This window comes from Suricata suricatta, chromosome X (assembly GCF_006229205.1).
Source record: "Suricata suricatta isolate VVHF042 chromosome X, meerkat_22Aug2017_6uvM2_HiC, whole genome shotgun sequence".
NCBI classification, from domain to species: domain Eukaryota; kingdom Metazoa; phylum Chordata; class Mammalia; order Carnivora; family Herpestidae; genus Suricata; species Suricata suricatta.
This window is the reverse complement of record NC_043717.1, coordinates 22,569,998-22,642,086: the sequence shown is the minus strand read 5'-3', so window position 1 is coordinate 22,642,086 and position 72,089 is coordinate 22,569,998. Positions and strand designations below refer to the sequence as shown.

At 37.4% G+C, this 72,089-nt stretch overlaps 1 long non-coding RNA gene across 1 annotated transcript; it reads right to left on the bottom strand.

Annotated features, from left to right (window-relative positions):
- Positions 1–22,042: 22,042 nt before the first annotated feature.
- On the bottom strand, positions 22,043–52,877 carry LOC115284380. Its single transcript, XR_003905175.1, has 2 exons — positions 52,224–52,877; positions 22,043–22,254 (listed from the first exon to the last, which is right to left on the bottom strand). It is a non-coding gene; the product is annotated as an uncharacterized LOC115284380 (long non-coding RNA).
- Between the last annotated feature and the right edge of the window lie 19,212 nt (positions 52,878–72,089).

The following is a 72,089-nucleotide window of genomic DNA, read 5'->3' as shown; positions in this document are numbered from 1 at the left end:
TAAGAGCTGCAAAGAAAAAAATAGAACATTAATTTACATCAGAATATTCATGGGCTCAATTCTTCTCTCTCATTTCCAAATTTCTGAGATTTTCCTAACTTACTCTTCCTGTAGTTTCTCCTTGCACTAATCTATCATATACGTGGTGACTGGAGTTAACCTTCCCTGTAGCAGTATTTTTCCTATGATTCCTTGACACATCAGATCCAGCCTCAAATCCAGAGTTTGACCTGTAATTCAAGACCCTCTGCAATCCTGAAGAATGTCCTTTCCAGTCTTCCCTCCCATAATGTGTCCCTCTATTCAGATGTATCTCTGCTACTGCTTCTGAATAGATCTTCCCATATCTACCTCCCCTTTCTTCTCATAATCTCAAAAAGAGATTACATCACTCTCAAAACTGAATTTCTTGTCATTCCTCTTAGCTCATAATAGCCCTTTTGTTTTCGGCTTTTGATACTACACAATCAGTGTATCTTGTATTTTAAGAATTTGTATAAAAATGAAGTATAAAATATGTTTAATTAGACCTATCTCTCTAAAATCTGTATTGACATTTTACAGATATTTGGATATTATATATTCATAGATACTAGAACATATTCATAGATATATGAATATTATCTATTCATAATTTGATGGTCTCCAAAAAAAAGTGTGGACAGTGAGAGTGCAAAGAAGACACTGATTTATTTTGTTAATGCCTAAAAGCTTGAACTTAGCAAGTTCAATGATTATCTCCCTTGGAATTTGCCAAAAGTTTTTTTTTTCAGTTTAAAAGAATGGAGGTGAACACCATAGTAAAGTAGAGCTCATTAATTATGCAAGCAAACAAGCCTCTGCTCCCTTGGGTTTCCTCATCCAAGGAAATTCAGTCAATTCGAGTCAATGAACAGACAAACATGTGAACCATGTCTGCTGAGTGCAAGTTGCTAGATGGGTTGTGTGTCTATGAGCACAATAAAGCTAGAGCCCTTAAGTAGCATCCACTCATAACTGCTTGCATCCTTCAAGGGCAAAGATTTCATCTGCTTTATAGAATCAGGCAAACTGAAAAACAGAGGTCATGAGAACATTTCTAAATGAAATAGGATGTTAAGGTATTTAAGAATTAGGTATTTAAGGGGCGCCTGGGTGGCTCAGTCAGTTAAGCATCCGACTTCGGCTTAAGTCATGATCTCACGGTTTGTGGGTTCGAGCCCCGCGTCAGGCTCTGTGCTGACAGCTAGCTCAGAGCCTGGAGCCTGCTTCAGATTCTGGGTCTCTATCTCTCTCTGATCCTCCCCTGCTTATGCTGTTTCTCTCTGTCTCTCAAAAATAAATAAAAAACAGAAAAAAATTAAAAAAAAAGAATTAGGTATTTAAGAACGCAGTGACAAGAAAAAAAAGGATGAGTTAGGGAGAGGGAGTGAGGCAAATCATGAGAGACTCTTGAATACTGAAAACAAACTGAGGACTGAAGAGGGAGGAGGGAAAAGGAAGAGGGGTCATGGTCATGGAGAGGAGCACTTGTGGGAAAGAGCACTGGGTGTTATATAGAAACCAACTTGGTAATAAACTATTTAATTAAAAAAAAAAGAAAGGACGCAACAAACTCAATGGCAAAAACTTGAAAGCTGTGACTTCTAACAGATATAGCTACTAGTCAACAAGAGACTCAAGGACAACTGGCCTCCCTGGATGTAGACAACCCAAGAGCATAATATATATAAAACATCTAGAGAATATAACCTTATTTTCTTGACAAGTGAACACATTTACCTCTCTCCTTTCACCCCAGGAAAGAGGCCTTTTTGTTGAGTAAATAGCAATAAGCCACTTTGAACTCTATTTTCCATGGTAGGGCAGAGACTCCTACATTTTAAAGAAAGTGAGAATGGCTGTCAGGGTTTTGTTTTACCAAGAATATGTTTGTATACTCAGAACCAGACTGAATTATTTGGCACAACAGAGATTTGGGATGTTGTATGGGAAAGAGATAAAGAGAAATTAGATATCTGGCAGCTGAAGAGAGGGACTTTGGAAAGGAAAACAAACAGATGTAAAGGAAAATTTAATATTGTTTATATTGACTAACATGATGTAAATCCTCTTTTTGATCTCCTTTGTAAATATTCAGTAGTATCTACAATTCTTAAATAAGTGTTTAAGAATTATTTTTGCTTTTGGGTGTCTGGGTGGCTCAGTTTGTTGAGCGTCTGACTTTGGCTCAGGTCATGATCTCGTAGTTCGTGGGTTTGAGTTTCGCATTGGGCTCTGTGCTGACAGCTAGCTTGGAGCCTGGAGCCTGTCTTTGGATTCTGTGTCTCCCTTCCTGTCTGACTCTCCCTTGCTCACACTGTCTCTCTCTCTTTCTCAAAATATAAATAAAACATTAAAAATTTTTTTTAAGTAAAGAATTATTTTTTGCTTTGCTACTTCTAATTTTTCCATGAGTGAGTGCAACAAAGTGCTTAGCAAATCCTCAGGGGAGCCATCATAAAGAACACGGTTAGGTTAAAGAAGAAAGATATGGTAGGTAGTGTGATAAACAGCCTCCACTATGGCCCCAAATGATTCTCACCTCCTAGTGTTCATTCCCTTGTGAAATCTACTCAATGAACAGGGCTGATCTTGCAACCAACAGGATGTCATTAACATGATGGTATGTGTGAGATGTTACTTCCAAGGCTAAGTCACAAAAGATACTGCAGCTCCTAACTTGTCCTATCTTACCACTCATTCTAGGAGAAACCAACTGTCATTTTGTGGGTACACTCAAACAGTCCTATGAGGGGGCCTATATGGCAAGAAAGTGAGGCTTCCTGCCAAGATCCAGTGCTTATTTGCCAACGATGTGAGTGAGCCACCTTGGTAGTATATCTTCCAGTTCCAGATGACTATAGCCCTAGCCAACATCTTTATACAATGTCATGAAAGAAAGCAGTTCAGAACTATCCAGATATGCTGTTTCCGAATCTCCGACCCACCAAAACTGTGAGGATAAAAATGTTTTAAATTTGGGAACAATCAGTTATGCAGCAATAGATAACTAATACTGGTTGTTTTCTATTATCTCACAGATTCCATTACTATGATCAAAGCATAAAAGTTAGCTTATAGTAAGGACCAAGGGTTTTGGATTTACATCATGAATCCACTTCTAGTTTAGCCACTTACTAGCCATAGGATTTTTAAAAAGTTTTCCGGGGTGCCTGGGTGGCTCAGTTGGTTGAACATCTGACCCTTGATTTTAGCTCAAGTCGATCAAGCCCTGCGTAAGATTCTCTCTCTCTCTCTCTCTCTCTCTCTCTCTCTCTCTCTCTCTCTCTCTTCTCTCTCTCTCTCTCTCTCTCTCTCTGTCTCTCTCTCTGCTCCTCTCCGCTGCTTATGCTCTCTCTCTCTCTCTCTCTCTAAAAATAAAAAAATTAAAAAAAAGTTTTCTTATACTCTGTTTCCTCATAACTAACATGAAACTTGTGATTTTTGATAAGATGGTAAGGCATATAAACCACCTAGTACATAGTTTGGCACACTTTATATATGTTTACTAAATACTGACTGTAGGGGCGTCTGGATGGCTCAGTTGATGAGTGTCTGGCTTCGGCTCAGGTCATGATCTCACGGTTCATGGGTTCGAGCCCCATGTCAGGCTCTGTGCTAACAGCTCAGAGCCTGGAGTCTGTCTTCAGATTCTGTGTCTCCCTCTCTCTGACCCTCCCCTGCTCACGCTGTCTCTCTCTCTCTCTCTCTCTGTGTCTCTCTCTCTCTCTCTCTCTCAAAAATAAATAAAACATAAAAAATTATAAAATAATTTCAAAAATACTGACTGTTAATATATTTGCACTGTTATTGAAAGTCCTTAAAATGTAATGAAATCATCTGTGCATGCAATGCAACATTGAATTCAGATAATTCCTACGATATTTTGGCACTGTCCACTTACTAAAACAACCAACTTTACTGAACCATAATAATACTCTGAAAACCCATATATGTTCCAGATTCAGAAGATGCTAGGGGTCCTGAAGGTTGCATTAGACACATTTAGTGATCTGCTTTGATGCCCTACATCCCCTTTATCAGGGGATGTGCTCCATTCTACACTGTGCTGTATGATGAGGCCTTACAGCTGCAACTTCTTGTGAGGACTGACCTTGGATACTGGAGCTGTCTCACCTTAACCTAGAACCTGAAAGGCCCGAAAGTTTACTTTCCCTGAGGCAGCCCACATACAGTCCATAACTGACTGGTACTGGATTATAAAAGGACAGTTCCTGTGCTTTGAGACAGGACAAACTCAGAGGTAAAGTTTATTCTCCAGCTCTTATCATCAATCAAGCTTAGTCTGGGACTTCATCTGTAATTGAAACCCTGCTTACCTTCTTCCCCTTTCCTCTTCTGCTTCCTGATCCCTCAATGGCAGTCCCTGGGAGCCCTTCTTAAATCCCTTGCACTAGAATCCTTGGATCAAGGTACTTCTAAGAAGAGTCCAAGCTAAGGCACCAAACTTAGGGTGGGTTTGACCTCTCCCAGACACTTTTATTTTGTCTTTAAGAATAAATGTGACGAATGAATCCTGAGTCAATTCAATTGTTGATCTGATTACTAGGAAATTAGTGTAGATTAAGGGGGTTATTTATTTTTTGCAAGTTCAAAATTTCTAGAAATGCCACTGCTTCCAACCTAGCTGACAGTCAAGTAATTGAGTTATAAGCAACATTGGTGAGAGGAATACTGTTTCTAGTTAAATTCAAATTATGCACACAGTGGGTAAACTATGTAATGCAAATAACATAGTGATAATAAGGGGACTAATGAATGAATATATAAGCAATAATGTATTTTATACTATTCTAAAATTTCTTCTCAATAAAATTACAAACTCAGAATCACTCATTGCTTCCGGGAGAATGGAAAAGAGATTAATACATAATGAGCATTACAGCCATGCCAGGCAATATCTTAAAATGTATTGTGTGTCCTTCAATTTTCATACTCATAAAGAAGGGGTCCCACTTAATGAAGGAAGAATCTGAAAGTCAGAGTGCTTAATTAACCTGTCTGTGGTTACAGAGCTGGTACTAAAAAAATGGATTCAAGCCTATGTTTGTGTATACACCAAAACCAGGCTCTTTCGATCCACAGTTATCTGTCATCACTAAGAAAAATGCTGATGCAATCACACTGTTGCTACACAACTCCTATAAAATAGTCAGTTTTGGCAAGTCTGATTCCTAGAGGACTCTTCTCAGTATGCAAATTAAAGAATGTTGTCAAGTCCTATCCATGTATTTCAGACCATATGGATTCACTCTGATGAACTGGTCAATGCAATAGTAGGATTCTGTGTGATATGCCTACATCCAGATTAGTCCTATGCTTAAACATGTAACACAAATACATTAATGTTTTCAGCTCTCCTTCACAGAACGTTACTTCCCCATCTCGTATTGATTATCTAGGTTTGAAATGAGAGTGAGAAAGCAAACACATCATTAGGCACATATTTGACTTATTCCTTGTTTGGATTATGTTCATTAGTAGACATATTTCCAGAGCAGTGAATATTCAGTCAATAGATTTACAAGGGAACTTAACAATGACATAAGTAATGTGGAAAGATTGAGATAAGGTAGGGTAGATATTTCACTTAAGCAATGAAACATGAAAATGCCCTCGGGAAGCTAGGGCAATTTTGAATTATGTTGATAAAAGATTACATTCAATTAATTTGACCACTCTTCTTAGACCCACTCCATTCTCTGACTTGTGAAAATTCCTTATAATTCTACTAACCCATATTTACTTTTTTAACCCATTTCTGATCCCTGTCTCAGGACTGGGCATATAATTTTACAATATATAGCAAAAAGTTGTTAATGATGGGTGAAAGGTTGTGGAAAATTCTTTTCTCCAAAATTTCTACTTCCTCTATAGAAATTTTGCTTTAGAATGATCAAATCTTTAACTGAGAAATTTATTATCCCAATGAAACTGGTTATTGTGTGCCCTGCTTAAATAGAGCATTTTCCAGTTCCTTTGTAAAAAATATTTTAAGATATATGCATAAAGAGCTTTGTCTATCAATGCCTAAGCTAAATATTTTCATAAAAGCTATATTGCCTAACATGCATTTTTAAAAATATTATTTGAGGGATGAACACTGAAGTAAGGGTGTGGTAGTGAGAAGACAAAATTGAAAGATTGTGTCTTATAAAATTAATTATTGATCAAAATGTGATCAAATGTTTTCACAACCTAGAGACAGCTCGGTGGCTCAGTTGGTTTAGTGTCTTTTGTTCTCTGAAAATATCCAATATTCTACTGACTTGATATTCTTAGATATGATATTCTAAGAGAGGATGGTCCAGATGTTAAATTTTAGACATGCCATAACTATCTTGTTAAAAATCTAGCATGCTGTAACCTACACTTCTTCTGCCCCATTTCATAGCCTTTCAGCCCACATTTTCCTCCCCATTTTGCTGTGGAAAGCAGACTCTAACCCCCCTCACTTGCATGGAATTTACATCTTTTGGGATTGGGATGGAGAGCACATAATAAAAGGGTAATGATAAAAACTAAATTAACTATTTAGGGGCACATGGGTGGCTCAGTCGGTTAAGCGTCCAACTCTTGATTTCGGCTTAGGTCATGATCTCAAGGTTCCTGAGTTCAAGCCCCCTATCAGGCTCCACTCTGACTGTGCAGAGCCTGTTTGTGATTCTCTCTCTCTGTCTTCCTCTCTCTCTCTCTCTGTCCCTCCCCGTATGCATGTGCATTCTTTCTCTCTCTCTCTCTCCTCTCAGAATAAACTAAAAAAAATTACTGTTTAATGGTATGGAGAGTGACTGGGAAGCATTTTATATCTGGTTAGATAGGAAAGATCTCTCTGAGGATTTTATTTTTAATTTAAATTTGAGATCTACTTATCCATTTCAGATTTAGGGGAAGAGCTTCTTGGCAGAGGAATCAGAGTGGAAAAGGCTATGATTAGAGTAGTAAAAGAAGGAGACCAATATGGTGGTAGCACAGGAAAAACATGGGAAGCATGGTAGAAGCTGAAACTTTTTTATGTTGTCTATTTTCAACCTTAAGTATCCAATTCTTATCTGTATTCTACCTCATGCTTGCTTTACATAGAATTTTTTTCTTCAAATCTTCTAATGAAAGGAAGATCCAAGAAGACAGTTTATATTTATCCTGTGGTTTCAAGAACCTGTCACAGTGTTGAATATCTCAGTGTGGTAAGCATGGCTAGTTTCTAGCCAATATCTCTTGTCCTCTTCTTAACACCAAACCTCAGATTTTGTGTAGTGTTCATATGCCTGGTTAAATTTATTTATCTTCCCAGATTTCCTCACAGCTAGAAGTGGTGACTGACCTAGTTCTGATCAATGAGATGTATATAAATGTTGTTATATAGCATTTTTGAAGTTGACAAGGCTCAAGTGCAATGTATTTTGACAACGAACAATTTCCCTTGTTCTCTCCCATATCCCTTCTTCCTGCCTTGAACATGGCCACGATTCCCAGAGGTGGATCAGGCCACTTACAATCATGAGAAGAAAAACTACACACCACCATGGTGGAGCAGAAAACCAGATGGTTCCTGAGCTCCTGATGGGATCATTACACTGCTGGACTGCCTGCCCTATCTTCTTCATGCCTGAAGAGAAAGAAAAGCTCTTATGTGCTTAAACTATTATTAGATGAGGAAAAAAAAAGACACAACTGCCTGCCTTGGAAGAATTTACAATGCAATTAGGGAGGCAATGTAAAAAAAATTAAGAAGTGATATATCTTCAAATCCAAATACACATATATCAATGGGAATATATGTTAATTTATAAAATATTAACTTTCAGTATGATATTCATGGCCTGCACTAATTTGCTCACCATGCTGGAATTTATAGTAGGCACTCAATAAATTTAGTAAACTAATAAAATATATAATTGCTTAATAACTAAAGAATTTGGGATTACTCACAAAAGCCTTTGTAGAGGAAGTAAATTTTGAAAGAAATGAAGGTGATATACAGACAGAGGGTAGAGAGAACATTCCAGGTAAGATAAAAATGGCACATTCAAACATCAATTGATGAGCAACACTGTGTGGGTAAGAATGACCAGGCTAATGCTTTTGGAGATATGAAAAGAATATGGACAGACTTATTAGATTAGATAAACATACTAAAAATAATTTCTTTTTCAATGGATGTTCTAAACCTTACATTTAGATCTGATAATAAGAGGAGAATAAAAGCTCCTTGAACAATAAGAAAATACTGTGCCTGAGAAGGAAACCTGCCTGTGTGATATGAAAAGTGAGTACAATTATAATTCAAGACAGAGTATTAAATGGATAACCATGCCTGCCAAGCCACACACACACACACACACACACACACACACACATACACACACACGATAAAATGGCTATGGCAAAAAAGTAATTTAGAAGATTTATCTGCACATTTTAATCCATATGTATTATAAGAGATATGCACACAAAATCATTGTAAAGAACCATGAAGGTATTTAGATTTTACTATTGTTGTAAGCTCACAAATTAGTCTGCCACAGTTTCATGGATACCAATAGAAGACATGAGGTTCCTGGGATAGAGAAAAAGAATGGTTTATTAAATGTAGCAAAAGAAGTAGTACATATTTTGCTAGTTGCCTGAACCTTAATTACTCCAGAACAACACGAAGAGGACCAGATGTCATCTATGTATATAGTGGGGTACATTATAAGAAAGGAACTTTAATCTTAGGGAACTTAAGTCACTTATAGTTGGTAATAAGTATGTCTGCCTTTTTCTCCAAAAGGAAATACTATTTCTTTCTTCCAAAATAATCCAGAAAAGATAGTTGAGGAACAAAAAGCAATCAGTATCTCTTCTCACAAGAAATTCAGAAAGGTCAAGGTCAAGACATGGAGAACTGTCTTGCAACAACCATTTGAAAATCTATGGAGAAAAGTAAGTAGAAAGGCCATAATACAATAAAAATAATTTTAAAGTTGGGAACAAAATATTAATTAAAAAATAAAGACAGTGATTGAGATAGGAGGACTTCAAAAGTGATAAGAAGAGAAAATAGAAAGATAAAAGTGAGAAAAATAGAACAAAGAACTGCAGAATGAGAAAGGTTGAAAATACTGCAGAATCTTTACCATATAAAGTAATATTTATGTATATTCTGTTAAATTCAATTCTAAAATCATTTATTGAGCACCAACTCTGTGAAATTCATCCTGGTAGAAGTTGGGGGAAATTAAAACACATTAGACATGACTTATTCCTGTACTTGAGGAATACACATACATACTTGTAATCAAAAATTTCCAGAATAAAGTTGATCCTTAAATATTTACTATTTTTAGTGAAAATAATGAAATATTAGGCACTTTTTTATTATCTACTAAAACTTGGCTTGATGTGGTCATCAGAAATTAAAGTTCCATCTACAAAAGAGTAAATGAATGTTTGTTTCACGTGACGGCAGAGGATAACTTTTCAATGTAGCAGTCTTTTTTTTTTTTTCTCCATAATATTTTATTGTCAAATTGTTTTCCATACAACACCCAGTGCTCTTCCCCTTAAGTGCCCTCCACCATCACCACCACCTCTTTTCCCCCCTCCCCTTTCCCCCTCAACCCTCAGTTCATTTTCAGCATTCAATAGTCTCTCAAGTTTTGCATCCCTCTCTCTCCCCAACTCTCTCTCCCTCCTCCGCTCCCCCTGGTTCTCCATTAGGTCTCTCTTGTTTTCCTGCTAGACCTATGAGTGCAAACATATGGTTTCTGTCCTTCTCTGCCTGGCTTACTTCGCTCAGCATGACACCCTCAAGGTCCATCCACTTTCAATGTAGCAGTCTTAAACTGTGAGTGGCAGCCAAGTTTTCAAACATTAGGATGAAGTTCACTTTAAGGGTGGACAGAAAAACATTATGTGAACCCGTCCATTGAAGAATGGCCCAGTAGGTTTCACACAAATAGTTCTGCCTTATCCTCATTGTCAATAATGTTTTCTTTGGAAAGTGCAATGATTTTTTAAAATATGTTAATTTGTTATGAGACATATTATTGGTACTTTCAAATTAATAAATATTTAATAGTTTCTCAGTTTTAATATTTCATGTGGTAAAATTGATAGATATAACCCACATAAATAGGAGCTCTTTGGGGTTCTCCCAAAAGGTTTAAAAACTTTGGTCTAAGGAATGACATTTTCTTATAAAAATTAGAACACTTGCTATTATGAACAGAATTGTATCCCACATAAAGTCACATATTAAAGCCCTAAACCCCAATGTAACTGTATTTGAAGATAAGGCCCTTAAATGTGGTCTTAAGGTAGGGCTCTCACGCACTATTACTTGCACCTTTATAAGAAGAGAAAGACACATCAGGGGTGTGTGACGAGAAAAACTATGTGAGGACAACAGAGATAAGGCAGTCATCTGCAAGCCAAGGAGTGAGGTCTAAGGAGAAACAAACCTTATCAGTACCTTGATGTTGGACTTCTCACCTCCAACTCTGAAAAAATAAGTTTCTGTTGTGAGTCACCCATTCTGTGCTATTTCGTTAAAGGCAGCTCCTAATAGCTTTGCTAATAGCTAATTGAGTGCTTACCATATGCTTAGCACTGTTCTAAAAATTTTATCTGTTTCCTTATGTAATCATCACCCCAATCCTAGGCAGGCAAGTAATAATATTGTTCCCATTTCACATATCATAGACTAACGCACAGAGTGGCAAATGTCACCAGTAGTACCAATATTAAATCAACCTTTCAAGTACTTTTTCTTGACCTCTAACCTCTATTGCCTCTTTTGCCACTTTAAACAAACTTATAAGTCCTTAGGCCTCCCAATAAGGCCTTTGCTGTAGTAGTTTGGGGACAAGACAGTCAGAAGTCCCTTCTAAAATAGTGGTGTGACATTCCTTATTTTTGGAAAAAAATTTATTGTGGGCAAAAGCCTAGAGATTTTAGGGATTCAGTATCTACCTAGGAGCAACATAATTTACTAGTAAACCAAAAATTCAGTTTTAATCTTCAACATCCTGTGCTTTAGTAGCACTACAAACATTTGATCTTGGCAAGGAACCATGACAATTTGAAGTAGTTTTTTCACCCCATGGGCCGTATGACTGTTTTACAGTATGTTGCACATACACTCTTCTTGGCACCATTTACTCCTCAGCACTTCTCCAAGTTTGCAATTGTATATTTATTTCTTTGTTTTATTTTCTTTCTCTCTGTACCAGACACTTCTCTGGGCTCTTTCTGTATCTTTTTGGCTCATCTTTTTACTCTAGCTGTTGATGCAGCAACCAACTGTGTGCAGGTGTGGCCTGCAACCGCCTTTCCTCACACACACTATGTATCTACTGCTTTCTCTACCACCACTTAGTGGGATGATTTCAGGAACCAGCTGACTCACTCCAAAATGTGGAACTACAAAGGAGTGAACGACACATGGAACAGTCTGTGACCCATAGGGGGCAACCAGTGGATAGCTAAAGCAGCAAGCCCGAGATATGTTCTAAATGACTTCTCAGGAGGCTCACACTGGGATTGAGTCCAGTTCAATGATGTGCCATTTCTTCCTTCTATTTCTCTCACTCAAGTGTGTCCCCTACTCCCGATCCTTTGGGTTTTGCTCCCCAAATAAACTGTAACTAAACCTTTGTCTCAGCTTTGTTTATGGGGCAATGCAGGATGAGACACTGCGTATCTTCTCCACTCAGCTGTAAGCTCCATAACAGGGAATATGTTGGGCTTCTTCACCGTTAGTAGAAAGATGACATATAATAAGCATTTGTGAATTAATTAATTCATAGAAGCAGCTATGATCCCACATAACATTTCCGTGTATAATTCCATTAGGAATTTCTTTACATTTAATAAATCAATTTATAAAATACCTCCCAAAGACCTGAAATCATTCACTCCTGGCCTAATATGATTTTTTTCAATCAGGAATTATTCTTATCACCCTTTCAATTACTAGAACAGATCAGTTGCAGTAGAAGAATGGGGGACCTGAATTGGGAAATGATGAAGAAAAAGAAAAGACAGATAAATTAAGAGGAGGGTAGTACAGGAGGTTAAGAGGATGTGACCACCAGATGACCCAGGAGCTGGACCCAGGCAATCAGAGGCTCCTCGACCTCTCCCTTGTCCTTAGAACGTACATTCTGCCTACCATTACCACAGCTGGGGCTGTTTTCAAGGACACAGCCTTGAGAGAGCAATGTGTTGTTGTGACCTCTGGATGGTATACATGACTGAACCCAACTAGGCTTCTATATAAACTTCTGAGATTCTGGCAGATGGATATAGAGGTCTACTCATCTTGCAGTATCTGAGATAAACCTCGTAGGACAAGTTCCCTTGCTTATTAAACCTGCCAGCTACCAAACTGGAGTGGTCTGCCTCTTTTTTGGCCTCTGTTCTCTCCTTGACCTCTATGTACTGGGACTGGTTTGTGGTCTGAGATCCCCCCCAGAGCCACTCTGAAAAAGGGAAACTGGGGTGGCCTATAGGGGTGGAGGGCAGAGGAGGTGCACGAAGGTGTATCTTGAAAGCCTAACGGTGCAAGATAATGGAAAGGCTTGGACATGTGCACAACTTGATTTGTCCTTTCCTTTACTCCATCTCTAGGGATAAACAATTATCTTCTTGAAGATGATCAAATAAGCCCTAGGATGAAACTGATCAGAAGTGTTTCAGTTGGATTGTTGTGAAAACTACACCAGTAGGAGAATGACAGAATGAGGAAAATTATGGTTTGGGAACAGATCTTGTCTGTAAACAAAGCTAGGAAATCTTGAAACAAAAATAAAAACAAGATTACAGAGCGGGGTGGGAGGAGCGGACAAAATAAACAGAAGAGCTGAGCTATCACTGACTGCAACTCAGCAATGACAAGAAAGATAGAAAAGTGTGCCTGGAAATTTATTTTTTATGACATTTCCCCCCTCCAGTTTCTAGTATTGTTGCCATTGTTTTTTAAACTTCCTTGGTATGGCTCTCTGCAGCGACAATAATTCCCTTAGAATTAACAAACTAGATTTTGTGTATCTTTAACACATCAGATAACTGAAAAAATGTAGGAGGCAATTTGCTGAGGAAGAGAATAAAGTTTATGTGTGATGTTAAAATAATACTTTATCATGCTGTTCAAACCTGCCACAAGTTGGATAGGATGGCTTCAGAGAAAGCACTTTGGCCAATTTAAAGCCTCTCTTTGCCATTCATGCCTATCGTTAGAGGACTTCTTGGCAGTCACTCATTGAGGTCCAGGTGGTGTTTCCGTAATGGGCCAGGGATGGAATTTGATCTCAGAAAATGGATGTGGATTTAGTCTTGAAAAACTGTGGATGCAGAGAGTCTTCTGGCATGCTTTTGTTCAAACACTTCCAGTCATACTACTCAATGAGCCTGGCTTCTTTAGATATAATAAGCTATTCATTATTGGAAGTCTCAGATAAGACTGGACTGGGAAGTCCCTTAGGTTCCCTCCAAGCCACAAACTTTATGTTTCTATAGTAAAGCAAAGCAAAAAACAAAGACACATTCTCTTTGCATACATTTTTCTAATCTATAGTATTAAAACTGCTACTCTCATGCTCAGTGTGCTATGCAGGGTGTAATAAACCATGTGCTCATGGTATACACCCACTAAGTTTGTGTTATGAAACATAATCCCTCAAAGATAATGTACTTGCTACTTAGCAATTTCATGTAAAACATTTTGATTGTGCAAAATGAGAATATTATTTAATATCCACATTTATTTATTATTATTCTTTCTGTGATAAAATGGCACCAGAAAGAGAATTGGCTAGCAATAACCTCCAAACATTTTTAATCAATTAGAGAATAAGAATGAGAAGGAAACATTAAAAGTTTAAGGGGTTTTTTTTTTGACCACATAATGTAAAGCTAAATGTCAACTTAAAGTTTATAAACAGCAAAACTCTGTTTGCATAGCTGTGAATCCAGAAGGCTGTATATCTGTATTCCACTTCAAGGTATTTATTTTGTCCACATGATAAAGAATAAGCAATGCATCACATTTCATGCACTTTCATGCATTTGACTTGGCATGACTTTAATCTGATTAAAACAAAACTAAAGTTGATTCTTAGAAGAGTAAAAATGCTTCACTTAAGAACTTAAAAAGCTCATCTGCTGAAAGCTTCAGTGTTTTTCATTCTTGTGAACACCTATGATGCCTAAATACTCCTTTCTGTGGTGTAATTTTCTTTATAAGTATGATGGATCAATATTCTCTGTAGATCAAAATAGCTACTTCAAGAAAGAAAATTACTTGAGACAGCCATATTATGGAAAACATAATTCTTCACCCTTTCCTGTATCCACACACCTTGCCTTGTGACTTTCCTGTTCCTCTCCCTAAAGAGACAGAGTCTATTTCCCCTCCCATTGAATCTGGACTGGCCTTGTGACATTTTGACCAACAGATTGCAACAGAAGTCACAATATGCCAGTTCTGACCCAGTGAAGTAAGGGAGTGCTGGAAGATTTGTTTTTCCTGCAGAAATTTGATAACAAATTCCAATTTTCCAACATGCAACTGATTCTAGAAATCAAGTGCAACTGACGTGGTTATTTGTAACAGAAAAAGGAGTTAGCATAGAAATTATTATGGGCAGGAAAATGATTGAGAGTCTGAAGTATCAACAAACAGAAAGATTGGTAGAAAACATCTGTTATTATAGTACTGTTCTGAGCTGTCCCTTTGCAGACCTACCTGAGGAAGTCAGGAGATGGTCCTGGAGTTAAGGAATAAATTAGCTCCTGAAAGGATTACAACCCCTGTATGTAAAAAGTATGTAAGAAATCAAGGGGCAAACAGAGGCTGAAAAGGAAGGCGTTAGCTGTATCTTTAACAGCCATTCCCTTAAAGAAAAGAAAGAGAAACTTGGAGAAGATTCAACAACACATAACATTTGTTAAATCTGAATGTTGAGATTTTTTTTTACTTCTCTATCTTTTCTTTATGTTTAAAATAGTTCATAAGAGTGTACCTATAATAAAAAAGAAACAAAATGGAGTGAAATAATCTGACGGCCCATAATAGAACTAGCTGCCTCCTAGGAGATGTTTAATGATAATACAAAAAGAGATGTCTGAGTGAATAGGTAGGCCTATTTTCTGGCCTACTTCTGAATGCCAGGTTTCAATGAGATTTAGAAAAAGACCTTTATCTGGCGGAGTGGTGAGTCTCCTACCTGTAACTCATATTTCCTGTATCTTCTTTGGTATAGCTCTGTTTTCCGTGGTATGGTCACAAGAACAATAAATTGTAACAGCAGTGGTAGAGCATAAATAATTCTCTGAATATAATAGAGGTCTTATGTGCTTAAAAACTCAGAAAGCAATCCCAATTTCTACACCTGATAGAGTTGACTCCCTTATTATCCAAATGATAAACTTGATAAATTCCTACTAGCTTGACTAATAGGAATTTGAATGAATTCCCTTAATAAAGGTTTAAGAAAGTATCTCTATAGATTCATGGTGGAAAATGGACATTCTGATTACTTCCTTCAATTTCTTAGTCTACTGACATGTTAATATTGTCACATGGAAAATAACCACGTGCTAAATCTGGATATTGGGTCTCCTTGTCCCTGAAGGATCTTTTCCTACGATCATATCCCTGAGATGCCAGCAGTTTGCCTGGATCTCTGCCCACTTGGCTGTGTGGAATTGCTTATCTAGAACAATGAGAGACAAGTTAGAAAGCAGTGAAGACCTGTCCTTCCCATGTGTTTGCTAAACACAAAAAGGCAGGTGAGGAGCATACAGTTCGGTGAGCAAGAGGCCGTCAGCCTTACAAATATGTAGTTTGAAGCATTCGAAGGAACAAGGGCCCAGTAGGTGGCTGATCTGCTGCCTCTCTACTCTGTGTGGGCCCTTAAATCCTTTCCTTTGAGCTCCCTAATATAGCTCTTCTAAGGGATAACTATTTAAATAGAAAGCTCCCACTGTTTGGCAAGTCAAAAAGCATCAGTTCACTGTTCTAACAGCTCTACAGCAGCTCTGAAAACACAGAGATGGGTGAGCAGGAATCCCCAAAATAGTCTATTTGATCTACCAGAAGTCACTTAGTCACAGTGCTGCAATTGAGAAGGGAAAAGTCTTTCCTCTGGCCACTCCTTTTCATCATTAATATCCTCAGAGATATTCAAGTAATAAGTTAACTTATAGAGACTCTGCTTCTTGCTCACCTGCAAGTAGGACTTCCCAGTGATCCCATACTACAATGGTCCATTTATTTATGTTCCAGTTGAAGTATTATACAATGCCTTCACAGCCATGATGGGGAACCTCACTTGATTCATGGTGTCATAACTATTCTAAAGAAAGATTGCAAAGTATGTACAAATCAATCTTTTAATATGGTCAGTCAGAATTTAAAAACTAAATACAAACTTATGGGTTAGAGTTATTGGGAACTATACAAGAATTGTGATCCATTCAGGGGAAAATCAACATATAAAAGAGCAGCTATACAAATAATAAAAGTGAGTAGATAGTTTAGTACTCTGTGTTATGTTACAGATGATAAATTTAGGGTTCAGATAAGGGACAGATTACTTAGGAGCAAAGAGATAAAAGTTTCTCGGAGTTGATGACAAAAGAAATGAGTTTTGATGGGAGTACCAAGGAAGGGTTCAGTAAGGTGGGATAGGTCTAATTTTGGAGTAAAACAGACTGTATGAGGACAGGGGATAACCAGTGAGCACAGAAGATGAAATGAGCTTGTTGTGTGTGTGTGTGTGTGTGTGTGTGTGTGTGTGTGTGTGTGTGAGGTAGTTCTGGGTAGTGGAAAAGGGGGGAGTAAGGACTGATGTCTGAGGGTCGGCAAGACTCAATCACTGTCAAAGGAAGTTTTGGATACAAATACAGTGGGCTTTCAATAAAAGTAATGCTATAGGAAATAAGGAGGCATCAGTTTTGGAAATACCCTCACCTCCTGAAGAATGGATAGTTGAAAACAGCAGAAATTAAACATGTAAGACCATGTGTAGTTTAAAGTGATTTCTTTCCATTTGTCTCAGGTGTACTTGATGGAAGAAAGAAGTAAGAGAGCCATTTTTCCCTCTAATTTTACTGTGAATATTCACAATTAACTGAAAAATACTAAAGGAAAACAAAATTGAGGCTAGAGGAAAGCATGGATGAGGACCAAGTGACAAGTACAAATTTGAAAAATTTGACCCTATCACTTAAACTCTTCGTAAAATATATGAAACATTCAAATGATTTTTTCCCTTACACAGTTGAAGGGAAAGAGTTTGAGCCCGTGTCTTTGTGATAACAGGACATCACAGCAAGAAATGAAAGAAGTACCAAATGTCCCCAGTGCTAGTTGCAACAAAAGAATTTCTAAATGCTTCCTCAAAGTGTTTGTTTTTGCTTTGCTTTGTTTTGTTTTTGGTACTGCTTGTTAACTTAAAGGATATGTAAAATCATTCCAGATGTTAAATGATCCATCACAAAGGAATAGATATATATCCAAGACTTGTCTGAACACAGGACTATGCAATTTCTGTTCTGCTGTGCCATTTAGACACAGGGGCACAATCCTCTAAAGTGAGACTTTTCACGTTTTTGAGATAAAAGTATGAAGGAAAGAGTAAAGAGCCATTCTCTAACCAATAATCCAATCTTGCCTTTTTCTTCCATTCTCATTTCCGTCAGCATAGAAAAACAGATGCAGGTGATAGAGCCACACTTTAAATATCACTACTGTTTGAGAAGGTTTTAGCCTGACGCTGTCTATCTTGCTGCAAGAGACTCATTGAGTAACATCATTTGATTTACAGAAAACAGCTTTGACCTAGTGCCAGGCCATTATGGAATACCCTTGTGCTAAATTCCTCGGGTTGGGTAGCAGATACAATACAATCTAACTTTAGCCCTACATAACAATTCTTTCCTTGATCTGTACAAGGAAAATGAATGGAAACATCACAATTTGACAAGGACAAAGGATGTATAGACAGTATAATGGCTCTCTCAGAGATTCTGACCTGACTAGCACTGAAATGGATATTTTTATGATATGACCCATATAAGGAAACCCAGGGGATAAGTTTAACGTAAGGGCCACAACCCAAAAAGCAAAGCTGTTTCATATACATCCCCCTCTAGGTAACTAATGGAGTTAGACATATGTTTGTTTCTGAATAAGAATGGAATGAATGCTTAGAATTTAGCTATTCTGTCTCTTTCCTCATATAGTAAACTGTTTAACCGTTTCATAGCCCCGTTTTCCCTACACATAAGTATTTAAATCTCAGTGCTAGGTTATAAAGCTGATACACACTAGATATTGGTTTGTGGAGATATTAAATCCTTATATATTAAAGTGATAGACTTTACAAAATATGACTTAATGATTCATTGAGATACCAGGAGTCACGGTCAAAAAGTAAATGTGAAAAAGTCTATTATCTACTAGCACTCTCAAACTTGATTTTCAGCCATGAATGGAATTTTATCCTCTAACAGTCTTTCAACAGTGATAGAGTTTTGTTGGCAATTTAATTCAAAGGAAACAACTGTGATTAGAATCCATTTACTTCACTACACAATAGCATTTTACCCTCCCACTAACATACACTGGAAACACACAAAAATATTTAAAGACTCTATGGTTCCTTTTGTAAACTTTGTGATAAAACTATAATCTACTTTTATAGACAGGATTACTTTTCTGACTGATTAATAAAAATCATAAGTAAATTTTATGATTAAATAGATAAAATTTTAGTGAGAAATATATAGTGCTGCTATTGGATTCAATTTGTCTTCTTTTATTTATAAACAAATAAAATCTTTGTAGTTTAGAACCCCAAATGGGTTACACACTTAATATAACCAGGAAAGATATTTTCATTTTTTATTTGCTACACTTTGGTATTGTTTGACTTTATCACCATAAACAGAATTGTTTTAGGTAATAATAACTTTAAATGGTATTTTTATCTGAAAAAAATGGCCAGAGCAGAATACTATATGCAAAATATGCTAGTAAGATTGAGTTTTTCCTAGATTATCAAAGCAATATATTCTAATTATAAAACACTGATGAAAGAAAAATATTTAAGCAGATAGTTTATCCATGGACTCTATTTTCTTATCTCTTTATTTTCTCAACTTGGTTTGGAATTCTTATAGCATTTTCATAATCTAAAGAGATATATTTAAATGTTTTAATTACAGGGAAAAGCATAACAGAAAGGGGACCTGTCAAAAGAAAGCACATTAAGGCAAGAAGGGCGCATCGTGTAGAGATTTGCCACCTAATTGTTCTTTCCTAATTTTAGCAACATAACTAAATAATATAAGGGGCTCATCTAAGATCATCAATTAATACTGATGCTTTGTTTTTCAGTGTACATTGTCCATTTTTGTATGCATGTATTCAAATCTCATTGAAATATGGTAAATTCAAGAAAAGTCTTGGGTGCTATTTAAAAATAAATAAATAAAAGAAGGATACAGCATGGTTCTTGCCCTAAAATGTTCCTACTCTGCTTAATGACACAATATTAATACACGCTGAATGATAAGAAACAAGATTTAGCTAGCAGTTTTTTCTAGTACTGCAACAGAAAAGCAGAGACGTGAGCAATGGGATTAAGCTATAGGTATCAAAGTACACTCTGTAGAAAGGTTTTTGCCATGGATACAAATTGTAAGCATAGGAAAGAATGGAGTCGCCAAGGTAGCTGAATATAAAGAGACATGAAAGATTAACTCTGATTCTCAGAGGAACTATAGAATTAGAGGTAAGAAAGGAAAGGGGCTCATTTTATGGGAGGTCATGAGAATAGTCAGAGTAGAGGGAGGGGCTTTAAACAATGCAGGGAATGGCTGTAGAGGGTGGCTGAAATTTCCAGCCAAAAAAGACCAAGAAATAAGCAAGAAAATAAGTGACATGAAAAGGCAAATATTCATTCATTCATTCAGTAATTATCTGAGGAGTTGAGACTATTTTCCCAGCCCTGTATTAGGAAAAGGGGAAGCAATGGAGAATAAGATGAACAATGTCTCAGCTTCCATAGAACTTTGATTCTGGTTGGGAGAAACAAAAAGAAAATACACAAACAATAAAACATCAACTAATAATAGGTACTATGCAAAGAATTAAGATAGGGTGATGTTATAGTGAGGGACTGGTAGATAATCTGATCTGGTAGTAAGGGAATACCTCTCTAAGGGGGTGACATATAATCTGAGACCTTTGATTTCAAGGAACAGTCAATGTGAAGAGCTGGAAAGATGCTCAAAGAGGGAACAGAAAAGGCAGAAAGTAAATCAAAGGCCTGTGTGTCTGGAGCTAAGTTGACAAGGGGGAATGTAAAATGACATGGAAGAGAGAGGCAGGGTCCAGAATATAATCATGTAAAAGGCAAAGATAAATGAAGTTGATACCTTTCCAATTATATAATGGTCTAAATGTTTTCAGACTCTTTTAATATGGAAAACTAGCATTTGTTTTTCTTTCCCTCTGTTAAATTGGAAAGAGGAAACCAAAATCTGTCCTCTCACCTACGTGGAGCTTTGGAGGAATAAGCCTTGTTTGAACACACAGAAATGGGGTGTGAATTAAACTTTGACTTAAGTGAACGATCAAAGTCTATGGTAAAAGGTATATCTGGGTGGCTCAGTTGGTTAAGCATCCGACTTTACTCAGGTCATGATCTCACGTCTTGTGAGTTCGAGTCCTGAGCCTCGTGTGGACTCTGTGCTGACAGCTCTGAGCCTGGAGCCTGCTTCGGATTCTGTGTCCTTCTCTTGCTCTGCCCCTCTCCCCACTCATGCTTGCGCTCTCTCTCTCTCTCTCATTTTCTCTCTCAAGAGATTAAAATAAAATTTTTAAAGTCTATGGTAAAATAAATAGAATGAAGGTTTGAGTGAAGAGGCATGTAGCTTAGAAAGCAAGAATTCCAGTGACCTTGAGGCTCACAGAGCTCATTGTGTCCTGACTCTTCACCATTCTCTCAGAGGAAAAAGAGATTGACCTTTAGGTGATGGACTTGCGGTGAAGTACAAAGTCTGGAAAACCAGAGATGTGGGCCTATTTCTTGGAAAGAAACCAGAACTCCAGAGATCAAGGCTATCTGATGACTGTAATGGCAGACAAGAGGTTTTCCCAACTAAGATGGTAAGATGAATGAACTCCACTTAAGAGAACATGGGAATACAGTATTTTTTTGCAAACCTTACTTTATGTACTTAGAATCATTTCAGTAAAAATACATATGCCAATTCAAGTTTATGCAATTTTTGGATGTTTAAATTGGCATTTCCCAAAATTCTGTGGACTATAACAAGACATTATGCAAAAAGAGTGCCCCATGTTCAAATACATCCAGGAAACATTGGGTTAAATACTCTTTAGTATTTTTCTTTTATTTTTTTACCTGCAGGACTTCTCAGAGCCTTTAGCTATGCTTGTTTATTATGAACATGCAAGTAGAAGATACAGAATTTAGCATTTTCTGAACTTATTTAATCAAAAAACCCTTTTCTTTTTTTCTTCAGAATATTTCATAGAACTAATCTTCAAAAAATGCATTGGAATGTAAGTGTGGGACTAGTCGGTATTAATAACTAAAATGGGAAAAAGGAATAGACAGAGGAGACAAGTTAAACACAATGTAAGTTAACTCATAGAATCAGGTAATCACTACATAAGAACACTTAAAGAATATTAAACCTTATTTTGCTCAATATGATAGTCCTTATTATAAATTATGCATAAATATTATGAATAGAAGCAAAGTTATACGATGAGAATTATTTCATTAATATTATCTGCCATACTCAGCTATTGGTAGTTTTGTTGCACAACGCAGTTAAACAAAACCACCTCTACTCTAACCTCTTTAAGAGAGCTAAGAGGTGACATTTTACATCATGTTCTCTATTTACCACCACCATTTTTATAGATTTAATAGTATGAAATAATATAAAGGATAAGAGAGCCATATGGTAAAGATTAATTTGAATAATTTTATTGCATCTGTTAAAATCAGATAAATAAAACTTTTATCTTAGTGAGTCAAATTAGCTATTGAGTCTCTGATGTGTAGATCAAGATCTACAAATGGACCTGCAAACTTCTTTCAGTAGATCCTGGAGTCACATACCACTGGCACTGGCCCTTCTCAGTCACTTCACCCCTTCTTGCTTTGCTGGGATTCCCTGTGGGGAAAAGAAGGTGCAGCCAGCAGGGTTACATTCTTGCTGAGTCCATGTCTCTACACACTGTAAGTACCCTCCCCTTTACCACCCACAATACAGTCTCAAACTATCTTCAGAAACATGGGAGCCCTCCCCACATTGTAGTCTACTCACAGAGCCTTTCATTGGCTTAATGTGGAATCTGGCTTCCAAATACTCTATTGATAATAGAATGAAAGGTTAATTTTATAATCTCAGAATATGAAATACGAAGACTTTATAAAAATATTTTTACAATTTAGTTTTCTTGGTCATTTTGCTAAAAAAGATATTTCTCTTGATTGATGATTCATTTGATCCAATCCAATTAGAGTAACTTTTGTTACCAGATTACCAGAAAGTGCCATTAAACCAAAGTCACATTGGAGTAATGTATATTGGTCACTTTTATAAAGATAGCTTTCATACACCATGACTCTCCTAAAAGCTTTTTTTGTTAAAACACATAATTGTACTATAATACATTTAAAAAGCAATAATTCTAGTAATCCATGTACTGTGTATAGTAACCTATTCCAAATATTCAATCCTTATTATTTTACTATTCAAGATAAAGTTTGGAGGCAACAGTGCTCTATTACTTCAATTTAGAATCATTGTATATCTGAGTAGCATGGAAAAATCAGATAGTTATGTTTCACCTTTTGAACATGTAAGATGTAACTATCCCCAAAGAAGGTTCCTTTCAAGTCTAAAGCATAAAGTCCTGATAAAATCATGTTTGAAGAAACTGAACCACTGAAATGTCTCAAGGAGATAGGTAGGATCATATACAAGAAGAGGCAGGTGTGGAAAAAAAGATATCTATTCTTGTAGTACAGGCTTGGAGGCTCAACTATCTCTGTAGGTTCCAGAAAAATGGAGATATTAAAGACATGGAAGGGTGACATATACCATTTTTTAATCTAACATCTTTTAAGTGGCCTCCCAAGTGGACTGGATGGTTGAATGGGATAAAAAAAATGCTAGTGATAACAGTGATGTGTATGGAGAATTGAAAACATGAGTCTAACCTGTCTTCCCGCTTTGAGAATTCTGTTAAAATGCTTTGCAAAATTTTAAGAGTGGGACATAAAGATAATTTATCTACTGCCATTTTCCCATGCAAATTATTTGAATGTATTAACATATGAAATTTCAAAATATTAGTTCAGTTCTATGACTATTCTAGACAAAGCAGAGGAAAGGCACTGCCTATTGTCATTTGTATTCCTAAGTTTAATTTGATATCAAAAGCCCCTAGAGTTTAAAAATAAGTGATGCCATTGAAGGAGCTCTCTAAACATTTATCGAGCACGTTCTATAAGCTAGGCTTTGCTCAATGAGCTTTACATGAGCCAACTCTTTTAATTCTTTTTCTTTCAAGATTTTTTTTTATTTTTAAGTAATCTCTACACCCAACATGGGGCTCAAACAACCCCAAAACAGAGTCCCACTTTCCACCTACTGAGCCAGTCAGGCATCCCCCAACTCTTAATTTATTAAACAAGCCTTTGAGGTCAGTACTATTATTAATCTCATTTTAAAGATAAGGACATATTGATAATATATGGTAGGGCTGAGATATTTCAAGAATAAGAATATTAACAGAATTCTATATTATTTTATTCAATAGAATGTAGAAAGTATTACTTTCTATATCTGTATCTGTAGTATTATCTACTACTACAGTATAATATAATATAATAGTAGGGATTTATTGTTGATAGCCTCTTGTCCAAAATGAGTGTATAACTAGTGTTAGGTGTGGAATAAGGGTGGAAAGTCATATTATAGGACTTACTCCCAATTTGACATAAGATTTTAGAAAGGCAGACTATACATAAACCAGGCCATCATATCACTTGAGGTTGTTACCTTTTGTTGAGTCACCTTTGTTTTTACCTTTGCTCCTATTCTCTGTTCCTTTCCACTGCTTCCTCCTCCAATATTATTCCTCTTGGGTTTTTTTTTGTTTTTATTCCCCAGGTATTTAAAACATTATTGAAAGTTTTAAAGTTCTCTAAAGCATCTCTTGAAATCCCCTGGGAGGAAAGCAATGCAAATTTCAAATGAAGAAAAGGAAGAAAATTGCGAAGTTTCACAGTTTATGAGCACTTCCCTGTGACCAATGCAGTTCTATATTCTTTAGCTCGGTAAGTATTCTCATCAGTTACCTTCCACTGTGATTTATAGATATCTCTTTTATATACTACAATTGTTTAAACTATTTTACATTGAAATCTGCTCCAATTTAAGTTAGGTATTTTTCTAAAGTGACAAAGGAGTAAGGGCTTATAAACAACGCTCAACTATGAAGAAAAAATGCTTATACTATGTATAGAAAACCATGGAACTTTTTAATGTAAATTCTAGGAAGTAACAAATCAGTCAGTTTGCTTTGATCTGTACAAAGATCTAAGAACAAATCATCAATTTGTAAACATGTACAAAAAAGGAAGGTGATAACCAATAGAGCCTGTGAGAAGTCTACCTTATCAGAACCTTCTAATTTTGTTTCATGAAAAACAAATGATAGGCCTGATAGAGACATCAGGAAAACCTAAATGTAATCTGTTCAAGAATCCATAGGTATTTGTATCTGACATAATGATCAACCATCTCAAGTTTCAAATGTGAACCTGTCAAATTCCCTGGGGATGCTCCTTTGTCAAATTGTAAAACGAAGGGATTTGAGGAAGAAATGCACACAGGAGTTCAACTTCCATAAAGATTTAAATCAGTAAAGGACCATGGATAAATAAAACTTTAAACAGAATTCTTGCCATTGTTACTATGATTATTATTTTAAGTATTTGAGATATTTTAAGCATAATCCACCTTAATGGTTGTTGGAAAAACAGCCATTATTGACCTCGCTGGGGGATCACAGTCAAATTTCTATCATTAAGAGGTGGTGTTTGTGTGACTCTGCTTTCTGTCTTTAATTTAGCAGATCTGAGTATGATAACAGGGTGTGATTATTACCTTTTTCATATTTTCAATGTTTCAAATGTAGAAGATGTTTCATATCCTACAGAAATGGAGATAGCTACAAATATGAGTGGTCTGCATTTAAGAATTAAATCTGGAGATCACCCCTAAACATAACAGCTGTCTGACCTTCAAGCTTCTGTGGCCTTTGAGAGGTTGGTTGAGCTGTTGACTTCATAGGGAAACTCAGCAGGGCAAGTACCTATTGATAGCTTTTATCATTCAGTTGAGAACTTGGAAGCATGTTTATTATTTATAGGGCTGTTTCAAAAATGCAGTTATATTTATTTTTTATTAATTGACTTTAGCAAATTAAAGAATATGTTTATATGCACAATGCAAAAAAATTTCAATTAAAGGAATTCATTTATTAAGCACAGGTTTTAGAAAAAATAATGACACTGGCCAAAATATTGGTAATATCTAGCATGTACTAACCCTTTACTGTTTACTACACTGCACTAAGTCCTTTACGTAGATGACCTCTTTTCATTCTGGTATCAACGCAATTAGTAGTTTCACTCATATGTAGATGAGAAAACAGATACCAGGGTTTATATAAGGTGCCTAAGTTCACAGAGCTAGAATGAAATCTCATTCAATAGCCTCTAGGGCCTTCACCTTTAACTACAACTACTATTGTAATGTAGCTTAAGGAGGCTGGTATTCCAAACAGTAAATATTTCTTTCTTCAGATATGTAAGTATTTATAATCTATTACTCATAACTTACCAGTACTTTTGAAATATTAACACATATTGCCATATGGGTCATACATAGTTTGTTATCGCCAGCCTTACATTTCATCTTCCATTTTCCAATATTATTGTAGAACCCACTTAGATGTGATTCCACCATTGAAAGTCATTAACTTTGAAAAAAATCATATCCTAACCAGGAGTACTAAATATTACTAATGCCAACTAGTAGTCGTATGATGTAAGAGAATAAGGTATAATTGTAATTTCTCTATTTGAAAAAGCCTCATCAACATTTACATTGTGTAGTATTTTAATGAAATATCTGCTAAAAGTGGGAGTTGTGTGTATGTGTGTGTACTCTCTTTAGTTCCAGGAAAAATAAAAACTATTACAGATGGAACTGTGCAGTATTTTTGCCTCCAAATTTTTCCATTTGGTCAAATTTAAGAGCATTTGTTTTTGTAGAAGTCTATTTCAAAATGTATTTGATATTTCTTTAAGGTAAGTATCTTCATCCAAGAAAACACAAACAACAAGCACAAAAGGTTAGGGTCTACCTTAGAAGTTAAGACATATGGCCTGTACTTTCCTTTCCATTAAATTTCTTTATATATATATATATATATATATATATATATATATGTATGTATATATATGTGTGTGTGTGTGTGTGTGTGTGTGTGTGTGTATAGTTTATTACCAAGTTGGTTTCCATATAATACCCAGTGCTTGTCCCCACAAGTGCCCCTTTCTATGACCATCACCCCTCTTCCCTTTCCCCGCTCCCTCTTCAGCTCTCCATTAACTTTCAATGTGATCTTTTAGGAGAAACTTGCTTATATATGCCCTTTGTGTTTCCCGCTGCTGAAGTTCTGTCTGCTGTATTTCCGTGATCATAGGATGAAGAAAAGATGAGAATGACCAAGAGAAAGTATGAGGAGCATACATTAGTAGCAGCTCAAAGTTTAGGAGCTAAAAAAAATTTCTGAGGACCTAACGCTTCTGTAATGTTCTGTGCCAGCCTATATTTAACTTGTGTTGAAAAGCCCATGTTCTCTGAGTTAAAATTAATCTGTCTCCATGGTGAGTTCCAATAGAACTGTGGCTGGTTAGCTCAGCGAGTTAGAGTATGGCAATGATAAAATCAGAGAAGGTCAGAAAACTGCCTTTTGTTTCTTGGCTCGAGGTGACTCCCTAACTCCAGTCTCATACGTGGGTACTCCATAGACCTCACTGAAAGTGGGCAGATAAGATAATGTGGATGGGTCAGCACAAGTCAGTCATCTTCCCTGGAGAAATAACTCAGATCTTCAACATACTAAAGGCACTTCAGTAGAGAGCTACCTTCCAAAAGAAAAGAAAGTACAGTACATTCTAATCCACTGCTTTTCTAACTGAATCCAAGTAACATCTTTAACCAAATTTCAACTGGTACTTCTCTAAATGCATAAATGCAGATTCTCAGGCCTGGTGCAGACTGTCAGAACCAGAGTCCCTCGTATTTGGCTAAGGAATCAGCATTTTAGAATGTGCACAAAGGGATTATTGTTTTCACCAACATTTGAAAAATACTGATGTAATACATCCCCTATTTCCCACTGGTGTTATGTTGCTGATTATTGAATTTAGTATAGAGGACAAGCAACACAGGGCCCAAAGTCATGAGGATTATTTTCTAATTGCAGCTCAGACACTAATTAACTATGTCATTTTATTTAAGTCTAACCTTAAAATAAAAGCGACTTGAGCCATTTTCTAGAATGAATACAGGTTCTCTACTTATAGGTGGCTCTTCTTTTCCTTCTCTCCCAAATTCTACTCCACCACATTAAAGCATACAACAAATTCCTATTATTAGTAGTTATACTCTCCATACACTTAAGAATCATAAATCTAGACTAGAATAGCCTCTAATCTTCCAAACTGATGGTAAAAATATTAAGAGATTTGCCCGAGATGTAGTTGATAGTATAGAGATTCAGAGTGAGTCATCCTAAGATGTGCTACTTTGGGATGCAGATTATTTTGCACTGAAAACAGTCAAGGCCCAAAAGACTCAGGAAGAAACTTTGATATCCCCCCAATAGCATCAAATGATTTGGATGGAGGACCTTCTCCATGAAGGAAGCTACAACCATAGATAACTACATTATAATATGAACTACATGTGGTTGAAAGGGAGGAACTTAGCAACTTCTGTTTGGTAAAATTCTTCTCTGTGTCTGATTGTTTCTGTATGGCCCAGCAAACATTTTACCAAACATTTGCTCTTTTTCATCTTCTTGTGAATTGTTTTTCTTCTCTTTGAGGTCCCAGACTCCTACTCCTTTCTCTTTACTTCAGGATGACATATATACCTCATTTTGCCTGCCTGTCTTGAGAATCTCATGTTTATGTGAATTCTCTCTACTTATGTTATTAAATTTTATTTTCTCCTGTTAATCTGTCTAATATCTATTTAATTCTTAGACCAGCCAGAAGAATGTTGAAGAGTATAAGAAAAGTTTTTTCTCTCCAACAATAGTATTAGCATTGAAACAAGTATTCAGGTTTCCAGCTTCTTATTTTAACTAAATATAATTCAATTTCCCACTCACTGCAGAGAAAAATGTCTATATTGACCATGAGAGATGGCTGTGAGATAGTATGTATTTTCATAGATAAAAATATCTAACTTTCCTAGGTACTCCCCACCAATTTGCTTAAACCTTTTTCATCCTTGACTTTGGTCCAAAGTTTTTCTCTCCTTGAAATACCTATCTTTCGCATTTTTGCATAACGAACCTCTCACAATCATCAAAGCCTAATCTTTGGGTTTTACACACCTAATTACAATGTGGAGAGGGGGATTTTGCATATACCATTAAGCAATTCTCATCCCCTGGGTGTTCTATAATTCAGCTTAGTTCTGACACTATCTGCCTGGAGATAGTGTTGGGTTCCACAGGTTAAAGGTTCAGTATTACAAGACTGCCTCCCCACAACTTCAGACACAGGTCACAAGCCCAGCCTGTCACATGTTGTTCTGACCAACTAGCTATAAATTAGAGGTTCCAACAACTTCCTCGTTGGGCCAATTTAATTTGCTAGAGGAGCTCACATAACTCAGAGAGACATTTCACTTACTAGATTGTCTGTTTATTATAAGGATATAACTTAGGAACAGCAAGATTGAAGAGATGTGTAGGACATAGCATGGCGAAAGGGTGCTGAGATGCCATGCCCTCTCCAGGAGCACCATTCTTCCCAAATCTCCATGCGCCCACCAGCCCAGAAGTTCTCCAAACCTTTCATTTTGGGTATTCATGGGGGCTTCATTACATAGCCATGATTGATTAAATCACCAGCCAATGGCAAGTAATTTTACTTCCAACCAGCTTTCTTCCCGGGGGTGGGGGGGCAGGGACCAAAAGTTCTAACCCTCTAATTACAGGTTTCATTCTCCTGGTGACCAGCCCGCACCTTTAGGTGCCTTCCAAAAGTCACCTCATGAATATAACAAAATACACCTTTATCACTTTCAATACTTAGGAAATTCCAAGATTTTAGGAGTTCTGTGCCAGAAATAGGGAGGAAGACCACACACACACACACACACACACACACATATTTCTTATCATAAATCACAATATCATACCTAACTAAAAGACTTTCTTAATATTTCCCTTGTCCAGTTTCTAATTTAAATTACATTTAAATGGGACTTCTTAGAGGCATTTTCCTTAGACCCAAGCATAGAGGCCCTGTGCTATTCATTCCCTTTAGAGGATCAACTCTGGCCCTATTCCTACCAAGCCACTGGCCATGGGGCAAAGTATCTAAAAGACTTGAGGAGGTGTGCACACCCAAAGCCCTTGTTTCCTGTTTTCCAGACCATAAAAATGGTATTCCAAAACTTAAAGTGTCCTGCCCAGGAGGCCCTATGGGCCTCTCCTTTGGTTGACTCCTTGGAGACAGACTCCCTGGGGTTTTTGTGTGCACCACTACCCTTGAAGGAAGGTCAAGGTACAGGTGTTTGTGAGGCAGCAGTTTAGGGAGGGTGGATGGGACTTGGATATGAACAACACGCATATGAGGTCAATCAAAGTGCAGGAGACTGAGAAAAGCAGTGGTGGACCAGAGTTGCAGGGCCTCCTTTTGTTCCCTGGCCCTGACCCCACATATATTAGTACACCTTACACTTATAAATGTTATATGCCAATTTATAATTTGTTAAAAAGTGAGCTTACTTCTTAGACTCTAGGGGTCAGCAAACTTTTTCTTACAAGGATAGATATTAGGTTCTGCAAGCTATACAATGTCTGTTACACCTCCTCAACTCTGTGGTTGTAGCATGAAAGCAACCACAGATGACACAAATGGGTTCCAATAAAACTTTATTTACAAAACCTGGTGGTGGGCTGGATTTGGTCCCTGGGCTGGTTGCTAACCATGACATTATCTGTGTTTCACTTCTCTGGCATTTACTGCATTCTACTTCATGGTCTATAGTTATCTGCTCCCCTCTCTCATCTCTACTCTGAGAAGTTTAGATGGATGGACAAATTTAGTAGCTATCCAAAGAGTATATAATTTTACACATAGAAACAGAATTAAAATGCTGGGATGACCTTTGAGTTTTAATAAGAAGAGTGTTCCTTGTGCTAACACAACCTTTAGCCCACGGCCACATTTTGTTTTTAACACAGGGCTAGGAAACTATGATTTTCAGACTGGAGGGGGCATGTGATTGCCGCTTATAACTCTATTAACCATATTGTAAATGTGTGTCATGATCTAGCCTTAAAAATATCACATATCCTCCTTATGTTGGTGTCCTACCAACATTTGGTTAATAAGAAACAATTAAGTGTGTACTTTTATTAATATAAAGACAAAAATAGGTTTAAAAAAGTGACCCTTTAATGGAGTAAATGGTAAACTCCTTCAGAGAAGAGACTATCTCTTATGCCTCTGTACCTCCAGTACCTAAAAAACAGTGCCCACATATGACAGGAGGTCAATAAATGAGAGCTTTCCTACTGCTGTCTTGGAGAAGTAAGAGAAAAGGTTGACCTGGTGGCAATTCAGCAAACTCCCTAAATTCTCAGCAATTGAACTTCACTTTCTCTGTAGCTAAGATGCTCAAACCCTGAGAGAATAATCTGTTCTTTTAATGTACTAAATCATTCTGATCAAAGATTGTGGGTGGGGGGTAGCCAACCTCTTCTCTCCTCCACAAAGAACTTAAAGGGCTCTGTGCAAGGGAGAACACTACTAAGTCAGGCATGTTTCCACTGTCAGGAGCAATCTGCACTAACATCAAGTGGTGATGCCTTGTATTAGGGCATGTTCTTGTCATCCGGTGGCACTGTTGAGGCACTAAAATATACAGGGCATGCCCATTAGGCAGCTTTGCTTTTTGAAGAGTGCTCTCTTCCTTTTACATCCTTGCTGCTCAGTGTGAGGTCCTCAGAGCAGCAATACTGGCATCATCGTGCTACCACCTGGGAGTTTGTGAGGAATGCAGAACCTTGGCTGTATCCCAGCTCTACTGAATCAAAATCCCCCGGGTGATTTATAAGCAATTCAAGTTGGGGAAGCACTGACCTGTAGGACTATGTATTATTCACTTCTCTATCCCTCAGCAGAGCAAGGCAACACGTGCAACAAGGTACGGTACTTCCCATTAACATCAACTTCTTGCGAAAACACCAATTAAGGTGAAGAATATTGGTATTCTTTCATCTAGAACTACAAGTTACAAAATAATGCCTTCTGCTACCAGTGCACTTTGCATGTATAATCTCCTTTACTAGAAAGCACTGACAAAGTCAATTCTGCATGGATTTACTTTCATGCCTTAGTCCTTATTGGCACTGGAATGCATTCACCTTCACTGCTGGTGGTGGCAGTATGCCCAGGTTCACCACTCAAATGCCTACTGTAATACAGGATCACCAGCAACAAGATGCTGGAAGGTGGCCAGTCTCTGAGCCTTTCTTGTCACAAAGATACTTGGATGGGCAAGGCATAGGAGGGGAATAGGTAACAACAAGATGTCTCAGCACTCTGCTATAGAGAAACTGAGAGAACGAAGTCGAGCAGGGGGGAAAAACAGACACAGTAAAAACACACACACACACACAATTTTGAACACTATAACCAAGCCAAGTACTGTTGGAATAAATCCTATCAGTGAGGAATATACAACAACCAAGGATGTGTTGGCAGACCATAAAACTGACTGGAAGAGCTGCAGACAGCTTCCAACTCTGCACATTGAATTGGCACCCACAACTGCAGGTTGTGCAAAAGTTACAAGATCCGTTCACTCAATCAAGTATTCATTGAGATCTGTTATTATGAGCCTTAGATGCTGGGTTAATTTTTTTCAGAGCTGAACCAGGTCTTTATGAAGCTTCTATTCTAGGAGGAGAAAGAGATAGATAGATAAACTAATTACAATAAAATAAGTGGTTTAGCAGGAATTTGTATACTGATCATTAGGGATGATGAGGAGTGCTGTTGGATAGCACACTCTACAGAGAAGCTGAGTCAGGCTTACCAGAGGAGATACCGGAGATGGGTAATAAAGGATGAGTAAGAATTTTCCAGGTAAAAATTGGTGGGAAGGATATAGTACAGAGGGATGTGTATGTGGGAGTGGGAATGTGTGTGTGTATGTATTTAGCACTGTAAAAGAATATGCATGATGAGGGCACCTGGGTGGCTCAGTTGGTTAAGCGTCCAGCTTCGGCTCAGGTCATGATCTCACGGTTCATGGGTTCAAGCCCCGCATCGAGCTCTGTGCTGACAGCTAACTCAGAGCCTGGAACCTGCTTCGTATTCTGTGTCTCCCTCTCTCTCTGACCCTCCCCTGCTCGTGCTGTCTCTATCTGTCTCTCAAAAATAAATTAAAAACATTAAAAAAAGAAAGAATATGCATGATGAAAAGTCATTTTGACCAGAGTGTGAAACAAAGCTAAAAGAGAATTCTTAAACTAGATAATAATAAAAAAATTCCTGTCAGATGAACACCTTTACAGTTAATCCTGTAAGCACCAAGGACATATTGGAGGATTTTAAACAAAGAAACATCAGGATCAGGTATAAACTTAAAGACTGACAAGATCATTTTACATAGATAACAGTTGTTAGTAATATCACCTACTAGTTGAAAAACAAAACCATGGATAACAACAACAGTGATCGTGGGAACTTTTTGTGGAACTTGGAGAGATAGAGAGAAAAAAGAGGGTAAAGGGAAAATGTATAATCAAATACGTCTCTCAAAGGGATATTGGATATTCCTGCATTCAAGCAACTACTTTGTGCTAGCCACTCAATAGCTTTTCTTGAAGCAATAATAAAGGAAGCCTTGTTCATCATTGCAGCTGGCTAGATTCTGCCCAATTTACAATTTCCCCAAACTCAATCACTACATTTTTCCCCTTTCTACATTAAGGACTATTGCAATTTGCATGTTATATTAGATTCAAAATTTCAAATTAAAATATGTCACTTATTGGAAACATTTGTATCTATCTCAGTGTGAGTCTGAATTTGGTACTGTCCATTACATATAACTTTATTTCATTCTTTAAAGAACAGGAAAATAATCCGCACTTATAGAAGTTGCATCACTTAAAGAAGTTATAAAATATCATTTTCCCCAAATCATTTAGCATTTTCTCTACTTTCCTCATTAAAATGCACATCCTAAATTATGTCCATTTTTGGGCTTTTGAAATTTTGGTCTTAAAACTTGCCAATAAAATGAAAGTAAAATGTTCTTTTAAATAGGCTCTCTATCTCAAATCAGTTAGACATTTAACTGCCCTAGTTATTGAGTCTTGGAATGATAATTATAACATAATATAAGTGATTTGATTACCGGCTCTCCATTTACAAAAGCTGTGATTCAGCTGTACACGTTATTGCAGCTATCCAAACCCCACACTTTGATAGTAGTATTGTTTTAATAAAGTAGGTCATGAAAAGCAATGATTACTCAATATCTGAAGATTAAGGAAAGTGGTAAAGATGAAGGAAAGACATTTTCTCAGATACAGAAAAGACAGGAAATGAGAATATAATGATACCTATTTAGAATTTACTATAATCTAAATATCACTTTAAGTATAGTGGTCTTTCAGGCACTACGAGCAAAAATATTCTATATTTTGAGAGCCTCATTATTTCTGGTGACTTGGACATACAGAAAGTGTTTGCTAATTTTAATGGTGCTTTTGATGTATACACCGCATCACTGTCTCTACCAGCGATGTACTGCAAAATACGAAAGAACTAGACTTCAAATCAAAGAAGAGAATACACTCACTTGGCATCTAAGCAGATCATGTGACTACCACAGGTACTCACAACATAAAGCCAATCAACATAAATGCATTACATCTATAGTCAAAGCAATGTATCCAAGGCCTTAAAGCTGTGTGCTTTGATCTGCTGCAGTGGGAAAGCAAAGCCTTGACAGATCTATAGCATCCTGTACTTATACAAACCCGTAGGCATCTAGGCCCATGTCATACCTTCAGGAGAGAAACTTTGTCTCCCAAGTAAATGAATCAAATTTTGGAGATTAGAACCCCTGCACACAAGACCTTTATAGGAATACAAAGACCCCATGGAATTCTCTTTAGATAGTGTTTGTTCCTGTACAGATGGACTCTCCTATGTGCGTGGTGAACATAGCCATTAAATATTACTCACTCTCAGGATTTTAATAGAAGGATCACTATCTATATAAACATGGCTTTTTTCCCAACCCACTAGAGATTCTTGAACCCACCCACCAGTAACTATTCTGAAATAGTCAAACTCCAGCCACCCACAAGCAGCAGAGGAGTAACAAAGTGAAGTAGGCATGAGTGGCAATAAAAATGCTAGAAAAAGTGATTCTTCTAAAATAGTTAGAAAAAACTTACAATGTTTGATCTAAGTACCATCTAGATAATAATGTGAAGTTTGCCATTCTTCTTTCTTCCCCTCCTTATTCCATTTCTCACCCATTTTCTAGTGGTAAAAAGATAATGAACTTTGGCAGAAAGAGGTGACTATCTGAACATATAAAGCTTGGAGAAGGAAATGAAGTTGTATGAAGAACACCCAAGAGAATGAAAGAATAGCAAAAATGGCAGTAGATTTATTCTCAATTTTCCTGTTTAGTGAATTCCAGAGTCAACATCCTTAAAGTATTTTTAGTGGAAGCAGAAATGTATACAAATGTATCATTTACCCCTGACTTAATGTAAATCTCTGCATCTGTAGTCAGAGATCCACAGAATAAACTATGGGCACATTCTGTCATCTAGTTTAATTACACAAGGCTTGGCAGGCAGTAAAACATTTGTAAATTCTCTGGAAAAGACTAAGCTATATGAATGAAATATAGAAGAATGAATGCATTTTATTAGAATAGGCAACTGATGATTGGGAAAGAGACAAAATGAGAACATCCATTCAATAGTCAGAAATAATACTTTTTGTTTTGACTTACAAAAGGCTTCCAGTTATAACTATTTCTCAATGTTTTCACAAATAAAGATAGAAAAATCGAGTATTTGTTTTCTATTGAATCCTACACACTATAACCTACATTTGTGATACACATATGAATACCTCATTACAATTATTGTTTTCTATTTATGAAATGTGGGAAAGAACCGAAATTTTTAAATATGTTCAATAATTCAAACTGCCATTGGAATCTATAAAAGTAAAAGAAAATAAAATTAGTTATTCCTTAAAATGCATACTGGGAATATAATTTTTTGTCAGCTTCTTAACTCTTGGGGAGATCTCAATAATCTTGTAAGCCATCTTATTGCAATATTTTAAAAATTTCCCATGTTGGGGGGACCTGGGTGTCTCAGTCAGTTAAGTGCGTGAATCTTGATTTCAGCTCAGGTCCTGATCTCATGTTTCGTGAGACCAAGCTCCACATTGGGCTCTGCACTGATAGCACAGAGCTTCCTTGGGATTCTCTCTCCCTCTCTTTCTCTGCCCTTCCCTCACTCCCTCTCTCAAAAATAAATAAATAAACTTTAAAAATTTCCCATGTTGGATAATATTTAATAGCCACCAACTTTTTAAATTATATGATGTTTAATTTGTATAAAGTAAAAAGATCAATCTTAATCGATCTTACTGACAGATATGAGTTATCAACTATTGCTGAATATTTGTGTACTTTCCTTTGTCCTTTACTAGAAGAACCTAATATGGGATATGATGGTCTATACCTAGAGCAGATATTCTCTTCCCATGGTGCTAATTAGTGAATCTTTAATTTGGAAAAAAGAGTTCATGTTGTAATACTTTTGATTTTTGTTGTACATCATTAAGTTAACTACCACGAGACACTTAGTAATAGCCAACATTTACTGAGTCCTTAATATGTGTCAGGCCTTGTGATTAAAATACTTTAATTGCATCATCTTATTTAAATCTTCACAACAGCATCATTAGGTATGGATTATTACTGTCTCTATTTTACAACAATATTTAGTCATTTAATACATTTTCACCAAATTTACACTGTTCTTGGTACTTGGGACACCACAGTGAACTCAATGGTCAAAGATCCCTGCTCTTGTGAAGCTATAATTGTAGTGATAACCAGTAAGTATAATAAAGAAGTAACTTTTATTTTAAAAATGTTTATGTTTTTTAATTTATTTTTGAGAGATAGCACGAGCAGGGGAGGGTCAGAGAGAGAGGGAGACACAGAATCCAAACAGGCTCCAGGCTCTGAGCTAGCTGTCAGCACAGAGCCGATGTGGGGCTCAAACCCATAAACTATGAGATCATGACCTCAGCTGAAGCCAGACGCTCAACCGACTGAGCCACCGAGGCACCCCAAGAAGTAACTTTTAAAAAAATGTTACAAGCTAGGCAGTGCCTAAAAAAATTAAAGCAAAAGCTGACAAGGAGATCAGGAATGTAGAAGTGGGTGTGTTACAATTTTAGAGGGTGTGATCAGGGTAGGTATCATGGAGAAGATGATACATAAATGCCAAATGACATATAAAAGCCAAAAATGATAGAGATGAGAAAGTTAGACTGGAGATTTCTGGGAAATAATGCTCCAGATAAAGAGAACAGCTAGTGCAAGGGTCCTAATGCAAGAATTTACCTGTCATATTCAAAGAACAGCAAGTTGAGGATAATAAGAGAGAAATAAGAAGGTTGGAAAAGCCTGGATGAATGGAGGAAATGAAGTTAAAGAATTAAAGTAGGCCTCAGTCTCTAGACCATTTAGAGTACTCTGCTTTTACTCTGAGTAAAACCAGAAAGTTTTGCATCATCTGCATTCCATATTCAAAAAACAACTATAACTGTTGTATGGAGAGCAGATTATAGAGGGCAATGGTAGAGACATGGAGTCAGTTTGGAGCTTACTGCAGCAATTTAGGAAAGAGATAATGGAGGTGTCAACAAAGATGACAGTATTAGACACGGTGAGAGGTGCTTAAATTCTGGATATGTGTGAAGATAGTACCAACAGGGATTGATGACACACTGGATGTGGTATGTCAGAGAGGGAGACAAATGATGAACGACTCCAAGATGTTTGGCCTAAACAAATACAGGGGTAAAACTGACATCAGTTGAGATGGGAGTATAGAGTAGATTGGGGTCAGAAAAGATAAATTCAGTTTTGGACAAGGTAATTGACAAAGGTTAAGTAGGTGGTGATGTCAGATAAGCAGCTGGACATACGCGTTTGGAGTTTAGGAAAGAGACCAGGGTGTGGGTATAAATGTAATAAGTGGTGATAAAAAAAGGTATTTATAGACATGCAAATGGATGAAATCATGAAGGGGTGAGAGTAGACTGAGAAGACCAGCAAGAGCCAAGTCATGGGGCATTCCAATAGGAAGAAGAAAAAAAAAAAGGAAAGAGACCAGCAAAGGAGCCGGAAAAGAAGCAAACAATAAAAGAGAACTTAAAGCAGGAGAGTGTGCTATCCTGAAAAACAAGTGAAGAAAATGTACCAAGGAGAAGGAATGATCCATTGTATAAATGCTGCTCAGAGATCAGTTGAGATGATTAAGGAAAACTGACCATTGAGTATAGTGAGAAAACTATATAATGTTCTTAGCTGTTATATTTTAATGATACAACATATGTTAAACTATTAAAATAATAAGGATTACCATTTATTATATAGCTATTTTATCTATCACTGTACTATATGTTTCACAAATATTATTTTTACTTTTCCCAATAATCCTAAAGGTGGGCGTTCGTTTCTCTTTAGAGATCTGGAAACCAAAGCCATGAAACACTAAGTGACTGGTCAAAGGTTTTCACAGCTAGCAAATGTTAGAGCCAAAATTGGAACTCAGACTTGCCTTGATCCTAATGTCAATTTTAGGATACCCTGAGATCTTCTGCAATTCAGAGAAGATATATTAATACCAAGGAGAGTAAAGATGAAAATTCAATGGTTTTTTAAAACTTCCTCTTAATTAATACTTACATGTTGGGGAAAAATTGTAGAAAACTTACGAAGCTAAAACGTAGGAGGAGTTTTATCACCTTGTAATTTATAAAAAATACAGTAGCTACCTAAGTATAGTCTCCAGTCCATCTCTGCTTCACTCATCTTAAATATTATTGTCAGATTAGTGGTCCTAAAACATTGTGCTCAGCATTATTGATGTAACCAAAACCTTTGGATATAGGTTCTAAACTCTCAGCATGGTATTCAGGGTGTTTTATCAACTGATGTGACATTTTAATGCATGTGGTGGAGCCTGTATTCTAACCTGAGAGATGTCTTGTTTTATCCAACCCCCCCTTTTTTTTTATCTTGCTGAGACCAGGATACCTTGGGAGACCTTTCTTTCTTTCCTCCTTTCCTCCCTCCCTCCCTTTCTTTGATCATTATTTAGTAACACTATGTGCCAGACATTCTCCTAGGCACCAGAGATATGTGGTGACCCAGACAGATGAGGTCCCACCATCTCACACTTACATTCAAGTTGGGGGGACACACAGAAGTAAATTTTTTAATGATAAGTTGGAGGATAAAAAGACATAGCTAGCAGTGACTTGGGTGCACATAATATTCTTAGGAGGACAGTCTTCTCCATGGTGGGGAATTCTTAGCATTCAGAAATCAAAGTTATTTCAGTTAGTGCATAGTGGTCAAAGAAATAGAGAGTTAGTTAAATTGATATAAAAGAATATCATAGGCCAAACACATACACTTAACAGTATTGTCAGGGGCCATGTAATTGTGGGTTTAAGCTTATTTTATCAATGGCCAGTATCTTGGTCTACATATCTATTTTTTTTGAACCCTAAGGTTAGAACTCAATGTATTTTGTGTGTTGCCCTAAGTTATCGCACACTATAATATTCCCAACATAAACTTAGAACAGGTCTTATACAAATAAGTTTTGTTAGATACTATGTTTTGGTATTAAATCATTTCCACTCACCTTTTAAGAATCTCATAAATTTGTGCATTACAAATATATATTTTGGGGACTGTAATTCTTTCTTTGAGTGGTAATAACTTAATTATAATAGCTAGGTATATTTAACATCTCTGACTTAACTAATGATTCCAGTGAAGTTAAATTGAACCTTCAATTTTCTTAATATCTTTCAGATCCAAAAATCTGGACTGAAGCCACAGGATGAAGTTTTATCATATGTATTCTTTTTATACTTTTGTAATCACAGCCATAATAACATTAAAACAAATAATATGACTAATAATATGACTAGCATGAGTTCCAAAACTTATATAGGATGAGTTTAGATCTACTAGGATTTGAATCTTTGGTTCCAGGAAATGAGGTGAGGCCAAGGACGTTACTTAGAGCAATAACCCACACCTTCACTGATTATGATCTTAAGAAATTAAAGCTAATTTTAATATTGGGAACAGGAAATAGTATTTCTTTTCCTTTAGTTACAAATATAGATGAAATATAAATAACTTCTGATGCAGTCCATTTCAATAGGCATCACTCATCTCCCATACCACCTACATAGCTCTTGAGTAGGAAATTTAAAATCACATGACTTACCTACTTTAAGAAATATGGAACTTTGTGGGGCAAAGCTAAAATCAATTGAGAGGATAAAAGAAAAATGTGCTGTGCAGAAACAGCATTATACAAACAGTAAAAGTAGAACAACTTATGGAGCCTTGAAGTTATACTGAATTAAAAAAAATAGTCAATATATAGAGATGCTGAAATCCCCTTAATAAGCTTAATAATATGTATTTTAAAGGTAAAACATACACACCCGTAAACACAATGGGAGTCGGTCTTGTAATGGAAAAGGAATATCAGTTTCACTGAATTCTTGGTCTTTGAAAACTGTCATAAACTTTTTTAATTACCAAAGGCTTGCCAGGACCAGAGAAGAAATGGATCCAGTGTTTTAGAGCAGACCTAGTGGTGGTGGTGAGAACCACTTGCTTCTTTTATGACAGATCTTTAAAAATACTTAGCAGTGTACACCTTTAATCGCTTCGGCAACAAGTAAATTGCTCATTCCAGCCTAGTGCTCACATTTAGCATGGAAAACATACATAATTGGGAGCATTTGTTGAACTGAATTGAGTTGATCATCTAGTCAAATGTCAGGTCAAGTGAGGAGAAAAACAGTTGAAATAGTTTTTATTAAAGTGAACACCAGGTAATGGATAATTATTTGAATTGCAGTAGAGAGATTTTACATGTCTGCAAGGAGGTGTACTAAGTTCATTCCTATTCAAATGTTCTCTGATTTAATGAATGGCTGTCCACTTAGACACAGCTACTACTTTAAAAAATTACTGGCACTATGGTCTCAGTGTATTCAACTTGGCTGAATATCTTTTCAGGAAATAAAAAACAGAAGGTGCTTCGATCAACTCACTACGGCTGAAGAAAGCATTTTAAAATCTAAAGTAGTAGCACGTCTCTTGAATTTAGGAAAGAAATTAATATTTTCAAGTAAAATAAAAGTGAATAGTGTTATATGAATCTCTTCTTTTCAGTAAATATTGAGCTCTAGGATATATTATGTTTATAGTTTCAAATTAATTAATATTCAAAACTAGTCCCCCCCAACTAGTCCAAATCACAGATTGGCTAATGCTAATGAAACACTGCTTTTATTATGTTTATTCTATACCAGTAAATCTACATTCAACTCATTCGTCTACCACTCAGCTCATTGTGTCACAACTGTCTTATTATCTTTGGAATTCAGAGAACTTGGCCCCACACTACTCTTCTCCATTTCCTTGTCCCTTCCATGACCTTTCATCAACTCCTCCCCTTGACTTTGGAATCAAGCACATAAACCACTGAAGAAAAATAGGTCCTATGTAAACACTCCAGGCCTGGATTTTCAACTCCTTCCTTTCACCCTATGTAAAACAGATAGGAGGTGCGCATTAAATACCGATGGTCTGGTGACAGGGGTAATTGTGATATGGATTCAACTACATTCTTCAGAAAACCAGTTCCTAAAATTTAACTACATAGAGCAAAGCCTTGTACTCAATAATATTTAGCATCTTTACCCCTTTTAACAAATATTTAAGATTTCACAGTATTTCCTAGGTCACTTCCTATGGCATTACTACAGGATGTCCCAAGAAGCAAAGGAATAAAATGTTCTTACCAAAGCTTTCAAATGGCTTCCATTCCCTTCTTCACGGCCTATGTGCCCATCCTGCAGCTGACACCTCACAGCTGAGTCCCTCACTGGGCTTTGCCCTCAGCTGTGGGGAAGTGTCATGTTCACAGTTATGCCACATCCCATGGAACAGCCCATATATAGCCAGTTACTGCTGGATAGAGGAAGAGAAAGCCCTGATCTTTGACTCATTTTTGGACAACTGTGGAAGACCCTTAGGATACGCTGAGGCTTCCGTTGCAATCTCTCTGCCATCACTTTCTTCCTCTGCCTCAGAAGCAACTAAACCTTCTGTTTCTAGGGAACGAACCCAACAGAACATAGATATCTTCCCCACTCGCCCATAAACTTTTGCCAGCAAGAATTTTCTTTAATATCTTCAGTTGATGTTAAGTACAATCCTTAAAATAGATAGGCCCCTCAAAGACTTCTCATTTATTCACAGGAAGGAGTTAATCAATTAAAATGCATATGAGAAAGAGCAGTTGTGCTAACTGAATAGGATCAAAGAACAGAGATAAGGGCCAGCAGAAGCCGCACTGGCCCCTCAGTAATGACCTGAGAGAATGGCCACACCCACATCTTAGCATAGGACGGTCTTAGCTTGTGCCATTATGGTTGTCAAGAGCTTCAAACTTGCAAAGTTGAAGTTGAGTTGGTAGGCTACTTTGGAGAATATTGAGAAAGCATTCAATATCCACAATAAAGTATGAGGTGGGGAGAATACTGACAGATTTGAGAGGGCTCTATTGAAACTCTCCCAAGGCACACCCTGGTGCTCCCACTGACCGCAACAGTTTTTAAAAATAAAAATTCCACCAAAGAATCCAAATCCTCAGGGGAAGGGAGTGGGATTTGACAACTAGACTGTGCTAGTTCTTCCTTTAGCAATTCTGATCACCATGCACATAATTTTTAGCTTGTGCCTAAGTAAATTGTATTGCTTTTCGTTTTATCTTCAATGTTTGGCCATTTCCCAATGTACTAGAACTTCCAATATAGAATGATCAGAAAAAGTATGGAAAAAATAATCCTTATGTGTTTGTTTCATTCCACTTATTAGAAATATAGACAAGCTATTTGGTAAGAGAAAGAACATAATTCAGATAAAATGAGGGGTTTTATGTCCTTCTAGAGTTTCAAAGTATTATAATTATTGGGAATTGACAAAATAGTTCATACTTGCTAGGAATAAAACCTATTTTCTTATTACTGAATGTATATTATGCTCTAAAGCCATACTCTTTTTCCAACACGATCTTAATATAAAACCATTTTGGAATTTATATTTTTACTTTGCCATTGCATTATATAAAGTACTTTCTTTTTTCTTTTTTCTCCCCAGCTGCCTTCTCCAAATTCCCCTTCTTCCCAAATGAATTGCCAAACATTCTCACTGAAGAGTTGCATATAAACCACAGCATTTTTGCTAGGGTGGGTGGCAACTTTTTAACTAAGCAAAGAGAGTTTGAATGGATACATTCCATTATAGAATGTTGCCTTCTGCTTAAAAGGAAGTTAATTTTAAACTTTGGCTCTGTATTTAGCTACCACTGGTAACAGTGGTTTAGTCTTAGGAGCAATGAGAAAAGGAAACCGAGCCCATGATGGCTGTTGGAGAACAGAGGTTCAATGGATAGAAAGTTGTAATAGAGATGGAACTTGGGAGTCCTTGGGAAATTCAGGTAACTGGGAATCAAAGATACCCAGAAGATATAGACTCTTAATTTGTTCCTCTTCTCCCTAAAGTATAAATCTGAGTAGGTCATAAGATGATCTGTTTTCCTTATTCTCATGAAACCCCATTCCATTTGCTTCAGGCTGCCAGACCCGGAGACTTGGGGCTTCAGCCTTATCTTCTTACACTGTACATTGTGTACCCATGATATTATGGTATCTCTGTTCTTGATTCTCCTGTGTCTGGAATGTTTTTCTTTATTATACCAATGTGAGCTCCTTCAAAGTCCAGCTAAACCTCATTTCCTTTAACAAGCCTCTCCTAACCTCGGCAAGTGCCTGTCTTCTGACTCTTTCCCAAGCCTGTACCATACTTGACACCGCTCTCAGAAATAGATTATCTTGATTTACAACTATATATGATTTCACTTAGTACCCCTGCCCCTGACTAACCATCTTTGGGCCAGATATATGCCATTGCTCCTCTCTGTATCCCTTGAATGTATTATGGCTGAAGGCACTCAAAGATTTATACTGGGAGTAGAAGGAAGGAGAAGGAAGGAGAAGGAAGGGAGGGAGGGAGGGAATGAGGAAAGAAGTGTTGCCCATTCTCCTTCTGTCCGTTTGTAGATTACAAACTACTAATACTAATCCTTTCTCCTTTCTTTATTACTCAATTTTCCTTTTTTTGCTTTCCTCAATTAGCAGTCTTTGTCTCATTTTACCACACATCATAGGTTTGGAGAGAGTTCTGACCTAAAACTGATCTGTTGTCACTAAATGCTTAATCATTTGTTCATGCCACAATGATGTACTGGTGACTTACTACAAGCCATGCACAATGCTGGGCCCTGGAAATACTAAACAGACAGGCAGTGGCCTCCTGGAGCTAAGCTAAACTGTTCACTCATTGCAATGAGCACCCCCACTGACGTGAACAGCTTGCTCTGTGACTGTGTTATTAAGGGCCTGGAGGAGAACCCCGACAAGGGAAAGCAGCAGAGTCCAAACCCCCTTGAGACCCCTTGAATGCATTCACTCTACACACTGTGGCGCTGGGAACCTCTTGAGTACCATTCAGGAGTTCAGTCATGGTGAGAACAATTAGGGGCTTTAACAGGGGTATTCAAAAACCAAGCACTGAGAGCCACCAGATTCATTTGTTACCTTCAAATTTTCTCCGTTGGCCACATGAAGCTTTGTTTACACAAAATACCTGATACCATTTTAAGTCTTTCAGTTCTCCGCTTTTACTGCTGTTTTTAGCTCCTCTGACTGTGTTCCTTCTGAAATAAAGTTGGCAAGAGGCTGGGAACATTGTGGTACCCATAGCTGGTGTCATTTCTTCAAACAGGTATTTAAGCAGCTGCCTCCTCAGCAAGACAAGAGGGCACTGCGAGATTCAACCAGAATAAAAGTATGTCCTCCACAGCCCCCTCACCTTTTCATATGCAATGCAGTCTACTGAAGCCCTTTTTTTTCTGGGTCAGAAATCAAATAATGGTATATTTTCTCCAAATGTCATTATCATAATACAAAGGATAAAATCTATTATTCCAAACTTTTTCCTTTTAGCATATTAACAGTGGTTCATATGTTAATCACCTTGGCAAAAATCATATATAGATATGGCTGTATCTCCTTCACTTAGTAACTGTGTGGTGGTAGCTTGGTAAACCAGATATAAACAATATTGCCGTGATTACACCCAAATTAGTTCATTATTATTGGCTATGTAAGCAGAGTGACACTGTTGATGAAGAAATGAAAGATGGAATTCCATCTCTTCAAAGAGGGATAAAATGTGACTAAAAGATATTTTGGTAGGACCTCTAGGTAGATAACTTTGGAAGCAATAAGGCAGCACAAAACACTGATGGCAGTCCTACATGCCAGAGATGTCCAGAGTGGGATGTGTGGGAAAGTCAAGAAAAAGGAGGGGCTCCAAAGAAGAGCAATCCCTTGCAAGTAGAAAGATACAAAGCTAATGGGAAAGAGGACAGTATGGAAAGGCAAGGAGGTCCCACCTGTGACCTATTTTCCCAACTTTCCCTGTATTATATCTCCAGAGAGAAAATGAGGTCAAGAATGTACAGTGTGCATAAAGGATAAATAAAGTCCACAGATTCCAAGTGGGGGCTCCATGTGAGTGATCACAAGTTAATTAAGTGACATGGAGGCCGAAGCATTAGATGCACTGAAATCAGCCTCAAAAAGAACAATTACTTTTCTTATGCTTCACACTACTAAAAAATATCTCATGCCAGGACATAAATACTCAACTGAGGGGTTGTATCGTATCAGGAAAGTGGAATCGTGCTTCCTGAGAGAGCAAATGAGTTGTTAAATCTCGGAAATATAATTTCATTCTTCTGGTTCAGAATTTCCTCACTGGATAAAATAACAAAGTGGGGTATCCCTATACTTCTACAGTTGATATAATTTTACTAGATTTTTATGAGGCAGAGCCATCATAAATGGCTCTGGCTACGTTTAGAATAATTTGTTTTGATTTGACTGTGATAAAAATAATGTTTATTTTAGATTTTAAAATGCAACTATTCCATAATATCAGACACTTTATGGTATAATAGTTCAATCCTAAAATTTGAAAGTGAATTTACCTGTGTTGGAACCTTAAATGGATATTCTTAGGAAATTAGATACTTCAACTCTATGCTGCCAAAAATGTAATCCCTTTGATATGCATTTCAGCAGGCTATGTACTTGCCTTTTACTTTGTGTGTAAGATAACATGATGCATGTGTGAGTAATCTGGATGTAGATATACAGCCCTTTTATTTATCAGGGTTGCAGGAGTTACTCCAAGAGGTCTAGAATGTAGAATATACACCAAACATTTTCTGTAGATAAATAATCCATTTCAAAGATATAAGTAGACCTGGTTGTGACTCTACACAATCAAATTAGTTTTTAAAAGAACGATCATATTGATAATCATTTATCATTATTACTATGCATTTGTTCAATCAACTGATACAGAATGCACAAATATGATCAAGAGGCCTTCTAATTTTTTTAAATTACAAAGCGGAGTTTTATACCAGAAAATGATAAAGATCACTATACTAATTCACAGTTGTATTACACATAAACGTTGATAGGGCAAGAACCTACCAATTAATTTACTTTGATCAGTCCAGGACAAAATAACCCACTATGAATAATTTTATGATTATTCATATACTGATTTATTTATAATTATAATTCATGTAAAATGTAAGCTACATAATTAACAAACACATTGAAAGAGTGATACTCTATAATTATATGATCACAATTCACAGTCCATTTCATTTTTTTTGGCTGAGTCCAAACTCTACACAGTATTCCCTGACTTAGAAAATATTACAAAATACCATCTAATTTCAGTCTTAAATATATGTTCTTACATATGTAGCTCTTGTGTTGACAAAATAGCTCATTTAGTGCTGTTTATTGTATTTTATATGGATGAATAATATAACTATAACATACTCTTTGAATAGCTTGTCATGAAAAAATATTACTCTTAACGTTTTAATATGAACAAAGGAAAGAGAAGATTTTCAGAAGAAAAATTTTAAAGTGCTTTGCGTTCTCCCTCTGCTTTATCCACAGCTCACTGCTTGGCAATTTCAGATCCTGTGATAGGCAAGCAATGCCAGGCTGGCCAGGCATCCCTTTGCTAAAGCTAAAAAAGCCTTAAGAGTCTTAGAGTTTTGACACCTGCATATTGTTTTTACACAGGGGAACCAGAAAAAGCATGTCAATTAAGGATCTTTCATTGTAAGCCAATGGTCAGGGTAAGCAGCGAGGGTATGTCCATTGAGCCATGTGGTTGGCCTATAATGGAGTGCTGTCTGCAGCATAAGATACTCCAGGGTGGCATTCTCCGGGTGAAAATTAAAAGCATATTTGTAAGGTGACTAGCAGAATTTGTCAAATAAACAAGCCTGTCCACATTCCTATAATATTCCTTTGTAAATCTGCCTGGGCAAATCGAAAGCATTTCCATAGGACATGAAGGAATATGCATTTTAAAAATATAGGAAACCAAGAAAATACTGGCTCTTTGTAGGCATCGATGAAGCCCGATAAACATGCATGATCAAATTCTTCTGAAACAAAGAAATATCGGGGATGCTTAACATAAAAAGCAAAACACTGGGAAGTTATGAAGGGAAGGTTGCTCTATAGCAGGAAAGTTGTTTAAGTCCGTGTACATTTACTTGTATTTACAGGGTTAATTTTCCATTTTCCAATTTTACCTTAACCAAAATATAAACACTTGCTTTTTCACCTGATTATCCAGTCACTTAAAAACATACATGGAAGGTCATATCACTAACTATGCCCTTCCTATAGATGTAAATATATTAATGTCAAGATACAAGCACACTAAAGAAACGCAGTATTAGTGGTGACATGTGGGGGATTGCCTCCCCCTAAAGAATGTTAGTCATTATTGCAGTGAGCAAATTCCCGAGCTGAACTATTATCTTTATATTCTTATGGCCTCTATTATACTTGTATTCAAATGCATTATGCTTTCATTAACAAAGTGACAGAAAAGAGTACCTTTTTGGTCAAATAACCCAATTTAAGTGGGAGCATCAGGTTTGTTTCCCAACGTTTGTTTGTGCAGTCTTGGTACCAAAAACAGAAATGCCTAAGTACTCCGGAGCATTAAAAGCAAACCAAAACAAAAACCAAGTAATCAGCTTGAAACACTCTCACACCCAAAACCCTCAGTTACCTAGCTTTGAATGTTATTCAAAACAACTATTTTTTGTTTGTTCGTTCGTTTGTTTTTGGTTACTTAAGGCAACTATACTCCCATATCAGCACTGCTGAAAAAAACTGAGTACTGAGGGAAAGTTAGCAACCAAAGCCTTTAATTTGTCTGTTACTTACTGACTGAAAAATATTACCTACCAACTAACTGTAATTGGGACAAGGAAGAGCCTATAAAGATTTACAAGAAAGGTAGCCTGAGAAAAAATGCACTGTTAAATTCATACAACTTTGGAGAACCCTTAATAATAATAATTCCATATATTTCTAAGACATACCATGATGGTGAGTCCTGAGACACCCATCTCATTTCTTTAGAGCAATATGTTAACTCTCCTATTTTAAATGATTCTTGATTTTAAAGGATTCTCTTGAACACTGAGAGGTAAAATGCAGGGTCAGAAGTCACAAGGCTAGTAACTAGCCCTCTCTGGCCCTCTGACTCAGCCCCAAATTCCACACCACCTGTCTGTATCATAGAGCTGGGCTCCTTCCTCTTTAAGATTCCTGATACAAGTAATGGAAATAGGATTGGAATTTAATAATAAAAATGCCGACATGACCTTATTTATAGCTTCCCAAACGGTGCTATTATAATTATGCTTTATGAGTTAAGCATTACCAAAAAACTTGCTACTTTTACATCTTATTAATCAACACTCGGGTGCTTTGAGTGCCACAAATTTTAGAGGAGCCGGCTTTATAAAATCATGAGATTCGTCAAACAGCAAAGATCATATCTGTTGTAGGACAAAGTATACTCCAAAGACGTCACTTTATAACAGACTAAAAGATTCTAAAATATATATAAATCTTAAAGTAACCCTGCGAGTTCAGTTTTTCTTAAAAATGTTTCATACATCAGTCATTTTAACAATAACATGATTTGTTCACATACATTGCAAATATAATAAACATCTCTTTTGAATTGTTTTCTAGTTTTAGGAATATTGTGATTACTTATCAGCTAAATCTCCTGACTTTGCTGAAGCAAGTAGTCAGGAAACAAAATCAGTACTTTCCATATTTGTAAATGATATTTCTTCTCCTATTTTTCTCAAATATTTTCTAATTTAACTACATACCTACAGCTGATACAAGGGTAATGAAATAGTGAAATAGATAGCATATTTAAAATTATTCACTGCCTTCATGTTTAAGTGTTTTCCTATTAAGCAAAGCTTTGTATTATTGATTTGTAGGATACTGAAGAAAAATGCTGTAACCTACTTCGGTTACATAATCCTCTTTCAAAAGAAATTAACAGGTTACAAAGTGTCATTAAAATGATTGAAACTATCTTTCCTAATGTCAGTATATGCAGTCTTCAAGTAAAAGGACGGCATTTACATGCGTACATCTGTTTCAGGGTAAGTGTCTTTTTTCAGAGACTTCTTTTTCTTTCTAGTATTATTTCCATCCCTTACCGAGCTTATAAAGCCTCTAGAATATGCCCTGTTTGGTAACATATGTGTGGCTTATATCAGAAAACAACTGAGGAAGTCATTTATAAAATATTAAAATAAGGACTACAGGAAATAGTCATTGCAGATGATATTTCCGTACATAGTTGGGAGACTAACCGCCTAGAAGCAGCTGTAGTGTTACCCTGACCCCTGAAGGAAGGAATCAGGAGTTAACTTCACATCCAATTTTCTATACAATATGAACACCAAACCTCCAAATCCACTGACACAATATATCAGTGTTTGGGCATGTCCTGCAGAAATAAGAAAGTCGTCGCAAAAATCACAGCTCAAAATTTCATTCCACCATTCCACCATCCTGATTTGGGGGAAGCAGATCTTTTCAAAGTTACTTAGTGGATGTCTAGATCCTGCACCTGACTCCGTAGGAAAAATAGAATCAGCTCATCTCCACGACAGAAAAGTCATTTAGCCTTCTTTGTAAAATAAACATAAAGGGAAATTGAAAATACAACAACTAGATGGAAAGATGATTTAATTCAACAGGGTTAGGATTTCAGCAGAGTTGCATTTTGAGGGAATTTTTAATCTATTGAGGGAAAAAGAGTTCCTGAAACATTAGAAGGCCAAAAGGGGCTGATGTGTAGCTTCTTTCTTAAAAAAAAATTCACAATTCCTAATAAAACGTCAGGGTAAATGACATTTGATTCTGCAGTATTCCCTCCTCTGTACAGTGAGCATAGTACATTTATCTCATCTCATGGTAAAAGTCACAGGCAGCTGCAACATGTCCTGTAGGCCATTCAATAAGTAAAACTTGAAAATGGATTGCTCTTTATTTCCGAGATTTGTATTAACAATGAATTCATTGCCATTCATTTTTTAATTTAACAAGATACCATTACCTTGGAAGGTTTTTACTTCTCTTTTCCTGGCGGGTTAAAATGGCCCAGAAAGAGGTTGTCAAGACAAAGGTACAGGTACAAACCCCTCATTTCTGACACATTGTGGAAGCAATCGCTTTTATGAGGGAAACCCCAGGCTGAGATCTGCATTAAGGTCTACCAGGAAAAATGCAAGATGACCCCAAATAGCCACTCTGTTCAGAGTCTTTATTTCAACTGATTTAACTTTCTACTCAGTTGGGGTCATGTATGTCAATCATAGGATACAGAACGATGACCTTGGCTGGGCTCATCACCCCCAGTTACTCAATGGGGCACTTGTGAAACATTGCGGACTCATTTTGCCTCTCCACGGGTGTGGCTAAAATTGCTCCCGTCCAGCTCTAAAGCATACACAGATCTGCTGTCCCTCAGAAACTCACTATGAGAAAACTCATGCTAAATTTGCCACAAAGATCAGGGTTTACAGGACCCTTGGAGCTAATCTCTGTCTGCCCTCCTCCTCCTCTGTTAGCCTTTACAAGCCTTCAAAAGTTAACAGGGTAATGGAGCCTCCCTCTATACAATCATTTCATCTCACTATCGTTGACTGAAGCTCGCTGATGTAATGAAGTTACATAATCACCGATTATGCACGACTTCCATCTATCTTCCTACATATCCACATAGCTTCTCCCCTCCCCTTAAGATCAATCTACCAGGTGAGATTTATAACACATGTAAATGTTCCATTCTCTCATCATAGGTACTGAATATGGGACTTTAGCAATGCAGTACAGTGCACTGAACCACGTCATCAATATTGATTTTTTTGGTCCCATTTCCCAGGAAGAATATGCTTAAACATCCTTCGTGCTCTAGTCTCTAACTTTTTACTGAAGGGGTAAAATAGATGTAGCAGATAGGACACATCCTCAACTTAAGGTTAAGGGAAGTGTGTAATTGCCTGCATTTCCAAAGCTGGCTGCATTGCAATAAAAGGATGGTCTCCGCTTCCAGACCTTCAACTCCCCTGCACGTGGGTCGCAGCTTCAGCTATTTAGGGTATTAGGAAAATAATTATATTATTGGGCTATTGAACTTGAGAAAGAAAGCATTTGGTGACATTTAAAAGAATACGGCACTGTTCTCTATTTTGCTAATCATTTCCAGCTTTCTCTTTTCTTTTCTTTTCTTTCCGAATGGTAATCCAGTGGATAAAAAAGTAGCCCGGCGTACTTAATAATCTCCAATAATCACAACCTGGAGAATAATTAACAACGATTATCACCTTAAAGTTTAAGAACTTGACAAGTGGGATGTCCCTGGTCCCATTGCGGCTGTGAAATGCAGCAGAATGCTGCACTGAGTTGAAAACATATTTCTTTTAATGAATAAAGAGTACCTCGTTTCATTTTAAATAGGGCTTTTCAGTAAGTGTTCCTTTCAGTGCTGCTACCCCTTCCAGAACACAGGAGCCACAAATATTGCATCCAAACAATAGAGTGTCTACCCGGAATTAATTCAAGACACTCTTCCATATCAAAATAATTGGAGGGGGAAGTGATGCTTTGATTTATTTTCAATTACACTCAGAATACAGACCTACATACACACACACACACACACACACACACACGCACACGCACACACACCAACACACCCAACTGCAGTTCTTCCATTCAGTGCCAATAACGGCCACATCACAGCCATCAATGCGATGCAGCAATCACCCAAGTCACCCATTCCCATTACAAACGCCCAAGTTTGCTCACGCCACTGATGGGTTTGCATATATAAAATGACCTTACCCACAACAGTCTTCCAAATTATTCTCCTCTGGATATCAGTCGGTAAGGTAATTGCTGGTCATCACAATGCGTATTCAGAAAAATCCACGTTTTACTCCTGTGTTCTTTTTCTTGCTTTTGCTAGCAATTAATATCGTGAACAAGATACCCATTCACAAATGCCAAGTTCACCATAAAAGCAGATAATTCCATACAGCTCTTCCCTACAAGACTGCCTCCAGTTAGTTCTCAAAGTGCCCGATTGTTTGGTGAAGATACAATCCAGGTGCAGAGCAGGGGGGGAAAGACGACTAGGAGAAAAAAGAAGAGGCTGATAGAAAAGGAGACACTGAGAGAGGAGAGAGCAGAAAAAGAGGGAAGAAATTTAATTAAAAAAAGAAGGAGGAAGGAAAAAAGGTCGGTAAGTGAGGAAGTCTGAAAGCTCTATGACAAGAATCGGAGTCTTGCTTGCAAATCTTCTGTATACATGTAGCCCTTCAGATCCTCTTGGTCCCCAAGTAAAATTTCCAGATCCGGGATGCAGCCATAAGAAAGAATCCTATGTATATTTCACAAGTATCCCGCAATAACAGATCCGACGGGGTTTTCCTTGTACAGTACTGCTGTGTGAAAGCACACAACCCCTGCTGTTTGGGAAGGTGTCTCCTGGGTCCTAGCTCTCTTCAGCAGCCCCCAAAAATGATTTTTCAGAAAAGAGTGGGGGAAAAAAGGCAGCTTTGCGTTTGCCTTGAATGATGCTAATCCTGACCGAAAACGACAAGCAAACCACGAATAGCACGAAATCTTGATTAATAGCCACAATCCACTCACAATATCCCAGGAAAGAAGGAGAGAAAACAAGAAAGAGGAACTGCAATGCATAAATGATTCCAGTGTTTCTACAAGATCGGTTCATTTGATTGAATGCATTCTCCGGTTTGCTGCAAGTCATAAAGAGGATAGTGTTACTGCCACCCAATGGATATTTTAGTACTAGCCAATCCACAGAACGCCACCGCTTTGCGAGTTTTAGTTTTCAGAAGACTGAGGAGGAAGGAGGGTAGCCTCGGAATCTTTTGGGAAAGACCCTGAAGGGCCTCAAATAATGGGAACCTGTCTTTCCAGGCAAAAACGGACGACAAATGTGGACGCTGACCCGTTCTTGCGTTAGCCACCTTAGAATTATGATTCCATTTCTCAGTGAGCGAAGAGGTACAGAGAGCGATTCCTAAACTGACACGCTGACAGTAATCTTTTCATCTCTTCTCTTTAAAGCAGATTTGTTATTGCGCGCGATCTCTCTCTCCTCCTGCCCCCCTCCACCCCCACAGAGCCATGCTCTTTACCACTTTAAGGCAGATTTCAGAAGGGAGCAGGGTGCGGGAAGGGAGGGGGCTGCTCCAACCTCAGGAGGCGAGGGGGTAATTGTTTCTAAAGCGCAGTTTTGCAAAGTGCTTCAGTCTGTATTGATATGTAAACTGTGAGACCGTCGGGCTCTTACCCTCCGGGCCGCTGCTCTTTCAGTTGGGGGGGCACTATCTCCCTCTAGGTGAGAGGGTCTGGGGGAGACGGGTGCCGGTGGTTGGCTCACTGGGAGTGTGGGGGTGGGGGCGGGGCACAGAGAGGAGGAGATTGAACTGTATCCTCCTCCCCTCTACCGTAGTTCGCTAACGGATTGTGAGATGGAGTTCTTATGGGAAAAGAGGGACCAAGTAGGTACCGGTCAATTAAATGGGGAAATTTGCTCACTTTAAGTTCCTTGCCCTTTAGAATACCTTGGGATAGTATAATACCCACCTGGGGTTCTGTACTACTCAAACTTGAACATAGGCATGATCACCTGGGTGTCTTGGTAAAACGCAGATTCTGAGCCAGTTAAGTCTAGAGTGAGGCCGGAGTCTGCATTTCTAATAAAGTGGCCCATGAGCCATCATAATGCTGCTGGTCCAGGCACCACACTTGGAAAAGAAAGACTCTAGGGCAGGGTTAATGTTTACAGGGCAACCACAGTGTTCGTTTCTGAGAGTGGGGTTGGCAGGGCAGTGAAAAGACTGAGAAACACTTTTGCAGTCTCCACCCCTCCCTCTCCCCACTCTTCAACCTTTCCCATACACCACCTGTAGCCCCCATTCTAGAGAACCCTGACCCACTCCACAGCGCATCCCACGAGCTTTTGTAATGTAAAGTTTAAGAGGATAAACCAAACATAAGACAATAAATAGGTAAAACAGCCTGGGTCCTGGGGAACTACATCTTCACTTAATCTGGAGAGTAAAACACTACTGAAGATTCAGGAACCCACATGATAAATATGTCATCTCATATTCGGTGACATGAGAGCAAAATGAATGCGAGTCAAACTCGGATCACAGGTGAGGTTGATGGGGACTAGGAGACTGGTAAGAGCTGTCAATATGTACTTGTAAGGAAGGAGCATTATATGGAACGCTTCAATCTAAGGTGACCACAGATCTGGTTCCAGTGTGTGTGTGAATCTTAATGTGGTTTTCCTGGTGGTAACTCACCCAGGTTAACCTCCTGGGAGCCAGTGCTCTTCTTGCTGCTCCTTCCCCGCATGCTCTAATCCAGAGCTAAGTGAGGATCAGCCTTGAAGGGGAAATGCATTCTTCTCTTCTCATAACCAGTGATCTATATTTTCAACACCTACCACAATCCTTCAGCTGACCGACCCACTTAAGTCAAGAACTAGACCTCAAGCGGACTGGGAGGGGCACAATTAGCAAATTTAATTGCTTCTAGCAAAGTTTAGAAGTAAAAGTCCTGGACTATAGGCTCAAATCCTAGATTTGAGTCTAATTTCTACTCCTAAGTAGCCATAATTACCTGAGGGAATCACTTTAACTTCTCTTGGCCTCAGTTTCCTTGTCTTTAAAATGACAGGTTGCCAAGGTCTACTCCAGCTCCATTGGGTACAAAACTCAAGTCCCTTATTTGCAAGGCTTCTTCCAGTCAGTTTGTTACTCTACTCAGGTGAACATTTGACCTTTTAAATCTTATTGCAAGAGAAGATTTTAAACACTTTCTCTCCCCCCAGGAAGGGAAGTATTTGTTTGAATCCGAGGTGAAGCATCATCTATTCCTGGATCTCACGGAGCCAACTGTGGGCCTCGCTGTTTGTTGCCATGGGATCCTCTTTGTGCGAACTCTCTTGAACTGTGTGGGAACATTTTCCTCTTGCCTTCCTTCACTTCTCTCTCTAACTCTTCTGAAGATAGGTGTCAGAACAAAACGTATCTGCATCATTGCCAATTAAGACTAACAGCAGCTGCAAGGTGCATCTAATTAAGAATTTAATTACTTCACCAAATTCTCATTTGCAGATGTTTAGAGCATTAAACAATACATTGTGATTTTATTTTCAAATCTGAAAAAGCTGACCTCTCTCCAAAGCGGAGTTGGGCAGGGGGTCTAGAATACTACACAATTCAATGATGGGTGTAAAAGAAGCTTTGACAAGGGAAGTATATACCTGGGCACATTATTTGAGAATAAATGACCTTACATTCAGGATGAAAAAATAGTTTCCCTATTCATAATAATGACCTTTTTAGTAGAAAAAAAGGGCGGGCTGACATGTCTGAAGATTCTGAAAAAATTAATAATTGACTATTCGAGCAGAATCCTTGCATGGTACAAAGTTCTTCTCAAATAACCTGTTCTTTTTCTTTTCCAGTATCAGGATGGTTAACAGTAAGTTTGGTGCTGCAATGTGGGGATTGTAGGCTATAATCCAAAGCATTATGGGGTTTGTAGTAAAAACTGGCTGCAGATCAATTCTATGCTTCTAGCTTTTCTCAACTGAAGGAACTGCTGTTTTACTTTCTGCTAATAAAAAAGAAGAATGTCAAGATATTTTAAATAAGAGATTCATTTTAATGAAACAAAGTTGGTATTACTGGGAGTATGAAATTAGAGTTTAGCTACAATAATATTCTGACTGAGGAGATGGAGAATGCAATAACATCTACTTTATAAGCCACAAATAACCTGAGCGAGCTGTTTCCTAACATTACGATCCTATAGCTAAGGTTTCAAAAATCACTTTCATTGTTTTATTAGTAAAAAGTGAGAAACTACCAGGTGTTGCATTTACGAAAGAGAATTGTGAACACAGGAAATGAACTCAAATACTTACTGCGTCTGCCTTTAACCATTGGTATCTTACAATCAATTTTCCACATTTCACGTCATCCTTCAGTGACGTGAACAAGAGTTTTATTTAATCTACCTTTTTAGATATTTTGTAATACAAAAAATACTCTGAATATTATGGGTAGCTCCTCTTTTTAATGAAATTAAATTTAATGAACTTAAGGCTAGACTATTTGGAAAATAGGTCTAACAGGATATTTTATTGTTTAGATTTAATTAATTATGGAAATATATAAATTAAGGAGTTATAATTCCATTCATCTTTTGTATGCAGATGATTCTGTGTGGGTATATACATAATTTATAGAGGTTTTGATTTAACTCCGTTGGCAATTTATTTCAAAGTTCATTAAACATTTTCTGTACGAGATAAATTCAAAGTCTAGCTCCCCAGTAATGTACTATGAAATCAGCCCCCCCCCGTTTGTTATAAAGGCTAAAATGTCTCTTCAAAGTCTTTTTCTCTTTGAACGTCCCCATTATCATGCTAAGTTACTTAGAAAGCATTTTATACATAAGGTTGCTTACTTTTCTCTTTCCCTCCTTACAGAGGACTCCATCCACAAAAAGGCAGCGCTTAAGCAAACTATTATTACAGACACAAATAAATGAAAAACCAAGCATCCTTTGTTTTCAGGCCTTTTGCCAGCAACATTCATTTGAACTCACCACCACATATGTACAAAGACTTGAGCATTTCAGCAAAATTCTACCATAAAGTTCAGAAATAATAAAGAATGCTATGAAAAAGCAAACAGCAATGGGAAAGAAAAATGCCATGCCTGCTTTTCTTTCAGATTTCTAAGTTTCCAATCATAAAAATATACAAATATATATCTTCTTGAATGCACTTTACATTATTGTTCATACTGTGAATATTTCTTTTATGGTCATAAAAATAAAAGCAATGCCCCAAATGAAACACTATGTACATAAGTGATGCAAATGAATCCCCGTGGAAAGCCGGCTGGCTGCCGGTGGGAGGGTATATTTATACAGTGCCTTTCATTTGGAAGGTTCCCAAAATGATTTGCAAACTGTATATAGAGGAATTGCTCACCATGGAAATTCACCCACTTTCAGAAGGGAGTGCAGAAGTCATTCCATGCTGACAACTAGTTTAAATAAACCCACAGAGCAATATTTCAGGTGGGTAAAATTGTAATTGATTCGGGGCATGTGCAATGAAATCCCACTATGTGTTGGGCATGGTTGGAGATCCCGAAGATATCACTGTGGACGTGTCTAGGCACGTTTGCTGCTCTCCTAAAGCTTGTTTTAGTGAAATCTGACAAGAATTCAGGAGTCAAAAGCCCTATTTCTTGGTGAATTTCTGATCTCTGCATATGGTTCTACTGCAACAGACCACTTGCTCCTTTTTATGTGTATTTTATATGTATTTATATCAGGCGTCATGCTATCCAGGACACATGACCTGTGGCAGTGTATTCTCCTTCACATTGGTCATACACACACACACACACACACACACACACACACACACGTCTTTGGATATTACGGCCAAAGTAGATAAAACGACAATAACATTTCCTGCATAGAATGATTTGGAAGAGGCCGGGCAGAATGAAAAGTCTTCCGGGTTTGGGAAATTAAATGAAAATGGTATTACTCTACATACATGGAAGACCGCTTCCACTGAAATGATTAAGGCCACTTCATGGTAATTAAGGCATATAAAATAGCTTAGCGAAGGAGGAGAGCGGTATGAGCAAATGTTTCAGAGTATAAAGTATGGAATCAAATACCAGTGTATCCTAAATTTACTAGATTTAGAATGTTTTCCAAATGGAAATAGAACAGGAGAAAAGGGTAAAGCAGGCGCTGTCAAAGTGCAGCCCAGACCCCTCAGGTTGCACTTCTCTATGTTCAAAGCCATATCTCTCTTTTCTGTGGTTTGCATTTAAAAGCCAGCAGTACTTGGCTACTTGAACTTCTTGGGCTACAGGCGCTGCTTGACTTGCTTGTAATTAGGGTTGGAAGGGTCTGAAGTTTACAACCCTCCACCACTTTAGCCAATGACTGAACCATAGAGGAGGATGAACCCCTTGCTCTTTTGACTATAGTTCAGGAAAACTCTGAGGCATACACTCTAAAAGTCCATTGTGAAATCAAGCTGAAGCTGGGACTTTTCCTGTAATCACACACTTGCTTGGTGTCTGGGAACCTAAGACAGAGGGTAACAAGAGTTAATCATACAGGTCCCATCTCTAGCTATTAAATAGTCAACCTGTGTAAGTGGAAGCAGGTAATCCGTTCATTTCTCCATTTCTCTATGTCCTACCACATGCCAGACAGCCCTAGGTGTCACGGCTGTAAGGATGACTGAGACACAGTGCCTGTCCTTAAGGACCTCAAGTCAAGTGGGAGAGAGACATATAAACGACACATGTGATAGGGAATGCGAGGAGTACTATAGGAGAGATCTGACTTCAGCCTCAAAGAAGCAGGCAAGATCGAACAGAGTAGGTGTTAGTTCAGTGACCTTGAGGGGTGAGCGAAATAAAACTCAGAAAATGAGTGAAGACCAGGAATAAAGAGCAACATCTAAGTAGACCAGTTCTCTTCTACCTGGAAAGAAGTAGCACTGATCCTAGTAATAGGAATCAAAAGTGTTTAAAATCATAGAATCAGTTTTTGAAGGAGGCTCTGGAGATAACCTTGAATAATTTCTTTATTTTAGTCAGAGGAAATCGAGTCTCACACGGCCAAATGACATAGTTATTTAAACTCACAAAGCTAGGAAGTGGTAGGAGTTCTCTTCTGGCATGACTCAGCCATATTGCCTGTCAGCCTTTCCTGTAAAAAGATAAATTGAGGACATAAGAGAGATATTGGATATAATAAGATCTGGGTTGAATCCTGACCTATCTCTGTCTGGACTTGAGAAAGTTCCTTGCCTTCTCTAAGTCTCAGTGTCCTATAAAACAAGAACTTCATAGGGTCACCTTCTCCCGGGGCTCGTGCAGCATGCACATCTAGGAAAGAGCCTAGGACAGAGTATGTGTTTGAGAGAAGCATGATTTGTTTCATTTTACCTTCTTTAATTTGGTTCCATTCCTTTTCTTTTCCAATCAGAGAGTGTTACAGTGGTGTAAATGGAGACAAGAATGTTTTTACTTTTGTTCTTTTTTTTTTTTAAGTTTAGTTAGGTAATCTCTACATCCAACCTGGGGCTTGAACTCATGACCATGAGATCCAGACTCCAACTCTCTTCTGTCTGAACCAGCCAAGCATCCCCTAATGTTTTTATCTTTGTTAGTGTTTTGTTTTTGTTATACCAGCTATAGGGCTCAAGGGGGGCAGAACTTCAAGTGAGATTGCTTGCTCTCTTGCTTGTTTTTTTTTTTTTTAATAAAATGGTGGTGTTTTTGATTAGGAAAAGCCCTGTCTGTGACTAGAATATGTGAGTATCAATCATCTCAGGACCAGTCCACCTTTGTTCAGGAAAAGCCAAGTAGATGAGTCTGCGTCTCTAACCCACTAGTTATAGTGATAATGAACATGACACTGAAACACATTTGCCAATTGAGGAAGTCTGTTATACACACGTTGTAAAAGAGGATACTCACATGGCAAACGAATGTATAAAAAGGTAACACACTTCATTAGAAAAAATAGTGATGTAAATTTAAACCACAATACAATATCATGACACATTCCCCAGAATGTTTAAAATGAACCTAATGGGCAATAATAAATGTGGAAAGAGTTGGAGCACCTGCAATCTTGGAATCTACTCTTGGCGAAATTAGAAATTGCTTCAACAACTGTGAAAAACTTTTCAGCAGTGCTTGTTAATTCCAAACCTACATATAACCTATGACGCCATCAATTCTACGGCTAGGTTTATATCCAACAGAAATGCATACATGGGTTTACCAAAAACATGTTTTAGAAAGTTCACAGCAGCTTTATTGAAAAAAGTTCCACACTGGAAACTGCTGGAATGCTCATCAATGCTGGAGCCGGGGACTACAATATGATATATTCATACTGCAGGCTCCCATACAGGAATGCAAATTAACAATCTACGGCTTTTTGTGAAAATGCATTTGAATCTGAGGAATATAATGTCGAGTAAAAGAAGTCAGACACAAAAGAGTACATCCTGTAAGGTTGCATTTATAGGAAGCAGAAAACGAATCTCATCTAGGATGCACAAAGAGAGGTTTGGAAGTGCTGGGAAAGTTCTTGGGTTCTCTCTTTTTTTTATTCTGATGTTGGTTACTTGAATGTATTTATACTGTGAAAATTCATTGAGCTGTATGCATATAATGTGTGAACTTTTGTACATATTTCATATTTCAGTAATGAGTTTTTAAACTGTTTGCTTTAAAGCCAGAAATAAAAAGTATAACTCCCACTGCAACAATACTTTATTAAAAATAATCAATGAAATTAATAAGCCGTTGGCAGATATTTGTTAAAGTTAAATTGTTTATCATATTAAAGTATGGGGGTCTTCCTGTGAAATGGATATGAAAAAGCAGCATTTGTTTATTTTAAAAGATGTTTTCAGGAAATAAACGGGGTTCTTTTTTTGAAACATAATTAATTTAGTATAATTTAACATAGAATAGGAACTAGATAATTAAGATAATCATGCCTTTGACTTTTTAGTGTCAATCAAAGCTTTGTTTAATTCTTTTGTGAAACGATAATAGCTAGCATTTATTCAGTACTTATTATGTGCCAGCACCTTTGGAGGCATTTTATAAATGCTAATTCAATTACTCCTCAAAAGAAATGGATACTTCGGTCATGGCTACTTCACAGATGAGGAAACCAAGGCACAGAGACTGTTAATAGCTTGCTCAATGTGTCAATGTAGCCAAGTTAGAAGTTGTACCTTTTCTTAATCACTACTCTTAATCTGCCGCTGTAACATTTGATTATTTCCTCTCTGCCACATTTAGCCAAAATTATCACTTTTATATTTGGGTTGTATATTGCCTTTATTGGCTTCATATTCCCAATATGGCCACCTATACACCAAAGAGTTCATAGCAGTTCAGCCAACATTGTGAGTGCGATTTTCCCCAGCAGAGTGTGTTACTTTTGATTCAGTGTGTCAGTCTGCTCTGTTTCTCTTTTTCTCAGAGGAGATCTAAGGGAATTATTATGTTTCTGTTAAATGAAGAGAAAATGATGAAATTACACCTTTCAGGAAAAATGTTAATATTTCAACTTTTCAAGCACTTAAGAATAGTACCATGAAGAGTGTGTTAACATTATGTAAATACCTGTATGGCCTTCTGAACTAATTTTTAAAACTGAGAAAAACAACTCTCTAAGTAAATCATACAAGAAATGGGAAAGATAATGTGGATGTTGTTAATCACTAGATACCCACATTCGATTTGTGTTGTGTGTTTGTGTGTTGTATAACTGTTTAGCAGGTAACAGAAGGATATTAAAATATACTAGAATAGGTGGTAACATAGCATGTACTAGAGCAGCATTATTAAAAATAGAATATTGAATATCATTATTGCAAAATCTCTTGTGACAGAGACAATGCTATGTGTTCGCCGAACTTTTTTCCTTCTTAAATACTTAAACACTATGTTTCCCAGTCCTTTCCCATCTAGGTGGGACCACAATGGATCGCGGACAGATGTGTTACACAAATCTTCCAGAACTGATCACAAAATCTCCAAAGGGGTCTCCTTCCCTCTGTCTTGGTGTTCATGTATACATCCTTCATATGCATGGCCTAAAGGAAAGGGCTTCGAGATGGTGGAATCATGATGGAAGGATCTTGAATCCCTGGGAAGGATCTTGCTACAGGAGGATCCTAGCCATTGCTGACTGAGAGCAGCATGAGCAAGAACAGCAGCCCTGGGGTTTGCTTGCACTGCAAGCCACAGGGATGTAGTTTAGTTTACCTTGATCTATAACCTATGATCCATTCAAAGGCGAGAAGAAAAATGTTTCTCTTCTTCTTCTTCCTCTTTTTTTTTCATTCTTTTTGGCAAGTCAGGCATACAAAATGGTATTGTTCATGACTCTTGGTTAATAGTCTTTTTCTTTTTCTTTTTTGGTCTTTGTGTAGCCCAATGTCATTTATGTACTAATTTGGTTAATTGTCTTTCACGAGGTTATAAATGCTTGAGAAAGCACCATCTAAAACAAAAGTAAGCAAGTCGACAATAACCTATACCACACATATGACACAGTATCCCTGTCAACCTACCCATCTGCCTCCCCTCACTTAAGAACACAATCATCCAGAATCATGTGTGTTTTTCTTTTGACTTTTTTGTCATATAGTTTTATTGCATCTATACGTATTCCTAAAGAATACAGATTTTATGTTTCAATTGATTTAACTTTACAAAAGGATATTTATTTCATTTCTGGATGCGATGCAATAAGGACAGGGGTGCCTGGTGGCTCAGTTGGTTAAGTATCAAACTCTTGATTTTGGTTTAGGTCATGATCTCATAGTTCATGAGTTCGAGCCCTGCGTGGGGCTCCACGTTGATAGTGCAGAGCCTGCTTGTGAATCTCTCTCCCTCTCTCTCTGCCCCTCCCTTGCTCATGGCTTCTCTCTCTCTCAAAATAAATAAATAAATAAACATTAAAAATTTGTTTAAAAAATAAACTCTGAAAAATGCAGTAAGGACACATTAGTCTTGCTCTTTTACCAAATACAGCATGAACACCTGGACAGAAGTCATGGAACAAGTATTTGAAAACCCTGAAAAGGAAATAGTTGTAGGAAGATCAGGAATGAACACCAGCATTTGAAGTATGACTGAATCTGTATTGAGTTTATAATTTTTGTCCCCTTTGATATCTCTCACCCCAAAGTCAAGACCATCAGAAACAATGGAAATGAGCTCAGAGACAGAGCTGCAGGAGAAGCCCTCTGCCTTTGGCTCCAGGGCTGGGAAAAGGAACCACTGGTCCTTGGAAATCTCCCCTCCTCCGTTACCCCACAACGTTTCTCTCCCTTTCTCCATTCTTTTGTGCCCCTGTCCCCAGGTAATATGGTGGTGGTGGCACCAGCAGAAGTTACTGGAAGCAGCAAGATTGCAAGAGAGGAAATCTGTGGAACTGGGGTCCCAAGAAGATCCGTCAAACCATTGTTTTGTTTTGTTGTCACTCTGTCCTTCTTCCACACATGCCAGGCCATGAATCTAATCACAGAAGTCCACAGAAGAGTATGGCAGTGTACGGTAATTAGAGCCCTGAGTTTCTGGCCAGGGAAGCAAATAGGATGGGGGCAGAGAATAGAAAGGTACCAGGAAGATTGCAAGGAACAGCAATTCAGGGGAATGATCCCACAAAGTTGTTTTTGACCTCTAGGGCTCACCCTTGAGTTTCAAAAGTGAGGACTGGATTCGAATATTTTCTTTAACTCTGATTATATCCATCATTCCAATCATAATATATTTTGTTGAACTTCTAATTATTTTTCGTCCTTTATTTTTATTTCTGCTATCCTTTTCTTTCTAAATCAGGTTTAATTTTTCCAGCTTTGTGATACAATCGACACATAACATTGTATAAGTTTAAGGTGTACACTGTATTATTTGATATATGTATCCTTTGCACACTGATTATCACTATAGCATTAGCAATTAGCTAATGGAGATATTATCTCCATCCTGTCACATAGTTATTCTTTCTTTTCTGTATATTACTCAAAATTTATTAATATTATAGCTGGAAGTTTGTACCCTTTGACTAATATGTCACTATTTTCCCCACTCCCAATGCCTGATAACCACCCTTCTACTTTCTGTTTCTCTGAGTTTGGCTTCTTAAAACTCCAAATATAAATGAGATCATACAGTAATTGTCTTTCTTGACCTGACTTATTTTGCTTAGTGTAGAGTCCTCAAGGCCCATCCATGTTGTCTCAAAGAGCAGAAATCCCTTCTTTCTTATGACTGAATAATATTCCATCGTAAATATACTACTTCTTTATCTATTCATGTTGACAGACACTTAGACTGTTTCCATGTCTTGGCTACTCTAATACTGAGGCAGTTAACATGGGACTGCAGGTATCTTTTTGAGATCCTGTTTTCTGTTATCTTTTGTCTTCTACTTCCTTTGGATTTATTCTATTAATCTCATATCTTAAAATACATATATAAGTCATTAACTCTTTTTTCTTTTTTATATTAGTGTTTGTAGCTACAAATGTGACTCAAAGTATATTTGCTTATCTCATAGGTTCTGATATGTAATGTTTCTCTGTCATCATTTTTGTTAATTTTCAAATTACATTGTGATTTTTTTCCTTAAGAGTTATTTAGTGTTGTGTGTGTGTTTTAAATTTCCATATGTTCATGGATACTTTTAATTTTTAAAGTGAGCTAACAAAATTATATCATGGTTATATATTGTGAGATCTGAAATTTTTTGAGGATTTCTTTATATGATCAACTTTTTACGAATATTCCACATGTGAAAGTGAAAAGTGTATATTCCCTAATGGACGCAGAACTATGTGAGTTTCTCTCTCTCTGTCTGTCTCTCTTCATCTCTCTCCATATATCCACTAAACCAATCTTGTTAATTTTATTATTTATTTTGTCCATATCTTTGTTGAATTGTTTATTGTGTAACCTGTGAATAATTAAGAGAGGTGTGTTGAAATTCCCCACTATAATAGCAAGTTTGTTAATAGAGTACTATCAATTTTTTGCTACATTTGTATTTTTAGCCTATTTTATTAGTATATACATGTTTAAAATGATTATACTTCCTTGATGGGTTGAACCTTTGTGTTGTGGCACAGCTCTCTTCAGTCCTGATTTTTTTGGGGGGGGCTTAAAGTCTATTTTATTTAGTATGGTATAGCTCTTAATATTGCTTTGATTGGCATTTTCCTGATCGGTCTTCTTTCCTCATTCTTTTACTCTCAACTTTTGCATGTCCTAATGCTTTAAATGTTTCTCATGTAAATTATTTAAATTTAAATATGGGCTTTTATCTAACTCATTCATTTGTATCTTTGAACTGGTAGTTTTATTTATAGTTATCATAATTATAGTTACCTTGTTATTGTTGCTACCATTCAAATTCTTATTTCAATATGCCCCTCTTTCTTTACATTTCTTTTTACTAGCATCTTTTCTTAAGTGAAGCTATGTCTTTCCCTGAAAAAAGCAAGAGTTCTGTCATTCCTTGTCTCCCATTCCTTCCAATACCCATCTTGTTGGTTAAACCTATGCCCTAGCTTTTCCTTAAAATCTGGTCTAAGGACTAGCAGCATCGGAACACCTGGGAGCTTATGAGAATTCTAGAATGTTGGGTCCCATTGCCGACGTACTGAATCAGAATTCACAGAACTCCATGTCTTCATATCTGCAACAAACCTAGTCACTAAACTAGAGTGTAAGTAGTTGTCTATTACGGATATATTTTCTCTTTTTTTTTGACCTTTATTATTTAACCATTACTAAGGTATTTATTTGATAACCTTTACTTAATATGTCTCTTGCAACATCTCCAGACTTTCTTTTCCTTTTCTTTTAAGTACTTATCTAAAAGCGTTTTAAATACATCTTTGCATGGCAATGCTTTTGAAATATTGTATGCTTGAGAATATTTTTATCATGTATTCTTATTTAAATAACATTTTGCTGGATATAAAATACTATGTTCAAAGTAATTTCCCTTCAATTCTTTGAAAACACCCATTTACATCCAGTGTTGTTGAAAAATCTGAAGTCAGTCTGATTCTTCCTCTTTTGTATGGCATCTGCTCTTTTTTTCTGTGTTTAGAGTTTTGTCTTTGTCTTTGTCTGTTTAAATTTCACTATAATATGTCCAGGTGTGGATTTTTAAAAAGATTCTTCTCCTCCTCTTGGCACTTTCTAGGCCCTTTCAATCTGAAGTCTTTGAAAAGTTTTAATTCATTCTCCATGTGTCTTCAAATAGTTTTCCCATCTCCTTTTCTTTCTCTCTTTTTCTGAATCCTGTTATTCTGGGTATTAGCACTTTTGTGTCCATCTTTCATTTCTTTTGGCTTATCTTTGTAGTCTTGTTTCCTATCTTTCTAACTTCTGGAGGATTTTCTCAATCTTTCCTTCACATTTGTCATTTTCTCGATTCAGTATCCTGCTCTTTATTGCTCTGTTTCAACCATTTTTTAACACACAATACTTTTCAGAAACTGAAAACTTCTTTTCCATTCTAGTGGAAAAGCTTTGTCCATTCTAGTACTTTTTGCTTGTATTGGAAGCTGTAATCCAAGGCATGTTTTCCTTTGGAACTAACTGTGCTCCTCAGAAGATCTTGTTTTCTTGGCTTGTGACCACCCCCTCACCCACCCTTCTTGGGTACTGGCTGCCCTATGAGGCAATGCATCAGGAGAAGGCCAGCACCCAATTCACTGAGTCCCAGTGCATCTAGTGGGGAGAACTGGATAAGCATTGAGGTGGAGAGCACCAGATATCCCACGACCACAACCAAGGCGGTCGCTCTGCCCCCTTGGTCTTGGCCTCGATCTGCATTCCTTCTACCCTTGTAGGCAAAGGTATTTAGGAGACGCTCTTCAGGCAATAAACTGCAACCTTGGGTGCTCAGACAGGGAGGGGTGGAGAAGTGAACACCAAAAGTTCAGTTCCTTCCTCTTAATTTTCTCAGTGCTTCAAGGGCACAGGGCTTTTGAGCAGCCTCGATTTTATTCCTGTGGACACTGACAACTGCGAACACTCTCAGGAATGATTCCATCTCAACTCCTGAATTATGAGACTTGACTAAACTTTAACATAGCTTCTAGCAGCCCACAGCCACATCCCTGGGACCATTAGGTCTCCTCTCCATTCCTACTTGAAAAAGCTGTAGGTGCCAAAAGAACTTAACATTGTTCCAGCCAATACGTGATATTAGGCCCCTGAAGATTTCTTGAAAAAAAAAAAAAAAAGCATACAATTGTAAATCCTTTCTCTGTCCTTTGAGATGTATATATCTCTCTTAGCACCCCTGAGTGTCTTTCTCAAGGAACTAAAAGCCATTCCTCTGAAATGCAATAACCAAGAAGGATAGAGCCTCAGTCTCAGGTTCCATGGGAAAGTAGAAAGCCAAACCTTGATAAATGCCAATGGTGGCCTACTTATATTTACACTGACCAATCTTCTTACCTGCCTTTTGTAGTCTCTCTTCTCTAGTTTTTTGACCTCCTCCCACCTACCACATTCCCTCTTTAAAATACCTGCTCTTTGGGTGCCTGGGTGGCCCCAAGTTGATTAAGCGTCCAACTTCAGCCCCTACACTTTGTGAGTTCGAGCCCCATGTCAGGTTCTGTGCTGACAGTGCAGAGCCTGGGGCCTGCTTCAGATTCTGTCTCTCTCTCTCTCTCTCTCTCTCTCTCTCTCTCTCTGTATGCCCCTCTCTTCCCTGCTTGCACTCTGTCTCTCTGTCTCCAAAAATAAATAAACATTAAATAAATAAATGAATAAATAAATAAATATAAATTTAAAAAAATACCTGCTCTCTTCTGAGCAAACCAGAACTGAGCTCAGCTCTCCCTGCTACAGGTGATAGTTACTGAATAAAATCTGTTTTGACTGCTTTAATTAATTCCGGTTTTATTTATCTTTGATTACACTTCAGCCCACACTCTGATTGCTAAACACATAGAGAAGGCACAAGGCAAGTACAAAGAAGAATCTAGAGTAGTATTCTTTAAGCACTACCCTTCCACACGCCATCGCATAAGGAGATTTGGTAACTTCCAGCCCAGGCCAAACCCCAAATACCTGTACTTGTATACCTGTTGAGAAAGGCCTACTCCCCCATCCAATACCACAAGGGGTTCTCACACTTTTCTTCTGTTTTTACTGATTTCCCCTTAAGGTTCTTCCCTAGGGCAACTCTTTGAGGAACCAGCAGGAGGGCCCCTTCCGAATCTGGGCAGAAACTAAAACTGGATGAAAGGAAAAATTTTACTTGTCCCTCTTCTCTCTCAAGTCCAGGGCTATCAGTACCGTCTTTCCTTTGTTTCTTCAGACTATCTTTCTCTTTTCTCTATGTAAAAACTTAGTTAGGGAGGAAAATTTTTTCTCTACCCTTCAAGATTCTTCTAGAGGGTCTAAGAATTAAGTTTACATGACACATGTAAGCAGGTGAAAATCACATTTAATTACATACATGTGGGGAATCCACATTGATATAAGATTCCTTAGACAGTCAGGTAAAATGAGATATATATGTGTCATCTTGAACTAAGGAGAAGAGGGTAGGTGCCTGAGACTCCCAAGGGAAAGAAAGCTATTCACAGAAAGATGAAAGCGTGACTTTTAATAAACCAATGTTTGCTGGGACATATAGAAGTAATGGGACAGAGAGAGGAATTTTAACCAACAGCCTTTGCTAAAATCTTCCCTGTCAGTCATACCTAGTTCATATTATACCGCAGTCACCTGTGATGACAGTTACCTTCCAGGAGCAGGTCCGCTATCTAAATTGTTTTTAGGCAGTTAGTGTGAGGTCAGAGTTTCTTCCTGAATCTTTAGGGCCTTGATTGTTTTTGCTTGAAAGAATCTGCATGCCACAGTGGCACATCTTGAGCCTGTTCATTCTGACCCCTCCACCACAACCCCAATCTCTTTTAACTTCTTTTTTTTTATTTAGTGGAAGTTTCATTGACATACAACATATGAGTTTCAGATGTATAACATAATGATTCTATGTTTGCACACATTGTGAGATGATCACCACAATAAGTCTAGTGAACATCTGTCACCATACATAGTTACATTTTTTTCTTGTGCTGAGAGCATTTAAGACATACTCTCTTAGAGGGGTGCATGGGTGGCTTAGTCAGTTAAACATCTAGCTTCAGCTCAGGACATGATCTCTCAATTTGTGAGTCAAGTTCTGGGTCTGGCTCTGTGATGTTAGCTCAGAGCCTGGAGCCTGCTTTGAATTCTGTGTCTCCTTCTCTCTCTGCCCCTTTCCTACTCACACTCTGTCTCTCTTTCTCTCTCAAAATAAGTAAAAACATTAAAAAAAGAGACTCTTAGCAACTTTCAAATGTGCAATGCAGTATTATTAACTAGAGTCACCATGCTGTACATTACAGCCCCGTATTGCATTTATTTTATAACTGGAAGCTTGTACCCTTTGAAAAGATAAATAAATCATTAGCATAAAATGAATTTATGACTCCATCAAATTTGTAGGAGAAATTCCACTTCTATCCCAGAGCAAGCCTCACCCCATCACTCTTCCAAATGCAATTCTGTAGCTTGCTTTAAAAATATCTGGCTTTTTCCTGGCTTATAAAAATCGATGGCCCACGCAAATGACTATGGCCCCCCACCTCCAGTCAAGCAACAGGGAAACATATATTTCTACCTGGTTGAGTACAAACCAGTTTCTCTTGCTATTTATCACTCAGGCCTCAGGTGATTATTCTAGGTAAAAAAGTTTTGGCAACAAAAATGTATCTAGAACACTGCTGCTCTAATGCTGGCCCAGGGATTGGCAGGACTGGCATCAAATGGGAGTTTGACAGAAAAACAAAACCTCAGGTCTTCCCCAGACCACCTGTGACAGACTCTGCATGTTGGTGAAGCACTGCATAGGCCTCTGTAATTGGGACTGAACAACTCACTTTGTCTTAAGGAATGCAGTCTGGTAATCTAGAATTGTCTTTTCACACGATGGTCTCAAGGTAAACTGCCTCCAACAATGACAGTACCGGTCTTCTCTTTCCAGTTAGAAAAAGAACTACTTCTTTATAACGTATCTTGTATTACTAGTAGGTTAAAATTTTCCCCAGATTTCTACCAGTAATAGAACTCATTTTTAACTTAATGACTTATGAAGCATTTGATTATCATATGTTGTTTGTAAATACCATAAGTATTAAATTCCAACCATTTGATTAAATTGGCATTAAAATATTAACTAAAACTTCCATGTTAACATCATTTCAAGCAGAGACAGTTGATTGGGTACACTGGAGTTTGTTTGACTTTTTTTCTACTGATTGTGTTAAGTTTGCAAAGCCCTGCAATTTTTCAAATGAGTTAAAATCATACTCATTAACTATTTAAAATTTACTATAAGTTCCTATAACCTGGTTGTGCACTTTTAGCATCAAGTTAACTATAAGTCATATTGTTTACTTTGGTTTTATGTATTAAATGCCTGTTTGTACCAGCTGTTAGATTTTCTCCCTATTCCATGAAAGCAGCCAGGACTTCGTTAGTAAATAAAGCACAACAGCATAGGAGAGCTAAATTCATTGGGTGAATTGACAGGTGTAAGGGAGTAAGCATAGAGGAGCAGCAGAGACAGATGATTCAAGGCAGGAGAGGAAGGGAAGCAAGATGAAAATCAAAGGAAAATGGCTGAGTCTCAAATAAAGGCAAAGGAAAAGAATTCTGATTAAGAGACATTGACAAGATAGATGATCTTCCTGCAAACTGTCCTTTCACTTGAGTGGGAGAACTATGTTTAGTTGATACACACTTTTTCTCTTTACAACACCACACTGGGACAGACAGTACTCATGCCCAGCTGTGGTACCATGGCCAGAGGGACAAATTCTGTCTTAAGATAAAGGACCCACATCTGAAATCTGAAGAGTTCACAGTGACATTTGCTTAATTAAGAACTATAAAAGTTCATATCCTATTCTTTCTAGCTATATGGAGATAATTTTTCCTGTGTGGGCTATACAGTCTTTTGAGACTTGGTTTGTTTTGTGTAATTTTCATAAAAGTGTTCAGTATGGAAAAGAACTATATTTTTGTGGTTGAGAGCATGGGGTCTGCAGTCAGACTCCCTAGGTGCAAATACCAGCAGTGGTTTGTGTCACTCTATGACTCTATGCCTCAGTTTTTTCCTTTTAAAAAGTGGAGATAATAGAGAAACCTTCCTCTGAAAGTTTGACTTTTTCAAATTCCACACTGAAATTAGATCTTGTAGTATTTGTCTTTCTACCTCTGGCTTAGTTCAATTTATACAGTGTCCTCCAGGTTCATCCATGTTGTCACTAATAGCAAGCTTGCCTTCTCTTTTATGGTTGAATAATAAATATTCTATTATATAAATACCACATTTTCTTTACCCGTCTTCTGTCAGTGGATGCTTAGGTTTTTGGCCAGATTGTGGCTCTTGTGAATAATGCTGCAGTGAACATGGGGCTCCAGAGCTCTTCAAGACATGATTTTACTTCATTTGGATGAACACTCAGAAGTTAAATTTCTGGACCATATGGTAGTTCTACTTTTACATTTTTGAGGAACCTCCATACTGTTTTCCATAGCGGCTGTACCAATTTGCATTCCCACTAATAGTGTCTGAGGGCTTTTTTATTTCCTTCACACCTTTGCCAACACTCATTACCTCCTGTGTTTTTCATACTATCCATCCTTACAGGTGTGGGGTAATATCTCACGATGGTTTTGATTTGCATTTCTCTGATAATTTGGTGACTGTAGTTAATAACATTATATTATATATCTGAAATTTACTAAGAGAGTAGATCATTTTAAAAAAGTTTTTAATGTTTATTTATCTTTTGAGAGAAAGAGACAGAGTGTGAGCAGGGGAGAGGCAGAGAGAGAGGGAGACACAGAATCTGAAGCAGGCTCCAGGCTCTGAGTTAGCTGTCAGCACAGAGCCCAACGTGGGGCTTGAACCCACAAACCATGAGATCATGACCTGAGCTGAAGTCAGACACTTAACCAACTGAGCCACCCAGGTGCCCCA